Source organism: Chenopodium album, chromosome 8 (assembly GCF_948465745.1).
Source record: "Chenopodium album chromosome 8, dcCheAlbu1.1, whole genome shotgun sequence".
Lineage (NCBI taxonomy): Eukaryota > Viridiplantae > Streptophyta > Magnoliopsida > Caryophyllales > Amaranthaceae > Chenopodium > Chenopodium album.
The window spans coordinates 42,395,736-42,467,824 of record NC_137841.1 but is presented as its reverse complement, the minus strand read 5'-3'; the positions used below and the strand labels follow the sequence as shown (position 1 = coordinate 42,467,824).

Here is a 72,089-nt window from a genome sequence, read left to right as displayed (position 1 = left end):
GGAAGAGAAAAAAGCCATTAACGGATGCTACAATGAGATAATGAGATAGGGTTTGAGAATATGAGAAAGGCCTTAGGAATTTTAATCCACCAGGAAATAGGGTTTTGCAACTTTTGTTTTTTTTAATAGGTTAAAATTAAATAGAACGGTTAACTAAGATAAGCGTTCTCTATATTAAATCACAACTTATTAAAAATAATAAATTAATTAAATAGAACGGTTAACTTAGATAGGCATTCTGTATAATAAAATAACAATTTTAAAAAAATAATAAATAAATCAAATAGAACGGTTATCTTAGATAGGTGTTCTGTATAATCCTAGAGATCGCCTATCTAAGTTAACTGTTCTATATCTTGCGTTTCTTATTCTAGTTTTTGTAGTAGTGTGATCTTGTCCATTGCAGCGGCAGTGACACTGTTCTGATTGTCTTGCTCTACCGTGTTGACTCTAGTGGTGAGTGTTTGCATCATGTTAGACAACATTTCAATTGTCCTGTTGATGTTCTCGATATCTTCCTTAGTAGCCATTGGTTGAAAGTAGACTGGAGATGGATCTTGTGGAGATGATTGTGGTGGTTTCCTTGTACGCCTCTTTGGTATAAGAGGTTGTTGAGGTATTGACTCGAACCGTAACAATCTACCCCTGCTTCTTGACCAAGTGCTATGACACCGAAACAAACACACCTTTAATGACCAAACTTAACCTTAACCCATCCGGAAAAATAAAAAAATTTGAATTTTAAAAAAAAATCTATAACTTTGAAATTCTATTTATTTATTTATTTTTGTTTTTTTTTTTTTAAAAAATGGGAGGATACTATCCGACTTACTCCGAAAGAAACGACACAAAAAAAAGACTACCCTAAAATACGGTCAAAAGTGGTGCACGACTAAAGAAAAAAAAGTGTGAACACTATATGTGAGTAATTAAGTGAGGTTATGGACGCGTGTTTTGACCGTACAACTAGACATGACACCAAACTGGACATATAAACCACATACGTACGCACAAAAACCGAAAAATGACTGACGGGACACTTTTCCTGGGCACCGTGTCACGGTGCTGACTGTCGTGACACGGTGCAGTCTACCGTCAGACGGTAGAAAGCGCCGTGTCACGGCACTGTTCACCGTGGCGTGGCGGAATTTTTCATGACACGGTGCGCAGTTCCAAGTCTGTTTTGTGATTTTTTTTTTTTTCAGATTTTAGTCGATTTTAGGTCTGTACTAATTACTATGGGGAAATAAAAACCCTCAGTCATGGGTTAAACAAAAAAGAGTAAACACATGAAGATTAGCACCAAACACACCATGTAGCATTTAGTCACGATGATGTAAAAAAAGTTCGCAACCTAGAGTCAAGATCTATGTTCAACTATTGGTCAAGCTTTGTGTGTCAAAAGGGTACCATGGTTAAGAGTTTGGACGCGTTAGCAAGGCAGCCTCCCTTAAGGGTGTATGCCAACGGGCGGCTCCGCGAGTTCGTGATGAAATCGAACTCGACTCCATGGTTTGGGTGGATTTAATAACTCAAATGAACCCTTATTGCCATGAGCGTTTTTGGGTTAATAGAGCTTAAATCCCCTGGGGCTAAGACGCATGTAGAACACCCACGTTTTTTCAGAAAAATCGAAGGAAGTTGATTGCGAGAAGAGAAAATAAGCCACCAGACTGATTTTAGGACTACCGTGACACGACAGAGATTCCCGTGCCACGATACGGTACAGCATCATACGGTATACTGTACCGTGACACGACAAATTTTGCCGTGGCACGATAGTCTGAAAATCTGACTGGTGCCCTGTTTTCCTTTCTACGTAATCAAGTTATTCAATTTTTCCTACGGGACAGACCTAAATGCGACGTTAAAACGTCTATGCTTATGCAAAAAAGCCAAATTAATCACAGGAATATTTTTTAAGAATCTTTCAAGTCTCATCCACTCATCTTAATTAAATACCGATCACTCAAATCGATAAATAACCAAGAATCCTCCCCAGTGGATTCGCCAAATTGTAGGTGTCGCTCGAAGTGCGCTTACGTTAAAACCATGTGTGAATATGCTTGGAACTCATAGGAAGTGGGAATTGACATTACAATTAGGGACAACGATTAGGGACAAAGCAAAGTAGGGAGCTGCCAACAAGTTTTTAAGGAACTTGTAAACCGTTCACGGATCATAAAAAGGCAACCACGATAAGGGACAACAATAGTCAACAACGATTGACCCGTGAAGGTTACACCCCATTCATAATCCATGAGATTACTAACTCCATATGGTTCGGAACCACGAAAGGAGGATCGGGGATGATGGTACAAAGTGAGTCATGGAGTCACATTCGCCCGTATTAGCCTCTACTCTATTCTTATAGTGAAAAGTGATTCCTGAGATCTCAAAGACATACAAACAAAAATTCAATTTGCTCCAATCTATTATTAAGCTAAATTGGTTTAATATTAATGCAACACAGAATTCTAAAATATTGTGATCACTTGATTTAATAACAAGATTAAAAAGGAACCTAAACCGGTTGTCCAAATTATCTTATTAGGCGTGATTTTCAATTATATATTCCCTTTAAACATGCAATATAGTGATCAATGAATAATAATAAAATAAGCATTAATATTGGAAGCAATTTAACAATAATTCTAACAATACAAAATCGTTAGAAAAAAAAAATAGAAATAAAAGGAACATAATTCTTACTTTGATTCTGTTTGTTTGCAACTACAAAATAATAAACGAGTTAGTAACTTCAAAGAAATAATAATAAAACAATAATTAAATTAAATTAAATTAAATAGAATTGATTTGGAGCCAAACCCTCAAACAGTTCTACCTTTCACGCCTTGGCTTAAGGACAGAACCACGAGTAAAGTACGGACTCCTTGGAGTGCTTGAAGAAGGAATTTTGAAAGAAAAATGGTAGGCTAGTTTTTAGGCTAGAGCATAGAAGAGAGAAAAAACTAGAGAATTAATTTATGCCCCGTACATCAGAAATGAGGGGGTATATATAGAAAAAATGTGCTGGAACACACGGAACCCTAAAAGAATAAAAACCCTAAAAAAGTATCCCGCGACACCGAAAGTGTACCGTGACACGGAAATCCCACTGTCAGGCGGGAAACTTTCCCGTGACACGGTACATAATTGCGTGATGCGGGAAATACTTAGTGAACGGGAGGAGAAAACACGTTAAGGGTTTACGCGGAAAGGACACGGAAATCTCCGTGCACAGCAAATGTCCCGTGTCACGGGAAACCCCACTGTCAGACGTGAAAGTTTCCCGTGACACGGTGGACTGTTGCCGTGACGCGGGAGATTTCAATCCGTTTTTCCGTCTAACTTCATTTTAAACCCTAATTTCGTTCAGCATTTTAAGTGTCGATTGATAATTTCGGGCCATTTTCTGATTTTATTATTATTTAGGCTAAAATAAATAAAAAAAAACAAAAATTTTGGGCCAAAACAAATAATAAAATAGTAAAAAATAAATAAAAAAAAAGGTTTTGGGCTAAAAATAAGTTTGGGCTGAAATTAAAACTATGCTTTGACCAAACATCAAGACTAATCCATGGACTATTCAAAAATACGAATTTAATTAAATACGATTTTTTAAGCACTCTCGGGATTAAATACTGAACCTGACCAATAGTGGCGGTGAAAGGTTGTTCATCATCGGGTTTGGTTTTGGAGATACATTTTTAGGTGTCTACAGTAGGTGTCGTTCAAAGTGCGCCTACGTTAAAAGCATGTGTGAATATGCTTGGCACTCTTAGGAAGTGGGAATTGACATAATACGATTAGGGACAAATAAATTAGGGAGCCGGCAACAAGTTTTTAAGGAACTTGTAAACCGTTCACGGATTATAAAAAGGCAACCACAATAAAGAGACAATGAAAGGCAACAATGATTGGCCCGTGAAGGTTACACCCCATTCATAATCCATGATATTACTAACTCCATATGGTTCGGAACCACGAAAGGAGGATCGGGGATGATGGTACGAAGTGAGTCATGGAGTCACTGACAGGGTAAAGTCGTATCCCCTTATAAAAAAAATTACCTAAATCACTAACTAAGGTAGATAGGGAAGTAGGGTCGAACTCCACAGGGAAACATGTCTTTTTAATTCTAATTAATTACTATACTCTAAATTATCTAAGTAACCAATATTTTTAAGTATGAATTCTATACTACGAAGAATAAGTTTAGGGAGAAAAGAATCAATAATAAGGAAACCTAGGGTCACAGGTTCACCAATAATTAATATTCCGGGATAGAACGAAGTAATTAATAATTAACAATGCATAGATAACATGATTAACAGGCTCTCGCAATTTATTAATCAACATAGATCTAACAGGCTCTCGCAATTTACTAGACCTAAGTTCCTATTTAAAATAGCCTTTAATATTAAATCAACATCTGCTTGATTCATCAATTCAATATTGCTAAACATTCACAATCAAATTACATCTGCTCGATTCATAATCTAATTGCAAAGAATTAAAACAATTCAATAGGAAATTATCATGCAATATCAATAATCAATAATAACAAATTATCCCTTCACATTAATTATGGATCCCCAAAAACCCTAGAATTAAACTACTCACTAATCATCATAACTAAACCAATCAAATAAATAATTAAAATCATAAACAAGAAAACAATTAAAATAGCTGAAATTAAAAAGGGAAGAAATTGTACCAAAGTAAATCTGGAATTAAAGGAAGTATTAAGAACAAGAGTTAAGAGAGAATTTAAGAGAGAGAAAAATACTAAGTAGAGAGAGAAAGTCTAAGAAAAGAGGTAAATAATAATTCCGTACAAAAAACGTATTTAAACTTCCCCTAAAACAAGAATTAAAAGTAAACTTAATCAGGTCCTAAGAAAACACGCGCCCGATCGGGCCCGCCTTTTTACAACGCCCTATACTGATGTGCCGCGCCTGATCGAGCTAAGCTCACCCGATCGGGCGCGCCTTTTCCTTGAGGGCACTCATGCGCGCAGCCGCTCGATCGGGCGTATGCTTGCCCGATCGGGCCCGGTCTTCATCTTCGAGGCTTGAACTTCGATTGGGCTAGATTTCTCGGCCCAATCCGGATTTCCTCTCGGGTCTCGAATACTTGGTCCAAATGCCTCGTGATCCAAATTACCGAGCCCTTAATCACCGGCTCTCACCGATCTTGGGCTCCAAAAGTGGTCGTGTCCTTCTAGCCTCCGTAGTCGATCCAATAAAGCCCGGGAAAATGCTCCAAGAGTGCAATTTCCTGTAAAGTACAACTAAAACTACGAAAACACTAGAACACACAAATTAGTAATAAAAGTGGCCCGAAAGAGCCAAAAACACTAATAATAACGACCACGGGACGGGGATAAAACACTATATAAACTAGACATATCAAACTCCCCCAAGCCAAACCTTTGCTTGTCCCTAAGCAAAGAGCTCATCAATGAACATATAAAACATACTTCACCCCAATAATCAAATCAAAAACCAACGATTCAAGGCAAAGCTAGTGAACACGCTTCAACATCAATCAATCTTATTCATCTAATCACCCTTCCTCCCCAACAATTGTTAAGTAGAGCAAACCACAAGAGCATATAGAATTCAAGACTAGTGCTCACACACTCAACTCTCATTTATGTGGCGAGTAAAGAATGTACTCGATCGCTCTCCAACCAACCCCTTTAATGTGAACAATGCCCTCCCAACTCACACTCTCGTGTGTATAAAAACATTGAACGCTCATCCTACTAGTCGACTCGAAATATGCCAAGTCATAACTTGCATTGATAAACAACACTTTCACATTTACATAACTTCTATGCACAAGGTCGGAAGGTCTTTAAAGCTTGTAATGTAAGGCTATGGTAAAGGTAGGATAAATTTGGGATTATGTGAGAGAAAAGCTATGCATTAAGGGAGCCAAATCCTAATAAACCTATGATCAAAAATAATGATCATACACATCTCCAACATAACCAACTCCAAACAACAATCCACCAAATATACTCCAAACAAAATAAACAATCCCAACACTTACAATTTCACTCATAAAAATATGATAATGTAGAACTTTGAGTGAAAAACAAACTTTGAACTCATTCTTTTTTTTCTTTTTTTTCTTCTTAGAACAACCTTCAAATAGAACATTTGAACATCAAACATTTTTTCTTTCTTAGAAGTTCACCTTTTTTTTCAAGTTTCTCACTTTTTTTTTTAACTTCTTTTTTTCCATCACACTTTTATTTTCTCAAAAATATAATTCTTTTAAACTCAACAAAACAAAAATATGATCAAGATTGAATTACTTCTCAAAACCCACCCAAATTGTGCAAATAATGTGCACACTACAAACTCCCTCACCTCACTCACTAATAGCTCCCCCAAGCCAAGCTTGGGACTAGTAACCAATGAGGCTCATGTAGGCTTATAATGTGGCTAAATAAACAATAAAAGGGCACAAGCAACAACATGGGTAACAAGAAGGGAACAAATGTATCTAATACTCTGAAGGCTACCTAAAAGAATGAACGCCTTCGTCCTCCTCATGTGCATAATAATAAGTCATGAAACACTACTCATAGTTGCAAATTAATAACACTTGGCTTATATTGTTGGTAGTATTTTCGTGCTTAGAAGACAAAGAAGAAGGATGGTCGTTCTTATTGTTTTTCCAAGTGTTATTATTGTTACTACCAGCAGTTTTTATTAGCTCATCCTCGATATTGATGCCGATGTAGTATACAGCTTCGTAAGTGTTCAGTGGAAGAAATTTGAGATGTTCCCTATATTTATGAGTCATATTTTGAATAAAGAGGCGAACCATCTCTCTTTCTTTGGGAGGATCTACCAAGAGTGAAGCTGTTTCCCTCCACCTGTTCAGGTAAGCGGTGAAGCCTTCATTCTCTTTCTTTTTGAGAATGGATAGTTCACGTTCAGAAGTTTTAGTTTGAATGTTACACTTATAACGATTCATGAAACTGTTGGTGACATCTTGCCAAGTCGCAGTATGTTTGGCGTCTAGGGAATAAAACCATTGTTGGCAAGCATGTTCTAAGGAGAGAGGGAACACCGTAGGGAAGAGTGTTACGTCCAATCCCTTAAGAGTCATGGTTGCAGAGAACGCCTTCAAATGGAATATTAGATTGTCGGTAGGCTTGAACTTTGGAATATCAGTAGTGGAGAACTTTTCAGGGAGTCTGTCCTTCACATCCAAAGGAGTGGGAGGCCGTTCCACATAAGTGAAATCCTCAGAAATCTTACTCATTTGTTCCTTCAATTTGTCAAGGGTGGAAACAGTGACCTTGTTTTGTTCCATGGTAGTGACCCTAGTGGTAAGGGTTTGCATCATGGCAGAAAGTGCCTTGATGGATTTGTTGATGTTCTCAATATCTTCTTTTGTGGCAATTGAAAGGTGATAAGTAATGTGGAGATGGCAAAGTTCTCTTTGAACGCCTATTAGATCTGAGAGATTGTTCCGGTAATGACTCGAACCGTATTAATCTATCCCTGTTCCTTGACCAAGTACTGTGAAATAAAATAATTCACTTAATTGTTTGACTCATTGCTCAAGATAGGAAAGGAAGGAAAAAATAGACATTTGAAAACAGGTGAGAAAACTCCACTTTTTTTTTATTATGACGAAAAAAGGGTGCATGAACCTAATATACGATCATAAACAACCTGGTGCACGACTCGAGTCGGAACATAAAGAAAGTGTGTGGACTATACTTGACTCGTGAGTGACTAAGTGATGTTATAAGACTCGTGGTATGATCGTATGGCTAGACATGTGAACAATAACAAAAATGACTTACACGAGGACCAAATTAACACGAAAGACTTAAAAAAAGCTGATTGGACTTATTTCAAGGGCACCATGACACGGAAAACTGTATCGTGTCACGGTACAAGCTGCCGTGACGCGGTGGGTTTTTTTTTCTTTTTTTTTTGGAAATCCACCGTACCACGGTGGAAATTGTCGTGACACGGTGAACTTTCCCGTGCCATGGTTGATGTAGACGTGGCACGAGAAATTTTTTTTTTTGGTGCTGGAAATCCACCGTGGCACGGTGGAAATTTGCCGTGACACGGTAGATTTTCCCGTGGCGCGACAAATTCCCTTTTTTTTTTTGTTGGCAGGTCCACCGTGCCACGGTGGAAATTTGCCGTGACACGGTAGACCTTCTCGTGGCGCAGCAAAATTTTTTTTTTTTTTTGCACTAATTACCACATGAGTACGGTCCATTGGCAATCGTCAGTCATAAAATAATCCACCATAGACAAAGAAAGATCGTTAAGGTTAGGATCAAAACGACCAAGCATAAAACACGTAGGCACAATGATGCAAAGAATAGTTCGCAACCTAAGGTCAAGTTCTATGTTCGACTATGGTCAGGTTTATTTGGTGTCAATAGGGTACCATGGTTAAGATTTTGGACGCGTTAGCAAGGCAGCCTCCCTTGAGGGTGTATGCCAACGGGCGGCTCCGCGAGTTCGTGATGAAATCGAACTCGACTCCATGGTTTGGGTGGATTTAATAACTCGGATGAACCCTTATTGCCATGAGCGTTTTTGGGTTGATAGAGCTTAAATCCCCCGGGGCTAAGACGCATGTAGAACACACACATTTTTTCAGAAAAATCGAAGGAAGTTGACTGTGAGAAGATAAAACAAGCCACGGAACTGATTTTAGGACAGCCGTGACACGGCAGAGATTCCCGTGCCACGGTACTGCACACCATCAGACGGTGCACTGTACCGTGACGTGGCAGATTCTGTCGTGGCACGGCAGTCAGAAAATCTTACTGGTACCCTGTTTTCCTTCGTACGCAATCAAGTTATTCAATTTCTCCTACGAGACAGACCTAAATGCGACGTTAAAACGTCTATGCATATGCAAAAATGCCAAATTAATAACAGGAATATTTTTTCAAGAATCTTTCAAGTCTCATCCACTCATCTTAATTAAATACCAATTACTCAAATCGATAAATAACCAAGAATCCTCCCAAGTGGAGTCGCCAAATTATAGGCGTCGTTCGAAGTGCGCCTACGTTAAAAGCATGTGTGAATATGCTTGTGTAATACCCGAGATTTTAAAACCCGATTTATTATACTCTAATATTTATTCAATTAGCTTAATTAAGGTTTTGTCTCTACTTTAACAAGAACGAATGTTTTAGTTTTGAATTTTATTATTTCAGAAGCTAATTTTACGAAGGAAAACAATTTATTATTTAAAGTTTATTTCTAATACGTAAAATGTTTAAAGATTTACACCAAAATCTGTATTTTTATCCGAGAAAGCAAAATTGACCAAAATACCCTTATTCATACAAAAGGACAAAACCCACCTCTTCCCGTCACCCCTCTTTCTTTACGATTAAGTATTGAAGGCCTTATACTTGTTGCTTAATTTTATATGCCCAAATCAATCAAAGTTGATTTATTAATTTTAGTCCAATTAAGAGCTTATCCCCATGGAACAAAAGACAAAAGGCACCTCTTAACTACCTTCTTTCTTTACGCCTAAGTATTGAAGAGGTGAAGTCAAAATTTTGCTTCTCAATGATTTGTTGCTCAATCTTTGTGATAATCACATACTACGTAAATCCTATCCTATTATTTCACTTCTTCTCTTTTAAGTTTTTAAACAACAAACAAGCTATATATATACTCCATAACCTCCCTTTTTTCCCAAGGCAATGTCATCACCACTACCACAATCACCTTCACCGTATCCTGCCCCAGGTGACCAAGTTATTGGCTGCCGTCAACCTTCTCCTTCCTCCTTTTATAGCTTCGTGCTTGATTGCCATCTTGCCAAGCTCCTTGTTTTTGTTTAAGCCCATGTAAGTCTACTGTTTTGTAGGATTAATAATCCTTAACTTTCCTTATTGATTATAAAATATAGTAGTATTTGTTTTTCTAAATGATCATAGTATCATATATGTACTTACGTACTAATATATATACCCATTTCTAATAAAAATGAGTATTTGACTATTTATGTTGTTTTCATACTAAAATAATTAAAGAGTTTTATAGTATTTGACTATTTAAATTCTCGTTTCATAAAAGAGGAATCGGACCTCGGAGCTCAGTGAGAACAATAAGATAAAAGCTAACAGGAAGGTTATCGGACTGTAAATCGAGGTAACGGCTATTGCTAGTACCCGCAATTCCCTTCGAAATGCGTTTATGAAAGGATGATGTTACGATTGAATTAAAAGTGATTTATGTTTTTAATACATTTTATGATTTGCGGGGTTATACTGTGATTTGTCTGAAATCTTTCCCTGAAATATATGATTTTCTGAGAAATCACAAGGATATTGTAATGATGAGTTATATGATACACTATAAATATTTTATAAAGATGTTATACTATTTTATAAAAGTATTCTGAATGACTGGAATTTCTTGACTTCTATTAATTTATAAGAAAATATAAGTATAATATGATATGATTGAGCAATAGCTCCCCTGAGGGCACTGGCCCATTCCTGTTATGGAGCACTGGCTCCCCCTGATATGTATGGAGCACTGGCTCCCCCTGATATTTATGGAGCACTGGCTCCCCCTGTTAGTAGGAGACGTCCTACCCCTGTTATATGTATATTGATTATAATGATTTTAATTAAAAATGTTATGAACGAACGTTTATTGAAATGATGTTTTATTACCTGTTTTAATATGCTCTACTCTCCCTGTTTTATTAACTAAAATGAATTAAAATGATGTTACGCTGCTAGAATAGTACGTTACTGAGTCTTCGGCTCACCGTTTTGATATTTTTCTGTTTTAGGTACTGCTGGAACAAAGGGAACACGTAGTGGCGAGGATTTTAATTATCTTAAGAAAATCACTAGATATTTATAGTTTTAAGAGAATGATTTATTAATTTAATTAGCAAGGAAGACATTAGTAAGTTTTTATTAAAATAAGATCTTCTATTATTGAAGTAGGATTAATGCCTGTACTGAATAGATTTCTATACTTTATGAATTAAGATATGAATGTTGCCTTGTAACTCTCATGTGGGAGTTACGGCAGTGACGTCTCGACCAAATTAGGTTAATTCCGCTGCTTAGATTACCTTAATACCCGAGTTAGAGGTCGGGGCGTTACAGCTTGGCACTCATAGGAAGTGTGAATTGACATAATACGATTAGAAACAAATAAAGTAGGGAGCCGCCAACAAGTTTTTAAGGAACTTGTAAACCGTTCACGGATCATAAAAAGGCAACCACAATAAAGGGACAACGAAATACAACAATGATTGACCCGTGAAGGTTACACCCCATTCATAATCCATGAGATTACTAACTCCATATGGTTCGGAACCACGAAAGGAGGATCGGGGATGATGGTATGAAGTGAGTCATGGAGTTACATTCACCCGTATTGGCCTCTACTCGATTCTTATAGTGAAAAGCATTCCTGCGATCTCAAAGGCATACAAACAAAATATTCAATTTGCTCCAAACTATTATTTAGCTAAATTGATTGAATATTAATGCAACACATAATTCTAAAATATTTGTGATCACTTAAATTAAACAACAAGATTAAAAAGGAACCTAAACCGGTTGTCAAAATTATCTTATTAGGCGTGAATTCAATTACATATTCCCTTTAAACATGCAAAATGGTGATAAAAAAAATAATAGAATAACATCAATATTGGAAGCAATTTAACAATAATTCTAACAATACAAAATCGTTAGAAAAATAATAGAAATAAAAGGAACATAATTCTTACTTTGATTTTGTTTGTTTGCAACTACAAAATAATAAACGAATTATTAACTTCAAGGAAATAATAATAAAACAATAATTAAATTAAATTAAATAGAATTGATTTGGGGCCAAACCCTCAAACAGTTTTACCTTTAACGCCTTGGCTTAAGGACAGAACCACGAGTAAAGTATGGACTCCTAGGAGTTCTTGAAGAAGGAATTTTGAACGAATAAGGGTAGGCTAGTGTTTAGGCTAGAGCATAGAAGAGAGAAAAAACTAGAGAATAAATTGATGCCCTGTACATCAGAAATGAGGGGGTATTTATTAAAAAAATTTGCTGAGGGAACACACGGAACCCTAAAATGATAAAAACCCTAAAAAAGTATACCGTGACACGGCAAAGTGTACCGTGACACGGGAAATCCCACTGTCAGACGGGAAAAATTCTTGTGACACGGTGTACTTTTGTGTGACGCGGGAAATATATGCTGAATGGGAAAGAAAACGCGTTAAGGGTTTATGCGGAAAGGACACGAAAACCCCCGTGTAACCCCGCCGTCAGACGGGAAAGTTTCCCGTGACACGGTGGACTGTTTCCGTGACGCGGGAGTTTTCAGTCCGCTTTTCCGTCTAAATTCATTCTTAAACCTAATTTCGTTCAGCATCTTAAATGCGGATTGATAATTTCGGGTCTTTTTCTAATTTATTGCTATTTGGGCCAAAATAAGAATTAAGTAAATAAAAATAAATAAAAAGATTGGGCCAAAATAAATAATAATAATAAATAAGTAAAATAAGTTTGGGCTGAAATTAAAAAAATGCTTTGACCAAACATCAAGACTGACCCATGGACTATTCAAAAATTGAATTAAATATGATTTTTTTTAAGCACTCTCGGGATTAAATACTGAACCTGACCAATAATGGTGGTGAAAGGTTGTTCATCATCGGGTTTGGTTTTGGGGAGACATTTTTAGGTGTTTACAAGAACGCTTTTACAAGTAAAGGTGTTCTGGGTGATGTCAAGTCATGAGAAGAGATCGGTTTTAAAAAAGAATAAAAGGGGATGATTTCCTCTCAATCGTGTCATCGTTGGTCTAAGGTCCCTCGATATGTCATTGAAACTTTAGCTTTACTTTAACAGAGTAAAAAGATGAAAAAGGTGTTTTCGGCATTCAAGCCAAAATGGTCCGGTATTCGAGCCGGATGTCCACAAGATAAAAATACATGTCTCAGGATTGGAGGCACATATCCAAATCCAGTGAGAGGGAAGAAAGTCAACAACTCTCTAAGCAGTTTTGTCCGCAAGATGAGTACACGTGTCTCAAGACTGGGGGCACGTGACTACATAGGCGCAACATCGTCTCGTTGTTTCTTTATACAGGGGGTGGACAGACACCTTAACTGTCCAGTAAGCTAGTAAGCTCACTAACTACCGTATTTGCTTCCAATCAAGAAGTGTCTGTTCCTGATGGTTCGACGCGCCTGTCGACTCGTGAGCTAACGCCTAAAGTAATCCTCTACCTTTTAGTTCCAAGAGGTAGATCTCGCAAAGCTTGGGTTGAAGTGAAATTTTACGTAACACCTATGCCGTACAATTTTGCGCCGTACGATACGCCTTTTGCATTTTTTACGCTGCATGACAACGCCTTTTCTTAATAGTCGGACATTTGTAACGTCAGTACAGTAAAATGACAAACCTGTTTATGGGTACTTTTACGTAAAGCACCACCATGGAACGTCTAAAAACACTCTTACGAAAAACGTTCAAAACGTATGCTTAGGGAAGGCACAAAGCACGGTGTGCATGCAAGAATGATGCAAAAAACTAACAAATAAGAAAAAAAAAAACTACAAAATGCAAATCAATTTAAAGATTTTGATAATTTGCGCGCCATTACGTCTTTTAACGAGCAAAAACATTTGGAAAATGATCAAACGGATCAAAATCAGGATACCGGTCATTTAAGTGACCAGTATCCGCGCGCAACTCACTAGGTCAAGCTGGCCAGGCGCACGCATCATTCTGAATTGTGATGGTCTATCATGCACAAGTGATTCAGTTGCGCGCGACATGTAGTTCATTAAAAAGAAAATCGCAGAGCGCGATTCTTCATTTCGCTCTCTCTCTCCTTCTTTCACGATTTTCGCCTCTTTCTCTTTCTATAGAACTCGGATTTTCTTATTTTTCAAATCTATAGGAATTAAATCTCGTCCCTTATTCATATTTTTCATAATCCAATGTAAGTCTTTTGTTAAATTTCGTTTGATTTTGGCTTAATTGGGACGATTTTTGAATCGTTCAACCCCAAATTTTGAATTTGGGGATTTTCAATTTGGTCCATTATTCTTGAAATTGTTTGTTCTATGTTGGTATGCTATGTTTAAGGAGTTTTTTGCAACAAATTTCATGAAAAATGGTGAAGTATTGAACCTTATATGAGCATTTCTTTGTTCAAGTTTGTTCTTGCTCTTTTTCTTCGAATTTTGCTCAAATCTATTGCCTTTTCTTGCTCATTTTGGTTACATTTTCTGATTATGAAGTAGATTATAGTAATGGAACTAGTATTACTTTCATAATTCACATTTTGCAAATTTTGAATTTTTGAAAAATGGCGCAAAGCATACTCTTAGCTTGTTTTTTGCCATGTTTAAACCTCAAAATTGTTTGGTAGACGATAATAATGTTTTTATTCGTCTAGGAGTAGTTGATTCTTTGAGATTTTGAAATACAATCCCATGAATTCTTAGTTGAAACTGGTATAGGATGGCTTTTGTGGGTGTTAGAAGCCCCCATTTACTGAGTTTAACTACTGGCATCGTAGCCCCCAAGTATGGGTGGCATTCGATTTTCGTGGTTTGCCCTATAGGTAGCTGTTATGCTGCCAAAATAGGTTTAGAGTAAGTATATTAGCTTAGATTATGAAGAAAAATAAACTAATAAAGAAACTTCATCCATCATAGCATGGACTCGCCTCCATTCGTTGATGCTGAGGAGATTCTAGAGGGTCTTGACGAGGTGGTCCGCCCATGAAAGAGGGTGACCAGTCCTCGAGAGGAGGTTAAGGAGCGACGCGTCGTAGCCGATCGACGTCGCAAGGAGGATGTGGTTTGGGAGGCTCCTCCCAACTGGGACCCTAGGTTCCTTAAGTGGGACCCAGACCATCATGTCTAGATCAAAGGGTGGCACGGCACTGTGAGTTCTTTACGCCTTCGTTTTTTCTCTCTTTTTTTGTTTTTTCTCCTTTTTGTTAACCGTTTCTTTTTATTTCATTCATTTTTTTATTTGTTCCTTAGAGTGAACCTAGCATGCGTCTACACGGCTCTGGTGACCTGCGAGCCCGTTTTGCGAGTTTGCCCGAGGTGGCAAAGGAGATTGTGGAGCTTTCGAGGATTAGCCCCCAGCTGGCAATTCTTCGGGATTTATCGACTCAGCCTGCGTCGTCAGCTTTCCTCCATGGATTGCTGGAGTTTTGGTGGGATTCCACCAACACTTTCCACTTTCCATGGGGATAGATAACGGTTACCCCTTTTGATTTCTCTATAATTACGGGTTTTCCTTTTAGAGGCGAGCTCGTATCCATAGATACCATTAAGGGGTCAGACGAAAGACTGCGTGACCTTGTGGGGGACCGTCTCGTGGTGGCCCTTCACGTGTACGCGTAGTCTTGTCCGTACTCGGTTCTTGCCGACGAGTTGTCGGCTGACGAGCTTGATCGGCAATGTACACCTGAGCAGCTGGCTCGGATATACATTGGTCACGTTGTTTCTGTCACTATCTTGAGTGATCGAGGAGAACGTTTCGCTATTAGGTTACTTATTCGCCTCAATAATTTGGGGCAAGTAGGTAATTCGAGTTAGGCGGAAGTGTTGTATGCCCGTATGCTTACAGCTATAGGCAAGGCGACCCGGGTGATGGATTTCGCGAAAGCTATTGAGGTGCCTCGAATCTCCCTTACGTGGCACGGTCGTATCCTTGAGGTACGTACTTTAAGCTTCTTTCAATTATTATTTTTTCTTTTCCCCTTTAAGCTTATCATTTTTCGGTTTTCTTTTAGGCTTAAGGATACTCGAACCTGCCTTTCTTAGCCCCCATGATGGTTGGGGCTGCTCATTTCCTATCGGCCATTGATTGGTCATGATTAAGAAGAGACGAGCCACTTCAGCCGACAACTTTCGCCAGAGGATCCTTTCGGCGACTCGTACGTCGGTGAGTATTTCAACTACATGTGCCTCTTTTGATTTTTTTTTTATTTACTTTCTAATGCTTTTTCATGTGGTTGTGTTTATAGATCGATCCCCGTCCTTGGAGTTTGATCGTCGAAGTCTCTAAGACTGTCCGGTCTTGCATGATTCGTTGTCGTTTCCGGGCCCTTTATCAGGGACTTCCAGTCTTCAAGAGGATAGACGCTTGGTTTTTGGGTGAGCGTGTTCTCTGGCAGTCTGCATTTGAGGAGCCTAGGGTTCCTGTGGATACTCCGATCCGGATGTTACATCCGAATTTTCTGTCTACCGAGGATTGAACTCAGGCGATCTTAGGTTATCCAGCGGAGCAGCTGGTGCTGCCGGATGCAACGTATCCGACTTTCATTGCATCCAAGCTGAATCCTTTCCCAGCTTTTGTTCCGGTTAGTACTTTAACTCTCCTTTGTTATTTATATTTATTTTTTCGGAACCTTGACCCTTTTATTGTTTTTTTTAAAGCGGGTTGAGCTAGGTGGTTGGGTGCCTCCTACAGCGGAGATCACGTATATCGATGTTGTTGGGTCGGTAATTCGTGAGATACTTCCAGTAGCGGAGGATGACTAGGGGATACCGTTTGTTCCTGAGACGGTTGAGTCGGTATGTTCCTTATGCATATGTATTTATATATATATTTTTTCATATATTTTTTTTGCTAACTGTCCTTGTATTTTGGAACAGGTTCCGCAAGAGACCGTGAACGGCATGGTGAGGACTTTACGCACTTTCCGAGCTGCTTATCGGAGAGCTCTCATCACTTTGTCATGCCGTGATTATCGGATGGTCGCGGTAAGTTTATTATATATTTATTTTTCTTTTAACGAAGTTATCACACATTTTATGTATTAATATTCGTTCGGATTTTACAGGATGTGCAGCAGCCGTCTAGGAGTCGCCAAGCATCCTGACCTCCTTTGTTCACACATTTTTTTTTATTAGGAAATAGATGTATATTTTTTTTTTGTTGTACATATGACACGTTTTTTAATATATATATCATTTTCTTTTGTTTCCAAGTGTACATTTTAATTTTATATATATTTTTTCATTTATTCACTATTTTTTTATATAAAAAATTTTAAAAATTTTCCGAGGGAGGGAAGGGTTCCCGACTTACCCCCTTCAAAAAAATAACAAAAAAGAAACAAAGGGAGGAGAATAGGAAAAAGAAAGGAAAAAAGGAAAGAAGAAAAGAAAAAAGTAAAGGAAAATAAAAATAAGAAAATAAGAAAATATCAAGGAAAAGGACACAAGGGTTAGTAAAAGGTAAGCGTATGATTTGTCTTAATATCTCGTGAGATTCCGTCATTATGTAGTAAAAAATACGGATATAATCTTAACTCACATGTCGCGACAGAACAGACGCGCGCAACAAGAGAAGTTGCGCGTGGTTGTCACGCGCATGTAAATTGGTTGCGAGCGCCACCTGCTAGTGAACTTTCCTTCGAGCGAAAATTGCCGAAATTTTTCCCCTCTTGGTTCTATTTAAGCGTGGTTTCGAGTAGGCTTTTGAGTATCTCGCATTCATTCGTTTAGTAATATCATAAGAAACTAAAGAGAATTAATCTCTCTAAATTCTCCCTCTTTTTTTTTTTTTTTTTGAACAATGGTGAAAACCTTTGAACAACGTTTGAAGCAATGGGTCACTTCCCTCTCAACCGAGGACAAACTAGCTTTCAAAATTTACCACCTAGATCCTCTATTGAACTACATGCAACTAGTGATTAATTTTGATTTTCTTCATGCCGCCATCAACCATTTGGACTCTAATTACCATCTTTTCTTGTTTAAAGGGGACGAGAATGTCCCACTTCCTGTTGAGTTTGAGGCCTTGCTAAGCTTCCCTACAACTACTCTCTTTGTGACCTATGCGCCTACCTTGTCGGATCCCAAACCTATATTCCAAAGATTTTTTGGTTTGTCTGACAATGATATGACTAATATTGGAACTGAAGAAGGCGTGAATTTGATCCAATTATTGAACACTTCGTCGCCCCTCGTGACAACTTGACTAAACAACGCTTTAAAATTCGTGCTTTATGTTATTTTCTTGTTGTTAATTGTTTGCTTAGGAAAGGAAAAGGGTATGGAGATTATTCCATGGTGTCCATAGTAGAGAAAATAGAGGGATATCTTTCACCCGCTCCTTTGGCTTTGGCAAAAACCGTTCTATGCTTGAATCACCTTAGAGGAGACCCTAATGAAAACGGTTTCACGGGAAGTCCACTCCTATTACATGTACGGTTTTTTTTTCATCGTATTTCAGCGCAAGTCATGAAGTTACGCTGACATGGCCAGCGCAATCTTCTGCGTTGTGCGCGGTTAGCGCGTGCAACTGATTTGATGCGCGCGCCACCTGCTTGTGTAAAATCGCAAACTAATTTTTCTTCTCTTTTTTTTTAGATTTGGCTTATGGAGCGTTTGCGAATTGTTGATCAGCCACAAAACCTTGAGGCTAATGGAGTAAGGACATTCCCTGAACGTCGAATTCTCTAAAAACATAAGAATGAAGAAGAATGGACGTCGTTTTTCTGTCACGGGGTTCCTAACATATGCTTTGTGATTCCTTGGTGGAACATAAGTAGTATGGTTGGAAATAGTTTTAATTTCCCTTTTATTAGGCTTTTAGGCCTATCTAGTACTACTTATATCTTTCCTTGCAGGGTAATGAGACAATATGGGATGAAAAAATTATTCCCCCACAAGATTGTGATGCCCCTAAAGATGTGATCTTTAAACCTGAACGAATTCCTCGTTGGATGGAATATTGGTCAAGTCTTCCTAGATGGGTAGTACAAAATCCTACCGTGAGTATTGTATTGTCTTCCTTTTACAAAGCTTGGATGAATGCGGCAGATAAGGGAGAATTAAACAAATCTCGATCTCAACATCAAGCTGCCACGGCTCACAATCCACCTAAGCCTTTGATGCATTCGGCCACCACTACTCCTCCTAGTGGCCAAAACAAAGGAGTGAGAAGAAAATTAGACTTCTCATCTCCTATGGCTCGTTCGAAGGAAACAAAAAGGAAAGCTCCCTCCAAACCCGCGCAACAAGGTGTGAAAATTAAAGAACCTTCACCAAATACTCGTAAGAAATCTCCAATTGTCAAAGGAAAAGGAAAACAGGTTGCGAAGGCCCCAATCCCTAAATTGAAGAACAATATTTTGGGTGAAAAAGAAGAGTGTAGGGGAAAGCTTAAAGGCTTCTGAAAATACTGCGATGGAAACTATTCCTCCATCATCCTGACAATCGAGGACATAGTAAAACCTTAGAGTATTACACAATTTTATCATTAGTTTAATTTGAATAAAGTGTAATCACTACTGTTTTTTTTTTTTTTTTTTTTTTTTTTTTTTTTTTTTTTTTTTTTTTTTTTTTTGCTTTTGTCATTTACTATCTAATTCAATAATGTTTCTCTTTTTTGGATTTTGATTGAAATAAAATGAGCTTTATATTTTTAAATGACCGAATCATAAAGATTGCCTACGTATTCGTAATACGAAATCAGGTCTTTGCGTAGTTCTTTTACAAATTATTTTATTTTATTTCTTTAATCCCTTTAATAGAAATTAAATGAAAAATTAATCAATCTTTGTTTAAAAAAAATTCAAATCAAAGTTTAATTTTTATTTTCCGAGTGTATGTTATATTCAAGAAACACCCTCTTTTTGTCGCAAGTAAAAGTCGCAACTTTTTACTAGCGTAAAAAATTCGGGTTCGTAATTCGTCATCAGGTGGCGCACGCAACAGCCGAGGTTGCGCGCGACATCTGTACTACGAGTGTTTTTAAAAAAACTTTACTTATTTTTGCATTATTACCCCCCAAGTGTGAAGTGTTTTTCGTGATGTTTGAAAAAATCTGAACACTTAGAATGGTCTATTATTTTTAAATTACCCCCCCCCCCTTAAGTGTTATGTTTCGTTGTCGTGTTATTCGGTAAAGTGCATAACACTTAGAATCTTTCGATTGAATGCTAAAAAATGATTTATTTAATAAATGAACGAATTTATCCGGGTTTCATATGTAATATTTTTTAAGTCGTTCAATGTTTATTAATTAGCGAATTTCATCTCCTCCAATATCCATTAATCTGACGGCTCCTCCTGATAGGATTTTAATTATGCAGTAGGGACCTATCCAATTAGGCTTTAATTTCCTTCTTGGATCGGTTAGTGGACCCCTAACCTCCTTTAGTACAAAGTCACCTTCTTTGATATTTTTGGGTTTTACCCTTTTACTAAAATGACGCGCAATGCACCGTTGGTAGACTTGTACATGATGCAAATTTCTCAATCGTCGTTCATCGAGGAATAAAAGCTCTTCATACCTCGCTCTTACCCATTTAGATTCCGGTAGCTTACTTTCGAGTACGATGCGTATGGATGGTATTTCCAGTTTGACTGGTTGAACTGCGTCCATTCCAAAAACTGAGTATGGAATTACCCCTATTGATGTTCATATGGACGTTCTATAGCCCCATAATGCAAAGTGTAGTTTATTCGGCCAGTCTTTATAATTTTCTGTCATTTTCTTAATGATGACTGTTATGGTTTTATTTGCCGATTCTACAGCTCCATTCATTTGAGGTCTGTATGGAGAGGAGTGATGATGTTTTACTTTATAACGAGTTAAGAGGGTCTCGACTTCAGCTTTGAATTGAGATCCCTGATCACTGATTAGTTCATGTGGAACTCCATATCTACAAAATATGTTTCGTTCAAGAAACTTTGCGACATGTTTAGAAGTGATATTCACGTAAGTAGCAGCCTCAATCCACTTGGTAAAGTAATCGATGGCTACTAATACGTACTCGTGCCCTCCTGCTCCTGTTGGAGAAATTTTACCAATTATGTCAATTCCCCAAGTCGAAAAAGGTCAAGGGGAAGTGAGGTTGTATAGTTCGGATGGTGGAAGGTGTTGTAAATTAGCAAACATTTGGCACTCTGGACATTTTTTAACATATTGTATGTAATCATGTTCCATAGTGGACCAATAGTACCCTTGTCGTGAAATTATTTTTGCAAGCATTTTACCATTCATGTGAGGTCCACAAACACCTTTGTGAGTATCATCCATAAGGTGTATGGATTCGGGTTGGTCTATACACGATACGCTTTGACCATTAGGTCCTTTTTTGCATAATTGACCGTTTACTAGACCGTATTGTGCCGCAAGTGTTCTTAAGGCTCGTTGGTCTTTTGATGAGGTATTTTCAGGATATGTGCCATGGGTAATATATTGGAGGATATGATCACACCAAAGGATTATCTCCTTCGATGTCATTTATTTCCTCTATTGCGTTGCAATATGCTGGTTCTTCTATTCTATCAACGCATAATGGCATCATATTTAAGTGATCTAGAATGTTGATCATTGACGCTAATTTTGGTAGCGCATCGGCAAATTGATTATCATCCCTTGGGAGATATTTAAAATCAATATGTTCAAAATGCTCGATGAGTTGCTCTAGGTGTGCTTGGTATAATATCATTGTGGAGTTCTTTATTTTCCATTTTTTCAGTATATGATTTATAATCAAACTAGAATCTCCATATACCTCTAATTTTTGCACAGCTATGCTAGCTGCTGCTTCTAATCCAATAATGCACGCTTCACATTTCGCGGCATTATTAGTAACCTCAAAGTCTAATTTGACAGTGATTGGGGTATGCGCTCCCTCTGGACTTATGAGTAACACTCCTACGCCACATCCTTTTTGATTGGACGCACCGTCGAAGTACATTACCCATTTGTCATCTTGTGTCATGAGAATCTCTTCATCCGGAAGATGAGTAGTTTCTGCATGACTTGTTTGAATTGGATGTTGGGCTAGAAAATCGGAAATTACCTTTCCTTTCATTTATTTTTTAGGAATATATTTTAGCTCAAATTCGGCCAACATCACCAACCACTTGGATATCCTTCCTTATATAGGTGGTTGTTCAAACAAATACTTTATCGAATTTTGTTGAGAAATTACATGAGTGGTGTGTGGTAGCATATAATGTCGTAATTTTTTAGTTGCCCACACTAATGCTAGAATTGTTTTTTCCAAGGTGCTATATTTTGTTTCATATTGAATGAACTTTTTACTTATGTACTATATTGCACGTTTGACCTTTTCTACCTCTGGTGCTAACATGGCGCCTGTGGCCGTGTCTGTAATTGTGATGTATAGCCTAAGAGGTAGTTTGGGTACTGGTGGTGCTAAAATTGGTGGACATTTGAGATAATCTTTGATTTTCTCAAAGGCCTTTTGGCATTGATCGTCCCATTCATGTTTTTCCTCTCTTTTTTTAATTTTTATAATATTAGCTCACAAGTCATAGTCAATTTGTTGATAAATCGACTAATGTATTGTAGTTTGCCAAGGAACCCCCTAATTTCTTTTTCTGTTTGAGGGGGAGGCATGTTAACAATTGCCTTTATTTTAGAGGGATCGATCTCAATACCACGTGTTCTTACTACGTATCTGAGTAACTTTCCAGAAGTTACCCCGAAGACGCATTTTTGTGGATTCAATCGCATTTTGTATTCTTTTATGCGAGCGAAAAATTTGTGTAAAGCTTTTATATGTCCCATTCTATCTTTGGACTTTACGATCATATCATCCACATACACTTTTATTTCTTTATGCATCATATCATGCAAGAGAGTCGTAGCCGTTCTTTGGTACGTAGCTCCTGCATTTTTAAACTAGATGGCATGAATGTGTAGTAATATGTACCCCAAGGGGTAATAAAGCATGTCTTTTCTTCGTCTTTTTTTGCCATTAAAATTTGGTTGTAACCTGCGTATCCATCCATAAAGGATAACATCGCATGTTCAACCGTGTTATCTACTAATATATCAATATGTGATAGAGGAAAATCTTCTTTAGGGCTAGCCTTATTAAGGTCCCTAAAATCAACACACATGTGAACTCGTCCATCCTTTTTGGGGACTGGGACGATGTTCGCCACTCATTCTGAGTACATGGCTTATGAAATAGACCGGGAGCTGGATGTCGTCTCTCTCAGCAAGGAGAACAGCACTGAGGGCATGGTCTAAGACGGCTAGGTACATGTACAACATGTCTTTGGGAAAAGGGCTAACAAGCCTTGGCATAGAGTGCAAGTGTTCTTTCAATTTCTGAAAGGTCGCCTCAGCATCATCCCCCCATTCAAACCTAGTCTTCTTCCTGATTGCTTGGAAGAAGTAAAGGCATTTGTCACCTAACCGGCTGAGGAACCTCCCCAATGCCGCCAGGCAACCGATTAGTCTCTGCACTTCTATGACAGTGCGGGGTGACTTCATGTCAATCACCGCCAGTACCTTCTTGGGGTTAGCCTTTATCCCCCTTTGATCAATCAGGAATCCGAGAAACTTCCCACACTCAACACCAAAGATGCATTTCTTAGGATTTAACATGACCTTATGCCGCCTAAGTGTGGTGAAGGTTTCTCGGAGATCAGCAAGGTGATCCGTCTGTTGCTTGGATTTGACTATCATGTCATCAATGTACGCCTCTACATTCCTCCCAATTTGATTAATGAAGACTGTATTAATCATCCGTTGGAAAGTAGCAGGCGCATTCTTCAAGCCAAATGACATCACATTATAGCAGAATAACCCCTGATCAGTGACGAAGGCCGTCTTTTCTTGATCTTTTATCCACAGGGGTATCTGATGCATGGAAGCCGAAATAGGTATCCATAAAGCTCATCAAGGCATGACCGGCTGTAGAATAGACTAGGTTGTTGATCTTTGGGAGCGGATAACTGTCCTTTGGATATTCCTTATTGAGGTCTGTGTAATCAACACACATACGCCAGGTACCATTCGGCTTCTTTACAAGCATAACATTCGCAACCCAGTCAAAGAACTTACATGGCCGAATGAACCCAGTATCCAGCAACTATTTTACTTCGGCAGCTGCCGCCTGACTTCTTTCCTCGCCATGATTTCTTTTCTTTTGCCGGATGGGCTTCTTTTTTGGGTCCACAAAGAGTTTGTGGACATCGAGATCCGGGCTTATGCCTGGCATCTCTTCCACTTCAAAGGCAAAAATATCTTTGAACTCTTTCAGCAGGAGGTGCAAATCTGCACCCAACTTAGCATAAGCAACCTTCCCCACCTTAATAGTATGCTCTGGACGGATGTTATCTAGAGTTATATAAATATGCTCACCAGCCAGCTTGGGACGGAGCTCATCTGACCGTTCACCGGCCAGTGATTGCTATTTTTTTCTCTTTTTTCATCTTCACCAGATGATTAGCCTTTCTTTTCTTTTTGGCTGCTGGTGGGGGATGGTTGATGTCCTTGACATTGCCAAGGTCAATTGGCTCTTGTCCTTGGTCGTCTGAGGCCACAGTGGACTTGACGGCTAAGAGATAACACTCTCGGGCCGTCTTCTGATCCCCATTCAGGGAACCAACAAAACTGTCATCCTTCTCATACTTTATCAGCATGAGGGAAGGAATGATTACCGCCTTGGCCTCGTTAAGAGTTGGACGGCCTAAAATGATGTTATAGCCGGTCAGCTCCTTAACTACAAAGAACTTGACGACCAGGTGTCGCCCTTCTCCTTTTTCTCCCAGCCGGATGGGTAGATCAATCTTACCGACTGGGTACACCATCCCCCTCCAAAGCAAACCAGGGGATGTTTTACTTGGTGCATGCTGTTGGGCTTGTACTTCAGCTTCTGCAAGCACCTCTGATTGATGATATCCGACGAGCTGTAGGTGTCAATAAGGATTCGCCCAACCAGCTTATTGGCGACCTTACATTCAATGACAACTGGGTCGTTATGCAGGCGGCGGACGCTGCCCTTGTCCTTCTCAGTGATCAGAACGTCTAGGGAGGTGGAGCTAGCTGACGCCTGCTCATCATCATCTTTGTCCATCTTTCGAAGATGGTTCTTGGTGCCGCGGATGGTTGGGCCACCGCATGAGAACCTGCCTGCTATGGTGTAGACTGGCTCCTTATCAGTGTCCGAGCAACTAGCAGGTTGGGGAGTCTTAGACGACTGCCCCGTGTTCTTCTTATTAGTCCCTTTGGACTTAGAAATGTAGGACTTTAGCATCCCCTAGTCAGCCAGACGTTCCAACACCCGTTGAAGGCTGAAGCAGTCGTTGGTGTCATGGCCAACTTCCTCATGGTATTGTCAGAATTTATTTTTGTTCCTTGATTGAATGAACTCTTCATTGGATTCGGCTTCTCAAGAGACAGCCAGTCCTTGATCTCCATGAGGATTGAGTTGTAGTCCTTGTTAAACTCGTACTTGGGGACGTACGGTTAAAATCTTTCTTTTTCTTCTGGGACAGCTTGTCGGAATCGCCCGCCGCCCAGATTTCTTTTTTCTTCTTGCTCTCTTCTTTTTTCTTTGCCGGCTGATTAGACCAGTTGTCTTTCTGTTTGTTAGAATTCTTGGAGTCTGACTGGCTGCCAGGCGAGCAGATGTCGATTGCTTGAATATAGCTTTCCGTCTTCCTCAAGGCCGCCTGCAGGGTGAATGCCCCTTTTCTAACAAGGTCGAACTTAAAAGTCTACCCATCTCTCAGACCCTTAAAGAAGTCTGTGAAAGCTACCTCGTCAGACAGTCCCTGAATCTAAATTCTTCTCAGATTGAACTGCCTGACGTTGAAGCGTAACCCTTCTTTCTCTCCCTGCTTAATGGTGCTCAGGTCAAGACTTGTTTGCTTCGCAGGGATGTTCATTGAGAAGTTGGAAGCAAACAAGAAGGCAAGCTTCTTAAAGTTGTCAATGGAACCGGCTGGCAAGTTGTCAAACCATTATTGGGCGATGCCCTTCAATGTAGGCGGGAAGCATCGACACTATGTGGCATCATTCAACCCCTGTAGATACATGAGGTTGATGTGTGCCATGAGGTGGTCTTCCGGGTCGGAGCAGATGGAGCTGCTTGTCCAGGGGCTGGACATTGCTGAATGCCGCCTGACCCCTAAAGAGGGTCGACTGCATGAAGTGAGGAAAATACGAGTCGTAGACCATAGGCAGTACGTACGGTTCATCCCCAATCATTTGAAGGACGGAGTGGACGGTGTTACCGCCTGTATGGCTCTCATGCAAGGATTGGGGGTTCTCCGCATATGTATTCTTGAAGCTGTCTGGAAAGCTCGGGGTAGAGGCTGACTTAGACAACTGCTGACTTCTCCTGCGGGTGATGATTTCTCGAGTGTCAGAAGTTGATTTTTTGTTACCCACCGGCTGTTCACTAAGGAGGGGGTTTCTTGTATTCTTCTGGGGTAGAAGAATTTTGGACCAGTAAAGGGTCACGGCTGCCTTGTCCTTTGGATGTGGAGTCGGTTGCTTGTCCTTGACTGGCTTTCTCTTCTCTAGAGGATTCTTCCTTGCCGACTGACCCTTACTTGGGCCAGCCCTGCCTTTGTTGATCATATCCTTGATCTCACCCTTGAAGTTGTTCATGAATTTCATGAGCTCATCTCGGGTGACTGGAGCTGATCCTCTAGTCGACTAGGTTACCCCTTATGGCCGCCCAGGGGGCCTGCTTAGACCCGCCTGGCTCGCATGTCGTTCCTGCTGTTCTCTAGAGCGATGATATTTGGAAATGAATGAGCCATCCTCGGCCACATATGTTTTCATTTGGTCATCATCATCCTCATGGTTAGTGAAGACCTTCGGCTAATGTTCCGGCTGAGGAATATTGAGGTTACCCGGCTGAGGAATATTGAGGTTACCCGGCTGATTAGCCGGTTGCTGGTTGGTAGAATCAAGAAGTGGTACAGACTCTTGAACCATCTTTGAGGTACTCTCCCCACAAAAGGCGCCAAATGTTTTGGGTGTTTTTGTCCCTCGGGAGAGTTACGGCTCGAAGACTGGTCCGGCTCGAGTTGTACCTGCAAAAACAACGGAGACTCCTGGTGGTAGGAGCTCCGCCTCCGAAGATCAAGTTAGAACTTGAATAAGAGGAAATTGTGCGGAAATTTAGGTGGGATCTTCTCGGATTCCGAGATCAGGTGTTCTCTGATGAGAGAAAAAATAGATGTAATAAATGATTGAATGTGTCCCCAAAATGAGGAAATATCTGCTTCTTTATAGGTCATTCTGGAAAAGTGCTCCTCCCTAGGTCACTCTGACCTAGGTTTTGTGGGCTGCGCCGCAACTGCGGCTTTCTCGGGAATTGGGCCTTGAAGGCCGCAATTCTTCTGATGTATCTGAGGCTACCACGTGTCGACTGGTGAGGGTGGCCTATGGCGACCTGTCCAGAACTGACACATGGACCTCTCTGATTGGTCCACATGTCTAGGGTCTTTTTACCCTAAACAGTATTCATCACTAGGTTTGGTTTTTGGGGAGACATAATTAGGTGTCTACATTATGTAACCAAAACATTCTATTCTTAAAGTTGGTGATTAAGTTCTTTAAGCTTTGTTTAAGTCGTAGTTCAATTAAGGGGTGGCATGACCTTTAACTTACTTAATCTACTTGTCTTCTTGTTCAATTTTTGGTAGACAAAATCTTATAGAGAATTAGGCTTGAATTATCCTTGTGTGTGTTTAAATCTCTTAAGCATACGCATCTGGGACCTTTTTTATGAGCTTGATGTTTGTCTTATAAATTGATGGTGTCTGGATGGATGTGGACAACTGGTGTTGGTTGGGGTCTTCGGGAGGCCTCTTCGGACAGGATGGTAGGTGGGTGTGCGAGAGCTTGTCAAACTTCCTCTGCTCATCGGTCGGAGTTGTAAGCCTACCTGGGGGAAGTGGCGGTTCCCAGTACTGAACCCATACTGGACTTCTAAAAATTTTGCATAGTCTGGAAAATAGAAAGAATGTAATATTAATTTATGCGTTAATAATATCCATTAAGGCGTTGATGGATGGTGGTCTAATTCCTTTGTGCAAGACTTACTTTTACACTGACACAAATTTGATACCTATGTTGAAGTATTTGTGTTAAATTAAAGTTTGTTGTACTGCTGGTGAGTTGGGCAATAAACCAAATTCAATGCAAGGGGATTCAGTTCGAACCCTCTTTCCCTTGAATTTCACTATATAACTCTATTAAATCATTTATAAAAAAAATATTTTATTGGAAGACCTTGTTTAATGATATTGCTATTCACTTGTTTTACTTATTGAATTTATGTAATAAATTTTTGTAATTTTGCATGAATGACATGTTGTCACCCCCAAATTATGGTTGTAGCTTGTAATTGGTAACTAATTCTTACGTTCTTTGTTATTTGACCTGATTCATTCATCATGTTTGCAAATGCATAAATCTATTTTCAATATATTAATTCCCGGATTTTCACCATATACCCCTGAGTTTTTTGTTTATTCACCATATACCCATAAACTTTTTAAAATTCATCATATACCTCCGAGTTTTTACAAAAATTCACCATATACCCTTTTATGACTATTGATTATTAACTTTATTAATTATTAGGATTAATTATGATCCGAAACCACCCTAAACACAATTCATTACCTTCGAAATCACCCACATTTATTTCTCACCCCCAAAATCAATCATACTGCTATAAAGTTACAGAGATTTAGAGTGGTTTCAGGAATTAGACAAAGAATAGTGGTTTCAGGTTTAGATGGAGGGATCTAAAGTATTTTCGATGCATAATTAATCAAATTCCACTTATCTTATTGTCATTAGGGATATATAGTGAATTTTTGTAACAAATCAAGGGTATATAGTGTATTTGAAAATTTCCACAGGTATATGTTGAATAAACAAAAAAACTCAGGGGTAGATGGTGGAAAAATTGATTAATTCCTAATAAGGTAAATTTATAATTAGTAGATATTGTGATAAGATATATTAAGACCATTTAAATAAAAACGTACGTGGCTATATTTTAACTTACGTATAAATCACAAAAGGCGATCAAAGGTGAGTGTGAATAGTGCATAAGTTAAATAAGGTCAAATAAAAAGCAATGAAGGAAGTCTGTATATTATTTTACGTTCGAAAACTTTGAACACATATCAAAAAATTCCTGGAACCGCTAGTAAAGGTGTTCGTCACCTCCTTTATCTACACTAATTGTGTTGTTCTTGTCTCCCTTATTTGTCATTTGGGCTCAGTAGACGTTACCTATGTTTGATTACTTCAGGATGAGCTTCTCCTCTAGTGAAGTTCCTAGTCAGTGGATAACTCCTACTCATTGGTTGGTTGTGAAGGCTCAACAACGAGTACTTCTTTGTTCTAGTTTGTGTTTGGCTTTGTTTCTCGATCTGGTGGTTTTTTTTAAAAGAGATCCTAAATAACACTAAATTTCATTTATTAAAGTCATACGACATCTACAATTAAAAAATAACAAAAATGAAAACGAATTGAACAAAATCAAACAAAAATTAATCGGGGAAGGGCTAAGAATCCAAATACATAAATATAACAATTTGGCACATTCTCGATTCGTTGTGTCATACAACTTTTTGATTGGATCCGTCGTCGCTTCGCAATTTTGTGAGAAAGTAAATTTTTGTGCTGATTCCGTAACCCAAATCCGAGCCATAAGCATCGTAGACCCGCATAACCAGAGACCAAATTAAGCACAAATAAAACTTTTTCTTTCGAAGGACTCTAAAAAACCTTGTCTAACGAAGGATATCAAAAAAACCTTGTCTTTAAAGGAGATAAACCCTTCATTTCGAGGGAGACATTATTGTAACCTAAGAAACAAAAAGCAAAAAAGAAAATAAGGATTGGACTTTCCACCGGTAAAATCCGATGGAAGCCCTATCAAAATTGACAATGTAGGCTAGAGTATAGGAGAGAGGAGGCTAGGGTTTTTTTCGTGTGCGTGGTTTCTTCGGTGTGATTTTTAATGTTTTGTAAGAACTTGTCAAAATAAAAAGATAGATACTAAAAGAAGTGTTTTTACTTACTATTGAAAAAACAGCAAAACGAGTCGGTAAATCTTTACTAGCTGTTGGTAATTGTTCTCTGACATGCATATTACCCTAAAACTAGGATTATTGCTTTTGTCTCTTTTTTTTTTTTTTTTTTAGGAAACGTTAGGGCGGGCTTATATTAAATCATTCTCCACCAAAGTTAACACACTTTGGGGAAAGGAACCCATATAAACTACTTCATTGTTTTCACGAGTGTCCCATCTAGCTATCAAATGAGCCACTGTATTCCCTACACGTTTCACATGTGAAACAACAAAACTATCAAAAGACAAGGAAAGCTTATAAATATCATCAATCAACAAGCAAAGAGGAGAACAGCCTGTTGTACTGCTACTGACTCTTTTAGTAATATTAAGAGAATCACTTTCAACCTACACATTGTTATACCCTAATCTTCTAGCCACTTTCAAACCATATCGAATTGCTGCCACTTCAGCAAGGTCAACTTCCCAAACCCCTGAGTATTTGCGAATTACAGCAACCAAAAGCTCACCTTGACTATTTCTGATAGCTGCTCCAATAGAATTGTATTCCTGAGCAAGGTGGGCATCAATATTTATCTTCACCGTACCAGCAGGAGACAACACCATCTTGAAATCAGACCTGTTTCCACCACATTTTTCTTAATGAATACTTTTTTGCATAGCCACTATACTCCAACACATTCTTCACACATGTTGCAACAATGTAATTTGCATTCGGTGAGCAATTCTCAAATAGTAGCTTGTTCCTACAAAATTGCCCATGCCATAGCCAAGAGACAAGCTAAGGAAGTTGGTTTGAGTTTCCTAGACAACCACAAGAGCCTTGATCTAAAAGAGTCAGCAGGGGCATCATCAATTAAGGGTGAGAAATCACTACTATCCCACACCAATCTTGCTGCATTACAGTTGAAAAGCACATGGTTCGCTGTCTCAATTTCAGATCCACAACCTACATAGAGATTATTAGGGGCAATATGTCGATGAAAAAACGTTTCTTTTACAGCAAGGTTGCCACGTGCTACACGCCAAAGAAAATGGTTCAGCTTGGGGGGTCTGTTGGAGCGCCAAAACACTCTGTCTTCATCAGTAAGTTGACTAGCAGCTTCATCCAGGTGGCCTAATCGACCCAGCTAGTAACCTCCAAAATAGTTCATCAAGTTGATTATGGATTGTAGTAGGAATTTGCAGAATTCTTTTCCTATCAGAAGCTGAGAAAATGGAATTAATCATAGGTACATCATGAATACGATTCTCAATTGCAGCTTTCAATAGTAAGGTGGAGAAAGCATCAGCAACAATTAAGAAAAGATAAGGAGATATTGAATCCCCTTGCCGAAGGCCCCGAGTTGGAGTGACCGACCCTGAAATGCAACCATTAAACTTGAAGGAGAATGACACACTAGAAAAGCAATCCATGATCCTCTGGATCCAACTGTCATTGAATCCCATCTTATACATAACCCTTTTAAAAAAAACACCCATTCCACCCTATCATAAGCCTTGCTCATATCTAACTTCATTGCAACTGGTCCACCCTTACCTTCCCCTTTCCTCTTCATAACGTGGAAAATTTCAAAAGCAACTAAGGCATTATCCGTAATTAACCTCTTCGGGATAAAAGCACTCTGTTGAATGGAGATAATTTTATCCAAGACAGGTTTGATTTTATTGGCCATTACTTTTGAAATTATTTTATAGAGCACATTACAACTTTTTATTGGTCTAAATTCGGTCATAAATTTCGGTTTTTCACATTTCTGAATTAAGACCACACAAGTTCTGTTAACCTCATCCAAATCCACCTTCCTCTCCCACCAATTTTTCACAAAGCATACAATATCATTTCCAACAATATGCCAAAATTTTTGAAAAAATAAAGCGTGCATACCATCGGGTCCCGGCACCTTATTCGGATGCATTTGAAAGACGACATTCTTGATTTCAAGATCCGTGGGTTCGGCATTAAGACTCTCATTCATATTGTCGGTCACAACTTGCTCAATTCCAGTCATTGCTTGCTCAAAGTTACTTGGATTTGCTGTCGAAAAGAGCTCTAAAAAGTAGCTTGCAACAATCTTCTCAAGGTCCTTCTGCCCCACACGCCAATTACCCTCCTTGTCATGCAAACCCTATATACTATTGTAGTGCTTTCGAATGCTAGCTTTCTAGTGGAAATAGGTCGTGTTCTTATCTCCGTCTCGCATTTCATTCACTCAAGCACAAGCATGCCAATAAGATTCTTTGAGACGATGTAACTCATCAAGTTCTTGCGATATTGAGCTACATGATTGCAACATAGCTGCATCAGGAAATCTGTTTTGGGCTTCGTTTAAAACGTTCTTCAATTGCTTTAATTTTTTTCTTTAAATTTCCAAAAGTTTTGGAGGCCCACGAAGTAAGATCATTTGCACACAATTTCAGTTTGCAAGGAGTACGTTCATCAGCATTGTTCTTCCACGATTTTTCCACCACCTTCCCGCACTCATCACTAGACAACCACAAAGCTTCAAACTTGAATTTCTTAGACCTTCTGCCATCTTCAGGGTGATCACTAGCAGTGAGTAAAATAGGAGCATGATCCGAATGATATATAGGAAAGTGACGAACTTCATAGTATGGGAATAAAGAGCACCAATTATTATCCCCTAAAAACTGGTCAAGTCTTTCCCTCACAAAAGTAGTAGGATCTGTTCCTCTCTTCCAAGTGAATATGCTACCCCAATATCCCAAATCACAAAGCTCACAATCGTCAATTTCACCCTTAAAGGCACCCATAAGACTCTCCCTTCTTGTCATACCACCTTCTTTCTCATTGTTGCTCACAATTTCATTGAAATCACCGAACATCACATACAGTAGATTGCTACTAGCCTTGAGTTGTGACATGAGATCCCACGTGAGGATCTTATTTTCTTACTCCGGCCAGCCATAAATGCCGACCACTCTCCACTTGGAAACATCATTGTGATCACAAATATCAACCATGAAGTGATGGATGGAATAAGATACCGTTTTTGCATTGATATCCCTCCACCAAAACATAATACCACGCGAATTCCCATTACTACTCAAACAAACCCCATTCACATAACCAAACATCTTTTTTATTCTTTCAAGATTATTTGCATCAAGCATCGTTTCCATAAGAAAAACGACATTTGTCCTCTCCCTCCAACACCAATCCCGGAGGGCTTTACACGTCCATGAATTGGCCAATCGATGGACCTTCCAACTTAATATTTTCATTGTTGTTCGAGGGAGTGGCTTGCACCACTTCCCTCTACTTGAGTTGTGACTTCACTAGCCCTTTTCATTTTCTTCTCACTACCTTGCACATCCGAACAAAAAACCAAGTCATTGTCCTCCTCTCTACTCTATCGCTTCTGACCTGTAGGCATGCTTTTGGCAGTGCTCACATCACCCCCTTTCATCTCCATCATCACACTCTTTTCTCCTCTAGACCATACTCTACGTCCTTTCTTTTTTGCAGGAGCACAAGTAACAGCTGAGAAGGCAAATTGTTGGCACTGGACAATAGCAATAACGTCACCAATACCTTGTGGTTCGTGCACCAAGTAAGCCACTGGATTCTTGTTTGTATCACCCTCTCTACTCGGGTCTGCTTGTATAGAGTTAACTGCCTCTGTCATATTGTAGACAATAGCAGAGTTCAGATCATCCTGCATTGCATCCTCCCCTTCATTCACTGTCTTCTTTTCAATGTTCACAAATTCAAGTTTTTTTGCCACTTGATTCATGTGTTGATTGTCATTCCTCCACCAGATTTTCTTGTAATATATTTTCTTGTAGCCCCCCTCAAGGGACTGTTACTGAGCCCTATAGACTACCTCTTAATTGTTTGCCATGGTGAAGCCACCCTTGCACTTTCATTAAACAGTCGTTTCGGAGAATTGTCCGCATTGTGGTTGTCGCAATCTTTTTCCCCATGGCCCAACATGCCACACACGTAGCAGAACAGAGGAAGCTTCTCATATGCAACCCGAAATCGTTCTTTCACACCCCCTCTCATCTTCAACTCCACCCATCTCTGAATAGGTTAGCACAGATCAATTAAAGTACGAATTCGGAGAGACTTATTTATCCCATCACCATGTGATCGATCTATTTTGATGAAAGTTCCAAGCTTAATGCCTAGGGTTTTTGCATTTTCTTCATTACCTCTGCCCTTAAAAGGAAGGTCATAGATTCTTACCCAGAAAGGCACCGAGTGTAGGGGGGTTTCTGATGGTTTAACGTCTCCATGGATGTCATTCAACACAATCGTATGTCTATCAAAATCCCATGTTTGCTCTTCCCATACTTTCTCCTTGTCTTTCCAATGGTGAAATTGGAAATAAAAGACATTCTTTTCTATACAACTTGCTTCGAAACCGTGTTTAGGGTTCCAAAGTTGTTTCATCATGTTAATCAAAGCATTGGCATTAACATTTCTTTCTATCCATACTTTCACCACCAATGCAAGAGAAGTTTTGGCCTCTTCGTCTTCCTCATCATCTATTACCCATTCAACCTCCTTATTTGTAGGGTTTTCATCATCTTTGTCACGCAACAACTCCTCTTCACGAGACATTATTTGATGAATTAGCCATGAATTAAAGCAAAGAAAACTCGAAGATTCGAGATCAACCTTGAACAAAGAAGGAAAAACTAGCCAGGTAACCGCAAGAAAGAGACCCTCCCAAGGATAACCTAGAGGGATGAATAGCTAAAAACTTTGTATCAAATCAAAAGATGGATTATGATAATTGCTTTTGTCTAGAATGGCTAAATTGCAGGGATCATAAACAAGACATAACATTAAATTTAATTATACTTGCATAAACAAAAAAATCAAAAATAAAATACATAAATTGGATACGTAACCAAAGATTACATCAGTTTTACACGCATAATTATCACATAAACTGAATTGCATCTAAGGTGAGGACTCAAAATTGGGAATCTGTACGCCATCAATTGTGACATACTACACATCCAAATCATGCATCAAGTCAAAACATCCTGTACCAACTTTAGCAGGCAAGCCCACACAAATCCTAGCCGAAGGAGTCTCCAAGGTATCAACTTCACCATGGGCTGCTGCATCAGTTAGGAACTTGGAAGCAGTTTCATACGACATTTTGCTAAACGGAGATATCGAATCAATTATACCCCCACTTCTGCTCAATGGCCTATACGCGCCCGTATGTGTCATGTAATCAGCAATTAAGGTTAAGTGTCTCATGTCTACTGTGACTCCATAGTGACCAAAAACTGTGAAGATCTCTGTTATAATGGTCGCTCTGGCAGCTTCAACCCCATAAGTACTAAGCATTGCATAAATGTCATTGGAACTAATGAGCTTGACATCCAGCTCATCTTGCATATCCCAAAAAGCGGCAAAATCCACACCAGCAGTCTGAAGAGCAGGACGAGATTCTTTACCTTTTCTAAGCATTGGGATTCCTCCCATCCCAGAGTCGTCCAAATGAAGCTCCACTACTTTACATTGCTCAATCTTGCCAGCAGTCTTAACATAAACTTTCTTAGCTACCTTCTCCGCAATCTGCATCAACAACCATAAATGAGAAAATGAAACAATGAAACATAGTTATATTCAGGGGATATCTTGTGGAAGATAGTGATCCAACTATAATATGCGTACTCCTCAGAGGGATATACTCAAGTTTGGAGGAAATTCCTACAGCGCACACACCAATTCTAATATCTTCTTCAACTTAAAGTTTTAGTGCTCACCTGAAGACATATACTGGAAATGCAAGTATTTGCTTTTCACCTACAGTTATAATATATGCATCCCTAAATATTTATACCCTTAGATATTAGTAGTAAAGAAAAATTATGACAAATTCACATGTTGGTTTGTGTAATTAACATGCTATTTTTAGCCTCTTATACTTGGCACGAGGGTTGTATATTACTAAAAACTTCTTAACTATGGCCATTCCTGCACAACTAATGTTGATCACATACAAATGACAAAATAAATGAAGTTTCTCCAATGCCAGCTTCGTTAAGTTTCAAATCAAAGAGCAGCTATGCTAAAAAGGCAGTCATAAACAATCATAAATAAACCAATTACTAAGACAGGATAATGAAAATTAAGGAAAGAAATCAATTTCAGCATACCTGCGCCAGCAATATGTGTGGTTCATTTGACAGCTTAAAATGGACTTCAAAAAATAGTCCATCACAGTCAACATATATTGCTTTGTCATTATCTGATTTTTTTCTTTGATAAGCTTCTGGTTTGTCCTTTTGTTCTTCAGAATCAGGACCAGAAGAGGTTTTCAGTACATCATTGTCCTCAGATACTTCTCCATCTTCATCTCCATTCTCACGATCAGCTACAGGATTTCCCTCCTCAACTTCTTCTGAGTCATCCTCATACTCAATCTCATCTTGCTGTTTCCTTTTTCGTACTTTTGACGAATGATCTCCCCCTGCTTCATTGCAATCATTGTCATCATCATCTTCATCATCATCATCATCTTCTTCTTCTACTGTCTGTGACTGGCTCCCAAAACCATCTTCATCCATGTCTGCTGAACCTTTTGGCTGGGATTCAGATTTGATACCACATATTCTAGAAAGCAAAAGCAAATGACTTTTTATAGCAGCTTCCATCTCACTCATATACTCGTCTAGCAGGGTACTGTGACAGTCTTTTAATGTTATATCAGTGTGAGGAGGATAAAGTACAGGATCATAGAGCTTTATTTTAAGCTTATATATACTGCAGATTTCATGTTTCTCAATTGCAAATGGCACAACACTAACTTCCATGTTTTCTATCAAGTCAGCAACTGTGATCCTCTTCAACATCGCAGCAAGTTGCTCTGCATCATCCCTGGAAGTGTCAAATATACTAATCAGCAAAACTTCCAGAAAGAAGGAAATCAATAGATATACAGTTGCAACATTATATGCAATAAGTTGTTCAGAAGAAATTAGAGCTAGGTAGGAATGTGACAGAACAAACAGGAATTAAATCTCTATTTCTGCATGGAAAAATGTGAATGTGAAGAGGTCTAAAAATGTTAATGCAAGGAAAAGAATTAATTTTAATGCATTTATTTATTACTGAAGCATATATGTTGTATTTTGAAACACATCCAACTCTGTCTAAAAGTTTCCACAGGCACAAAAGTTTTCAATCTACTTAGGTTAGTACTTCTGTACTTTGTTCACCTTTTATAACCTTAAGTCTAGCTTTGCTATGGTTATGATTTTACACATCAATACATACCTGTCTCCAACTTTCCACGAATGGATAGTGAACTGTGATTAAAACTGAAGAAACAAGAAAATAGAACTCACTTAGCTTTGCACTTTAGCAAAGGACATGTCATAGTTGGAGTCCTAATAGATTTTGATGCAGTCATTAATATCTCCTGCAGACGTGGAATTCCTAGTGTCACATTCATTTCACCTCGACCGGCATGATGGAATGTATTCAATCTGAAGTTTCATAATCACAGATACAAAAAGTGCATCAATTAGAAGATTCCTATGAAAATGAAGATAGTATGAATGTTTACTTATAACTAGGCAATAAAACATCTAAATAATTACGCATGTTTTGTCCATTTCAAATTAAATCTCTAGTACATAGTTTTGAGGCAATGTCAATAGGTCAGAAGCCAGAACAGGTTCAGATAAGAGGCTAGAATAATACAACTAGGAAAATACATTCATACAAAAGTTTACAAAGATCAAAAACTGAACACAATTTCTAAAGATAATTAAAGACAAATTTTTTGGCAGTCAGCTTATTAAGAACAAAGATGTAATCAAAGAACATTGATCCTACTTGGCCATGAGTAGATACCCTTTCAAACCTCTTTTTTTTTATTTATTAAAATCCTACTTGGCCATGAGTAGATACCCTTTCAAACCTCTTTTTTTTTTATTTATTAAAGTGATATACTATTCTCTCAAGACTCAGACATCCATTCAAAAACTTCTTGTGATTAAGAAGGTGATAATAATAAGCTAACTTTGAGTTTCAGAATCGTGGTTGTCATTAACATTATTTCCAAACATCGAGTTTTACCCCGACTAGAAATCTCAGCTCCAAAACATTAATCCAAGTACTAAAAAAAATCTAGCACTTTAGCAGAATATTCTTTAAAATAAAAACAGATTTATTTGTGAAAATTTAGTCCAACCAAACTCCTTTGAAGGACATTGGCATATGGCTTGGAGCAGGTTAAAGCAGAGCATCATCAATAATGTACATTCACCCCTCTTCTGCAAATGAACTGCAGGTCCATTGAGGATTCAGCATTTCTTTGTACAAATAAAGTAATGTATTATAGAGCAATTTCATTATATCTACTGTTGCATTGATTGCATGTTCGGAAAACCAAATGCTCATAAAGAGCTAATTTAACCCATATATCTGCTTCATCAACTATCTTGAACTTAAATGCAATGTAGCAACTTTTGAATCACATATTAAAAGCTTTTTAACAGCAGATTACAAAAAAAAATTTCAAACATGTAGCTACTATGAGGAGGAATAAAGAACTCACGTCATCTGTGTAGATGGTTCTCCAACTGACTGAGCTGCAATTATTCCAACAGGCTCCCCAGGTTGTGCAAGACTCATGTAATATTTGTTCTTAACCAATTTTAGAAAGTTCAAACAGTCCTTTGGGTGACCTTTATAGAATTCTTTGGCTTCCTTGGCAAGTTGATTTGGTACTTCATTATCTTCATCAATGTACTTGGATAAGGATCCATCATCGATTTGACTTAAAGGATTTGTGCTAACAATCAGTGATTGATTCTGGAAGTATAAAAAAATAACAGTTAAATAAGTAAAAAAAATAACAGTTAAATAAGTATAAAAAAAATAACAGTTAAATAAATTAAAATAACATTGTAGGATAAAAACAAAGCCCAACCAACGCTAATGCCTCATATTCATGCATATAGTTCTTCTTGTGAACATCGATTCCATCTTCTCCATAGCGGAACTGAATTACAGAACCATCTGCATCACGAACTGTGTAGTCGTATTGAACGCTGAGGCACTCAAGATTTTTAATCAAGCACCTTTGAAGGTATCCACTGCGAGACGTTTTGACGGCAGTATCCACTAACCTACATAAACATAATGTACATGAATCAAAAAACAAACCATTAAAAAAAAATAAAAAAAATTAATGAGTGGCATGCTCTTTAAAAATAACTGTTCATCTTGTCATTAATGTCGCCGCTAACACCCTCATTAGAGCCCTAAGTTGCAGTCAAGAGAAAATGTGCTACGCAGTCCATTCTGAAAAACAAGGTCACAAAACATATACAATGGACTATCCATATTCTAAACAAATAAAGGAACTTTAGCTCACTTTATTTGATAGCAATTTACTGGGAACTGCATGGTCCAACCCAACAAAAAACTAGATTCCTACTTACATTATGATCTCTTTCGGAAACAAAAAGGACAACCATCCAGTTAATGTTCATTTTTTTCCAGGAAACATAGGCCTGGAATATTTCGGTCCCACAGGGAAAGATTCAAAGCCTGTAGGTGACTTTTTCTTCATAGCAATATGATGAATTTGAGATACAAATCTACAAAACATACAAAATTAGCTTAGCCTGTTTACTTCCTGATAAGTGGATTTTCCTTGCTACTTAAGATACTTTAAGAGTTTAAGAGTTCTAAACTTCCATACGATTGTTTTTTTTTTTTTTAAAGGGAGGCGGGAGAGGAAATATTTTAAACTAGTGTTGTACGCCTGAGAAGAAAGGACTGAACAAATTTACCCTTCACGACCAGCCATGCAGTGGAAATAAAATTCTTGGGGGCGAAGGCCAGTAAGATAACGATCACTGATAAATCCTCCAGCTCGAGCTGAACAGTCCCAAGGGACAAAGCAAGGTAGCGTCTTTCCAGAAACCATTCGAGGCACACGTTTCCCTTCCAACTCTTGTTGACCCAACAAAAGAGAGATTTGTTGGAAGTTGAACTGCCAAAAGTTAAAGAAAATTGAATCAATCAGCATTAATATGACAGCAGCACAAACGCAACAAGTGTAGAAACCAGCAGTCTTGGAGAATCTAGGAGAAACTCGCAATTTTAGAAGGATGTAAGGATCATGTAAATAGATAAAAAAATAAATAAATAAATAAATAAATAAATAAATAAATAAATAAAAAGCAGTAATCAATCATAATGAACCACGCCTATTGCATAGCTCCGCCCATTATCTTATATCTTTCATCGTATGAGATAGCCAAGCCAAGCACTACAATATTCCAAACATACACACTGAGATAGTGAGATGCCTTCAAGTCCTCAAGTTACCAAGTAACACAAAAACTCTAAAGGGATCCATAAGTGTATTTTGGTTGGAAACTTAATCAGTTATTCTATGAGGTCTACTCTACTTCATATATATACCACAATACCGCTACGGGAAATGGGAATGCAAACCTTGCAACTCCAAATACAATATAAAATCATATATAGTACTTATAGTCACAATTGCTATGTTAAGCAAACTAAATTACATCATTTTCTTGTCCAACAAGTATTCTTCCTTCCATCGTTTCACGATACATTATACTTCAGCAATTGTTGTCACCTCTAATTGTACAAGGTTGCAACAACCTTATGAACCTTTATTATGTAATTAATTATATACAGACCATGAACATTAGCTATATGCTGAACCAGTGAACCCATTTGTAGCAGGCAGCTACCTATCTTGACTCATTAGACAAATTAAATAGTTGTTATTTATCCAAGGATAAGGACATTCAATACAGTTTAGATATCTAAAATTTATCGGAAGGATCTGAGAGTTGCAAGGCAGTGGTAAAACCAAACGCCTTACTTAGTGTGTGACTATGGCACAGTGCAACAGTGTCATTAGCACTAAAAATATAACTTCTCCAGGCACAAAATCATCACAGGCACCTAGGGTTCAACTTCAAAGCTTCAGCATGCCTCGATTGAAGAGTGAGGCGTTATACAACACACATCTCTAGTCCACCATAAAACATAGGATGTACTGGGTGGGGGGAGTTGAGGTAAAGACTCGTTAAAACAACAATTATTCTGATTCTAATTTCTTTACTTTTTATTATTGGGATACGTATATAAGAGTATAAGCATCTCATGTTAATATATTATTACAATGCTGGATAAAAAGCATTCATTGTATTAAATTTCAAAATCATTTATAAGCATAGGCTCAGCATGTACGATGCTGCACTTTTCACTTGATCCCTTTACCATAGCCTTTGAGATGCTTTGTGCCTCAAATTACATCGGACTTTTACATTCATATTAAACTAGAGAAAGTAGAAGAATATCCAAGCACTAAAAAAATCAAACTGAAGCAAGTCAATAGAGTCAACAACTTACAGTGCCACCTTTAGCTCCAGAGAGTGTCATGAGAGAAAGACAGTTCTTCCGAAAAGGCTTAATTAGTCCTTCAGGGAATAGCTTAGTGACCGCAGAGCTCAGTGTATTAAGCTTACTTCTCATCAACCCATCAAGAAGCGCTATTGCAGATTCTCCATTACGCCGAACTGCTTTTTCAATTTCGATTTGCATCTCTGAAAATTCTGGACAGATAGAGGTACACAAAAATGAAATCAGAAAGAATTAAAAACAAAACCACTAACATAATTAGAGTGTCATATTACATAATCAAAACATACTGCATAACAAGCCCCTTACAGCTATTACATCAACTAAAGGGAGTTAGGGGCGACTTTAAGTCCGGATAAAGGATTAGTCATATATTAAATGTCTCAACTAGAAATCTAGGATAAACGGTCAATAAGATTTAGCCCACAGAAGCTCATGGATTATAGTAAAGTACTACTGTGGACTAAAAGTGATGCCAAAGAGGGAACAAAAAAAGAAAAGAAAACCCTTCATGTGAATCTATGTTCAATAACCTGTTCCTCTATACCCATTTTAACGTGTCCTAATGAGAGAAGAGACAGAGGATCAAAGCCAGGAAGATATTTAAAAGAAACTACAATAAATGAAAGCTCTTATAACACTTGAGTGGCACATAAACCCAGCAACAGACAGAACGCAATAAAGTATTTGAGAATTCCATTATATATATATATACATTGTGAAAAGGGAATGTTATGTGAGAAGGGTGAGAAGAGCTGTCAACCATTGGATTAGTTTAATCTGATGGCTCGTATCATCCATTCATTAATGGCATGATGGTAAATATGTGAAATATTTAGCTCAAAGTGTACCTTGCTCTATATGGGATACACGTGCCTTTCTTAGGAGTACCTTTCTTCCCCAAATTCTATTTTTCCTCCAATTTTTTGGCCTCCCAAGCTATTGAGCTAATCTCTTTCATACTCTCCTCCATTTTCAAAGCTTTATTTCAACAATATATCCATCAAATTTATTTTATAGTTTTACAATCAGATATGAAAAACTTTTTGTAAACTCTAAACAAAAATGCTATAGATGTATCTCTATAACATTTTGATGTATCTATTGAGCATTGATGGTGATATTTGTGTAAGATAATTATATTGTGTGATTGTATCTATACGATTCTTCTATATTTAGCATCTTATTTGTTGAGCTCATCTCTGCTTCCTCCCCTCATAAATTACCTTTAAATTTTATGTCTTCAACCAAGGTCATTATTTATGGCTAGCTGCAGCAATATCATGATGTATTTGTTGGCAGAGAAAGACAGAAAGAGGGGGTTTTGTTTTTCAAATTTAATTATTAAGTTTATGACACTAATTGAATTCTAACAAGGCTTGAGAAAGAGGTGAGTTTCTGTAATGGGCACGTGTAGGCATTGTATTGCCGATTTGCCCATATTTAAAAGGAAAAAGGAGGAAAAGGCTTGATGTATATATGATGTTATTTCAATGTATCTATAATACACATTGGATGTATCAGTTTTATATACTTAATGTACCTTTATTTCTCACGCTTCCCACCATAAGCATACTTCTCACCGGATCCTATCTACATATACTTCCTCGGTTTAGTTGCATCACTTTTGTTTTCATAGACTCCTAGACATTTTTTGGGTAGAGAGAGGTAGAGAGAAAAAAAAAAAAGGGGGCCAATGTGGTAGGAAAGAGATAGAGCAAACTTATAAGTTAAAAAGGATAGTGATCAATTAATTTAACACTTCTTTTTTAGGAAAGTGATGCAATTAAAAAAAACAAAACAAAAAACAGAGGAAGTAACCTATGATAACCAAGTCTAAAAACCCTCCTCTATGGAATTAACCTATGGTAACCACAATAAAGTACTCCCAGTGTTTTTTTTTAAAGGCTTGAGTTGTGAATGCACAGAGTTTTAGGAGGTTTTATTGATTTAAATAAAATAATATGCTAGTGGGATAGGTAGGATAATTAGAAAAAAGGGAAAAAAAAATGGAGCCCAGGTTTATAACAGAGATAAACCTGGTTGTTTCTCTCACACAATTCAGTATACTACAAATGCATTGGTTTCCACGCTGGCCCATTAAAAATATATTTTGTACTTTATTTGTTATATGGCAGTGAAAGATGGAGATGACAGATGTTAGCGGACGATAGCGAACATTTGCTAATGGTTGCAAAATTCATCATCTTCCTCCTCCTATCTTCTTATTCTTCCTTCATGTACATCTACTTCTTCCCACCTTCGACTCTGCCAGCAAAACCATTTCGGCGGCTGAAAAAAAAAACCTTAATAACAAAGGAAGAAATAAAGGGCACGGTTAACCCTATGCTTTCCTTCCTCCATTGATTTCATTTGTTTGATTGTGAAGACTGAAAAGTCATTATTTCTGCCATTGAACAAGGTTGAAGCAGGAAAGAGAATGTCAAGGGGAGAGAGAATGGGAAATGGCAGTGAAGTCAAAGTCAAATGTTAAATACATAAGTACCCCTGTGATAAACAAGAATTGATTATCTCTGTTATAAACTTGTATTTACCTTAAAAAAAATGTAAGAGAAAATAGTGGGGTTCTTATTTTATTGAAAAGTTAAAGGATGTGAGAGGGAATGGGAACCATTCAAGGAGTGAGAAATGATAAAATAAGTGAGAGTGGGGACCATTGGTGGGTAAAGTTAATAAATAAGGGATATCCAAAAGAGGAAGTGTGTCATTTAAAAAAAAAACGGCTGAATTAAGGCAAGTGTAGCATTAAAAAAATGTAAGGAGTAGTTGAGAATACTATTATAAAATATATGGAAGTCTAAAAACCATCTTCAATGGAATAAGCAGATGATAACCAATGGGAATGTGACTGAAACCTCAACATATTGTACTGCTCTAACAAACATCAGAGTGATATGTGATTTGACAACGAAATCAGCTTTATCAAGCTTGCCTTTTCTTTATATAAAAAGGCTCAACAACATGCCTTGCACAGTTTTCAAATAAGTAATGGGAGTATAAAATGGGGATAAGATACAGGGCACAATCTCAAAGAAAACTAATCTCACATTCTAAACTTAAATCACTTCATGCTATCTTCATCCTAAGATAATAGTCACAAAAATAATTTTGGATGTTTGGACTTTGAGTAAAGTTGTCAAATTTCCAGATATAGAACAGATATGATTGGATAGCCTAATATAGTCCCACCCACTTTTAATTGTAAGGAGTTGACTGAGATTGTAAGAAAATTTTGTTGAAATTATGTTAGATCTAGGACAGCAATAATATAATTTTTCTTCTTTTGAGCAGGGAGTGTATAAATTAACACAAAGCTACATCCTATAGTCAAGAACTTTGCATTGAAGAATTGTCATGTACCTAAACCTTCTTCCTCGCGGCCAATAAATTGCTGGTGAACCTCCTCGCCACAATTATGGCAAATATCAAGCAATTTTTTCCTCAGGATGTCATAAGGTTGTAGTAGGAGAATATCATCAACTCCACAGGTAAAACCATGCAACTACAAGACACAAGAATTTTATAAAGATAAGTCAAAATGCAACACGTACATATGTACACAAATCATTTCGCATTAGGTGAAAATCAGGCTAATAAGAAGGTTGGGTAGCCACCTGCAGGAAAGCTGTCAAAACACGACTCAATACAGAAAGCAAGGTTCCTGCAGCATTAGACCCGTACATCTCCTGCACAGTATGAACTAAACCAAACTTCCCAAACTGTTCCTTGTCAATTACCCCTTGAACCAGCTCATTTTTGTAAACAAACACAACATCTTCATCGATGCTGTGGCTGGGGTCCCTTTGAATGCTTATTGCCGAATCTCCAGCAATCATCTTCTTAGAACTCCGACTTTTCTTCTTTTTCTTTTGAGAACCCTCTTCAGCTGTCTTAAGATTTTCATCATTCTTCCTTTTGGATTCATCCCTCCCAAAATATTCTCGAGCAATTTTAGCACGCTTTTTTGCAGTAAATGGTAAAGAACCTCTCGTTACGTGATTCAAGATGGCAGTTATAACCTACACAGGAGCGATTATAGACTGTCAAATTTTATTCAGAAAATCAGAGAGCGAACAACAAGAAATACAGAAGACTGATACGTTACTACAGAGAAATCTCATAAGGGTAATTCAAACCTGCTTCCCTGTCCAAAGCATCTGTGGTTTAATTATAGCGGGTGGATGAACCTGTATGACGTTTTCTGCATCTACTACAGATATTTTCTTTTCAGATTTGGCATTCAGGGATGATGCGCCAGAAGAACACACACCGGACATATATAGAAGCTCATTAAATTCTTGTAAGGTAAGAAAAGTATCTCTCTTTGTGAGAAGTACAGCACCTACAATGTGATCCTATTCACAAGTATGAAAATATGAGAAAAATAAGATATTGAGGACAGATTAAGGTAAATTATAATCAATCATATGACCCTCAATTTATATAAGAACCTGAATTAAGGCTCTTTTAGGATCACCACGAGTAGGAACTATATATTGGTTATCAGCATTGACAATGTTGTAAGCTTCAGCCCGAGATATCTCATCTTGTGGAAAGTGAACGTTTATTTCATCACCGTCAAAATCAGCATTGAAAGAGCTGCATAAAGTCAGCAGGTAGTGACAAGTATCAGCAGCAAGAACCTTGCAGAATCATAAAACAAAGCCATATTGTAAAGGGTAGGAAACATACTCGCAGTTTGCATAATGAAAACGAATAGTCTTCTCTCCAGGCAGGACTCGGACCTTAAGTGCAATTATACTTGGTTTATGAAGCGTCGGCTGAGAAGCATATAAAATATTAGAGTGACTAAAAACCAAGGTGGCAAAAGTAATCCCATAAAATATCATTGTTATTGTTATTCTGAATAGGCAAGCTCAGTTGACTAATGCCCAACCAACCCCTAAACAGTCAGACAAATCCATTGATTATTTCCTTCTTTTTTTACAATAACAATAACAAGAACAATAACAGTAACAAGAACAACAACAATAATAATATATAAATAAGTAAAAGACATACAAAATTATAAATGGCATATAGAAGAGTAAACACAGGACCCCAAATATTACAAGATCAAAAAGACAACTCTGGCATAAGTAATGGCACAGATATCTCAAAAATCCAAACTACTTAAAGCATAGGCACAAAAACAGGGGCAATAAAAATAAAATAAATAAATAAATAAAAGCACCTATTTACAACGCAATTCATCGAGGTAATTTCACCACAGAAGATCTAGGCTTTATGAATAAATCAACAAGAATCTCTGACTCATCCCGAATTCAGATGATGACCTGGTAGGCAGAACAGAAAATTTCCACAAGCAATGCTTTCCCTTCTTGGTGGTTCCAGAAATTGGAAAGTTAAATAATTTTGTTGATTAAACAACAGATTATAGAATGATCATTATGTTGATAAATCAGGGTTTCTTTTAGTTTAAGCAAATAAGTTCATCTTCAATAAATCAAGGCAAAAGAGAAATGTAAGAATTGATTTTTGGAAACTGAATGTTCTAGAGAGGTATGGCCTGCCTTATCCAATGAATTTTCACACATGCACCAACACTTCCAGAAAAGAATGAGGATAACTGGATAAATGGTATGAGGAGACTTGCTGATAGTAATTATATGCACTAGGCTAAGAGTAACCTTTGAAGTATTATTATTGGTAGTAAATCATTGCTAAACTTGTTAGTGTGGAAGTGAAATCAATGGCTTGAACTTGTCAGCCTCTCATTGTGTTCAAATTATGTTTCCGTATTGACGCCATCCATAGAATAATCCATTTCCATTATCAGACATGATAATCTTTTTTGGTCTTGTGACAATTTTTTTATCTCCTTACCTTATAGCTGAGGGTGGGGAGGTCTGTGACAGTTCAATTCTAAGGTATATTACTTATCCCTCATTAATCATATGGGGAGTGGACTCCCTTGGAGCTAGCTTACAGAATAAGGCACACCCAATGACGCATCGATTGATATCCAACCAATCAACCTCCCCCTTTGTGTCCTCATACCAATGGTGGAGGATCTTATGTTGCACTGGTCACCCAAGCCTAGATATCTTACAAAGCAAGACCATGTTTTGTGTTATACTACGTTATAAACCAATTGCACAATATGGGACTTGAGCCTGACAAGCTAAGCGATAAACCTAAATGCCAGAAGCACTCTCATATCGGTAACATAAAGGGAAAGACGTTAGTCTTATATAGTGTTAAGGGCTCTATTTAATCCTTCCTCCTGAACTAGCATTGGCATTGAGAAACCACACATACTTCCATAATGGATTTGCTATTTCACTGTCAACACTGACATGATTAATAAAGAGAAGAAAATGCCCCAAAAAATTAATCCCATGTAAGAATATACCAATTATATTTTCTTAAAAGAAAGCAGAAGAAAAGAAGACTAAGAGCAAAACCCGCATAGCTTCTCTTTTATGCAAATGGAAAGCAACTTTAATTCTTCTTAAGTTCTGGGAAGTCAAAGTAAGCAAAATACATAACAAAACAGAAAATCTATAGCCTAATATTCACCCCTTGCTGCAACACATTAATTTTCTTCTCAGGTTCCTCATTTTGCAGTCACTTCCCAGAACCACACTACAGCTGAAACAACCAAAAGCAATAATCCAATCTTAACAGCAAAATAATTAAGTTGATTCATGAATTTTTTATTTTATACAAGTACCAACAACTCAAAGGGAACTAGAAGCATTTAACTATAAGGACTCACATATGCTCACATAGGCACATACACAAGAGTATTAACAAGTTTTAACATAAGTTAAATACAAGTACACATAAATGTACACATCATCACATTTTTCCCACAAACAGATCAACAGTAGATCCACTGCCACATTCCGTTTTTCAAACAACTGATGTTTCCTCATACCTGTCGATTCACCAGAACTACGTCCCCATTGCGCAAGTGACGGTGTACAACCTTCCCTTCGTAATCATTACTGAAAGACTTCCCAGGTTGGGTTGTGACTCCTCTTGAAGAAGGTAATTTTCTTGCAAAAGCAATACGAGATTTCCTGATAGGTGGTAGTTTTGATGTTATTTTATCAACATAGTGTGTGGCCCCAGGATGAATATCAGGTCCATTAACAATTGCTTCTCTTAAGCTTGTCACATTCCATGGAGTCACTCTCTGTGTAGACAACATTAATCGAAAAACTTTATTATCCAATATTAGCATTTAGCATGATCAACAGAAAGTAAGAAGAGGAGGGGGAAGGGGAGGCATTCTTCAGGTCACCAAATTACATCCAATTGTAATCACTTAATGACTTATTAGACCAAGTTTAATTCATTGTTCATGTAGCCTAATCAGTAAGAAAGAAAAAAGATAAGAAAACATTAGATTGCTAAATAAAAATAAATAAATAAATAATTCCAGAGTTCTAGCATACATAAATAAACCAGGTTCAAAGTAAATGCAGCTGGATAGAGGCTTATACAAGTATACAACCATTGAAAATATAGCCACATATGATATAAGAACATAGATAGAATGAAAAGTTCAATCTACAGAGACCTATCTTAGTACACCAAAACATGGCATCTCAACAAAGAGAATATTTCTCTTTCAGTCTTTCCAAACGAAATATAATTTAAAAAAATGTACAATAAATGTTTAGTTTGCCAATAATATTTTTAGAAACAAACTTTTGTCAAAATTAAGACAGCTTGATGCTCACCGTCAAAGGATACTATCTTCAACAACGTCATAAAGAGAAAACAACACAATTTATGCAATCTTAATTATAGATTTATAGTAGATTGTATGCAATGCCTAAGTACATCCATGGAAATCTAGAATCTATTTGAGATCAGTGACGAACTGACGAACTAACAAAAAGTTTGAACTAGTCCTAGAGTCAACAATGCAACAAGGGAGCTTGCTCTTGGCCATAAGATGCTACGCAAAAGTTGCATTAGATCTTCCCATCAAAAAATTAAATTAATGAAGATTTGGCAACTTAAGATAAGAAATGGAATACATCACAAGATGAACAGTAATGGCAAAACGAATGGGAAAAGGTGATGTGAACATATTATATTCTCCTTATATTCAAGTAAAGACCATAGTTGGCTCTCAAATGTTCACATTGTAATAGTATACATTGAGAAATATCTAACAAGGCCCCACTAAACTTCTTTTAACTTGCGTAAACATCACAACAGATTGTCACATGATGGTGTGTCAATAGTGTAAATAACTAAATACCCGATTGTTACAATTATAAAAGAACAGAGGGAGTATATAAGTATTTTAGTACGCATAAAGCGTAAGTGAGGATTATTTCCCAATAAATGTTTTGGGAGCCATTTCAGAAAAATCTACATTAAATAACAGTCCAATTGATGGTTTTTCCTCATTTAAAATACTTGTTCTCTTAAGTGAAAAGTTATTTCCATTTATTCCTGAACTTCTTACTAGGAATAATCAGAATGAGTGTAATACATGGTCAGGAAGGATACCTAGCTGCAAGTGGCTATCCATAAAATCTTCTTTCAATACTACAAAGGATGCATAAAATAAATAAAAAAACATACTTCATTTCTTATTACAAGCAACAAGCAGACTTTATAATACACTTATTAAAAGACTTTATAATACACTTATTAAAAGACTTTATAATACACTTATTAAAAGTCACGCACGCACGCACGCACGCACACACACACACACACACATATATACTTTAAAAAGGGAGAGAGAAATGGGACCACCCCGCTTAATTATTCAAATCTGATTTTTTAAGGGAATATAGGTCTTTTTAAGCTTTTTGGTTTACTAAAATAGGAAAGAAAATGAGAAGTTGCACATAACCTTGATCATCCATTTTTGGCAAAAGTTGCACATAACATTTAACGGAGGTAATATATATAGAAAGAGAGGGAGAGAATATGACAAGTCTGGAAACCATTTGCCCCCAGCCAATAAAAAATATCACTAGACCAGTTATAAGTTTGAAGGAAAAGACCAAGATGTTCAAGATAACATGAAACAGCATGATGATAATTGATAAGATCAAATCTCACCTCAGGGTAGGTCAACTTCAATGCAAAAACCGGGGGAATGCCAATCTCATTTACTGCTAGATATGGATCAGGTGATATAACAGAACGACAAGCAAAATTAACTCGTTTCCCCATCATCTTCTGCCGGAACAAACCCTCCTTTTTTTCCAGAGATTGACATATCCCAGAAGCCAATTCTCTTTGTCCAGGACCTGTTATTTAGACCAAAATGGGCATACATTCAGCTCCTATCAGAACAGCCTGGTTGGGATGAAATATTTTGCTGCGTTCCTATTTCTAACATGAACAAGATGCATTCACACATGCTCTAGCAAAACACTACACAACTAATATTACAAGGGACAAAAACATGAACAGCTAGGAGAGCTGAGAAAATTTTGTGTCTATTAAGTTATGCATCACAAAAATTCCAAGATAACACCACAGACCCATACAATGCCATCGAACGAAAATAACAATGATGCTCAATCAAACTATTGATATCCAGTGAAAATTCTTCCCATATGCCTCCTAAACCTATCATAAATTCATAACCAACAGGCAGATCCAACTATATAAGTAGAAATTTATCTTAATGCTCAATCTCAACAATATGCTTGAAAGATAAATAAACCAATTAAAAAAGGAAAACATAATTCATTATATTATCACACAAAGAAAGTTATAGAAGCCATTTTATTCTTTTTGGAGGGCTATTAGAGTTAGGGCCCCTAATCGCACCATAAAATTGTCCATTTTGCTCCCTTCAGACTAGCACAGCCTCCATATTCTGCGATAGCTGCTTGTAATTTACACCTTTCGTCCTTAAATTTAGAATAAACTCTGCCTTTCTAGATTAAAAGACCAAAATGCTTGTACTGACACACATGTTCAAACAAGTATATCATGAGTTCACACTACTTTTAAGGTCAAAGGAATGCTTTATAATTAAAAAGAAACATCAGGTCCCTGTAATCATGTGACTTGTTAATTTTCAGAAAATAGATTTTAAAGTATGTCTCTTGGCAAAGGCAATTGAGAGGTGGACTGAGGGAGGGAGACTAATCAGAGTATATGTGCATGTTTGTGTGAGTGACATTTCAAATTAAGCACAAAGTTCTTATGGATTTACTACTAGGCCAAAATGGCTTAAATTGAAGTATTGGACCCAAAAGGACAGTTAATAAGTTGACCAAAACTTTGTATTAGATCAGATTATATTTGGTCTATCAATATTCAATCAATCAATCAATCAAAGCCTTAATCCCAAAAGTGGGGTCGGCTAACATGAACCAAATTTGATTATTCCGTGTAGTCATCAACATAAATCTTTCTCCTCCATCCCTTACGATCCAAAACTTCATCCTCACGTAAATCCATGCACTTCATATCCTTCCTCACTCCTTCCAACCAAGTCATCTTTGGTCTCCCTCTTCCTCGTTTAATCCCTCCATGGTCCCACTCTTCCACTCTTCGCACCGGTGCACCCTCGGGTCTCCGTCTTACATGTCCAAACCAACGCAGACGATTTTCCCTTAATTTATCTACAATGTCCGCCACACCTACTTTCTTGCGAATAACCTCATTTCTGATTCTATCTCTTAAAGTGTTTCCACACATCCACCTTAACATGCGCATTTCCGTAACCTCCATCTTTTTAATATGCTCTTTCTTAGAAGCCCAACATTCTGTACCATAGAGCAACACTGGTCTTATGGCAGTCCTGTAGAATTTTCCCTTCAACTTTAAGGGAATGCTGCGGTCGCATAACACTCCCGTGGCCGCTCTCCATTTAAGCCACCCTGACTTAATCCTGTGGGTCACGTCTTGATCAATGTCACCATTCTTCTGGATGATCGACCCTAGGTACTTAAAACATTCACTCATGGTCAAATCCTTTCCATCCAAACTCACCACTTCATTGCTTGTCCCCCTCTGAGTGCCAAAACGACATACCAAATATTCAGTCTTACTCCGACTTAGCTTAAACCCTCTAGATTCCAACCTTTGCCTCCATTGCTCCAACTTGACATTAACCCCATCCTTAGTCTCATCCACCAAAACGATATCATCTGCGAACAGCATACACCATGGAACCTCATCTTGAATTGGTCTAGTTAATTCATCTAGAACCGTTGCAAAAAGAAAAGGGCTTAATGCAGACCCTTGATGCAATCCGATTGTAATAGGGAAATCTTTTGTCAACCCTCCGCATGTCCTCACATTTGTTGACACATCCCGATACATATCCTTAACTAGGTCTACATACCTTCGTGGGATACCTTTCTTCAACATTGCCCACCAAAGTATCTCTCTTGGCACCTTGTCATATGCCTTCTCTAAATCAATAAAGACCATATGAAGATCTTTCTTCTTTACCCTATAAAACTCCATCATTTGTCTTATCAAATGGATTGCCTCCATAGTAGATCTCCCAGGCATAAAACCAAATTGGTTATCTGAAATGCTTGTGCATGCCCTCAACCTTTGTTCAATCACCCTTTCCCACAACTTCATAGTATGGCTCATAAGCTTAATTCCTCGATAGTTAGAACAATCTTGAGCGTCTCCTTTGTTTTTATAAACCGGGACCAAGGTGCTCTTCCTCCAATCTTGTGGGATCCTTGTAGCCGTCCATATCTTGTTGAAAAGGTTTGTTAACCAATCAATACCAATCTTACCCAAACACCTCCACACCTCTATCGGTACCCCATCAGGGCCAACCGCCTTCTTAGGTTTCATCTTCCTCAGTGCAATCTCCACCTCTACTCTCCTAATCCTTCGCACATACTCCATGTTGATTTCTTCATCACTCATAGAGGTATCTCCTATCACAACTCCATTACTTCCATTAAATAATTCATCGAAGTACCCCTTCCACCTGTCCTTGATGCCCTCCTCTTGCACTAGGACCATTTGGTTCTTATCTTTGACACACTTCACCATGCCAATATCCTTCCTTGCCTCTTGTCTTCTCTTTGCCATCTTATAAATGATCCTTTCTCCCTCCTTGGAATCAAGCTTTTCATAAACCTCCTGATATGCCTTTTCTTTTGCTTGGCGAACAGCTGCCTTTGCCTTGCTCTTAGCCTCCTTATACGCTGCAAAGGTTTCATCACTCCTACATTTTCCTAAGGCTTGATAGCATTCCCTTTTTTGCTTAATTACTGCTTTCACCTCTTCATTCCACCACGAAGTATCTCTCTGTACCGAAGTTCTTCCCCTTACTTCCCCTAAGACCTCTTTGGCCACTCTTAGGAAACAGTTCTTCATTCGTAACCAAGTCATGTCCGGATCCACCTCTCCATCCCAATCCGCTTCTTCAATTACCTTTTCTGTAAAAACCTTAGCTTTTGCATCCCTTAGGGTCCACCATCTTATCCTTGGTTCTTCTTGTCTAACTTTTTTCTTCGCCTTCTCTTTCAGACGAATAGTCATTACCAATAGCCGGTGTTGGGTGACCACACTCTCCCCTGGGATAACCTTACAGTTTATGCAACTTTGTCTATCTATGCTCCTTGTGAGCAGGAAGTCTATTTGAGTTGCATTTGCTCCATTCCGAAAAGTTATCAAGTGTGAATCCCTCTTCTTAAACCAAGTATTAGCCAAAATTAAATCATATGATTGGGCAAAATCCATAATAGCTTCACCACCGGCGTCCCTCTGCCCATACCCAAAGCCTCCATGGACACTCTCATAGCCATCTCGGCTCGCCCCAACGTGCCCATTTAGATCCCCTCCAATATATAACTTCTCTGAGTGGTGGACACCCTGCACCACCTCGTCTAGGTCCTCCCAAAATTGTCGTTTCTCTTCTGCATCTAAACCCACTTGGGGAGCATAAGCACTGATAACATTCACAATCTCCTTGCCACATAGCAACTTCAGCCTTATCAACCTATCGTTCTTCCGATAGACCTCGATCACCTCTTTTGCCAACCTCTCATCGAGAACCACACCAACTCCGTTCCTAGCTCCACCATTCCTTGTTCTGTGGCTCGTTTCTTGCCCAACATACCATACCTTATACCCCAAAACCAAGCCTCGAGCTCCTTCTCCTGTCCATCTTGTCTCTTGGAGGCACATGATGTTCACGCGTCGTCTTTTCATTACTTCTACCAATTCTGCTGATTTTCCCGTAAGAGACCCCACATTCCAAGAACCAATCCGCAAACTAAATTCTTTTCTCCCACGCTCCCTCCTGATCCCAACTCCAAGCCCTTGATTATTTGACACCACAATTGGGCAATATGGCGCGTCGCTTCTGGGCGACGACCTAGCAACCCTTACATACTTATCACTGCACCCGGGTCTGGGAAGTGCAGCGCGTCGCTCAGTAGGGAACGCCCCAATGGCACGCCCTTGCTCATTTGACACCACACTCGGGCAATGTGGCGCGTCGCTTCTGGGCGACGACCTAGCAACCCTTGCATACTTATCACTACACCCGGGTCTAGGAAGTGCAGCGCGTCGCTGAGTAGGGAACGCCCCCACGAAAATATCTGTTTGGCTCATGTCATGGGATGTGACGAAGTTTTATACTGGCTGTCACTGGCCTACCGTAACCCTCCTCCTTTATCCAGGCTTGGGACTGGCAGCGGGAAACCCACTGGCGGGAAACCCACTGGCGGAGTTTTTGGTCTATCAATATTGATAAGGAAAAATTGTTAAAAACAACCTTTTAAAGCGACCACTTTGTTAGAATTAGAAACAACCGTTTTGGTGGATGGAACTAAAGATGGGGTAAATGCCAAGTTGGAACAATGGAGGCAAAGGTTGGAATCTAAAGGGTTTAAGTTAAGTCGGAATAAGACTGAATATTTAGTATGATGATTTGGTACTCGGAGGGGGACAAGCAATGATGTGGTGAGTTTGGATGGAAAAGACTTGACCATGAGTGAATGTTTTTAATATCTTGGGTCGATCATCCTGAAAAATGGGGGCATTATCAAGGTGTGGCCCACAGGATTAAGTCAAGGTGGCTTAAATGGAGAGCGGCCACGGGAGTGTTATGTGACCAAAGCATTCCCTTACAATTAAAGGGAAAGTTCTACAGGCTTATCATAAGACCAATGGAGAGCGGCCACAAGAGTGTTATGTGACCAAAGCATTCCCTTACAATTGAAGGGAACATTCTACAGGACTATCATAAGATCAATGTTGGGCTTCTAAGAAGGAGCACATTAAAAAGATGGCAATTACAGAGTTGCGCATGTTAAGGTGGATGTGTGGGAACAATCTAAGAGATAGAGTCAGAAATGAGGTTAGCCGCAAGAAAGTAGGTGTGGCAGGTAATCCAGGCATTGCAGAAAAACTAAGGGAAAATCGTCTGCGTTGTTTTAGGCATGTAAGACGGAGACCCGAGGGTGCACCAATGCGAAGAGTAGAAGGGTGGGACCATGGAGAGGTTAAACGAGGGAGAGGAAAAAATGACTTGGTTGGAAGGGGAAACGAAGGATATGAAGTTTATGGACTTGCATGAGGATGAGGTATTAGATCATAAGGGATAAAGGAGGAAGATTTTTGTGGACAACCACATAGAATAATCATATTTGGTTCATGTACCCGACCCCATTAATGAGATTAAGGCTTTGATTTATTAACTAACTTACTTCAGACCCGATTACAAAAATTTTTGTCAAAGACAACCTAAACCTACTTTTCGGCGTTGCCCTTTAATTTCCGACATTGAACACAGTGTGCTTGTCACAATGTCACATGACTTCTTATTATCCTAAATGTACCCATTTTCCCTCCCGCTCACTCGCATAAAACCCCTATTCTTTAACTCCCTCAATTTGGAGACAAAAATTAGCGTTTGTCATTCACTTTGCAACTCAAATCTACAGTTACAAGCTCCATTAATGAAGACTTTCCAAATACTATAAGAATTAATTGATGCAAGTCATACAAACTTTCCTCTTTTATAGGGTTTTTTTTTTATTTTGTATGTTTTCTACCATGGTTAAAAACAAAGGGAGGAAAAAACTTGCATCATCATCTAGGAGGTTCCGAAATCCACAAAGCACATTTGATATCCTTCTAATCAACCATGGCTACTACATAATTGATAAACCGCTCGTCAATAAATCGATTTGAAAAAATTTAGGGAAAAAAACCCTCGACACTTTGTTGAAGGCAAAGGATGAAATTAAGGAAATGTGAGAGCAGGAGGAGGAATTTTTTTTAAGTAGGAATGTGGAGGTGGAAGGGGTGCAGTTAGCAAAAGTAAGGGTCACGTGACAAGCACACTATGGTAGAAATAAGGTCAACGCCGGAACGTAGCTCTAGGTTGTCTTTGACAAATAAATTTTGTAATCTAAAGTAACAAAAAAAAATCATAAGATTGTTTTAAATAAAGTGGTCACTTTAAAAGGTTATTGACAATTTTTCCTATTAATAATAATGATAATACAATAAATTGCATTTGGACTACTTGAAAACGGCTTTTATGCTCAAAAACAAAATGTTCAAAGAAGAATTACTAGCGGGTTTGTGTCCAAAATATTATATTCAAATAATATTTAGACTTTGAAAAGGCTATAAGAATTTGGAATCCATCTAATATACACACCGATGATAGTGGAGCATGGAATCACAAAGATACACATTACTTTGGTGCACCACCCTGACACTACTGAGTGCTCATCCTTACTAGTTAGCTAATAACACTTGTTTGGCAGTAAAAATACCCTCTATATGTGGACCAATATCACTGCGATACGTGTCCGCAAGCTCAGCGCTCAATGAGCCAATTAGAGCATGACACGTGTCACTCAACGATAGAAGGGTGAAAATGGACTCTAAGCCCACAACCTTAGAGCCTTTTAGGTTAAATGACCTAAAAGGCACATATCCCAATGCTCTATAAATACTGATCTCAATTCAAAGGGATTAATTCATTCTCCAAGGGCAATTCCCCCCACAATTACTCTCCCTTCTCTCTACTTTCTCTCTCTAAAATACATTATTTCGATCACTTACTTGATCGTTGGAGGCGGACCTCCGGCCCCCCGGGGTCCGTTGTTTTGCAGGTGACCGGGCCTTTCGAGTGTTGCATTGTGAATCTGTCTCCCGAGGGACGTACACACCCTCCATTCGGGTACGTACAAAAAACCCCAAAACAACACTTCTTCATTCAGTCCCTCTAATTACACTACTTCATTTGTTGTTCCTTATGTTCCATATGATATACTTTTAGTTTTAATTTTCTTATTTATTCAATCTTATGATTCTTCTTTTTTTTTTCGTGACTATATGTGAGCTTAGGTTAGTAGCCATGTGAGGCATAAAGTGGCAATGACAAGACAAGTTTTTACATTTTTATTTCATGAACCATTTTTTTTCCCAATTTAAGGAATACCTACTATACTACTCCCTCATTTTTAAATACTTGTTCCACTTTTCATTTCTAGTCGTTTTTAAATACTTGCTCCATTTCCTTATTTGGAATTTTTTTACCAAAACCTCTACAAATCTTCTCACAAACTTTTTGAGTAGCGGACCCGCAATGATTCATATTATATTAATTTCATATTCTCTCTCCTCTAATTCTCTCCACTACTTTTCCCTTTTACAATTATTTATTCTTCCACCTACCCCACTACCTCCATATTTTTTTACTTTCTCCAATTTCTCCTAAAACTCCGCGCATGGAGAAATGGAGCAAGTATTTAAAAACGGAGGGAGTATCCATATTTATTGATTAAATTATACAATATAAATCATTTGCTAAATTCACTTTTAAGGAAAAATTCAAAAGCGTTTTTTAAACTACTTGTACTAGATGATACCAAAAAATGGTTATGTTTTAGGATTCATGATAGAGTATAAAACATATTCCAGGGCCTCAACCATCAAATTAAGCTTTTGGTTGAGTTGGTCTTTTAACATATATGATATCGGAACCAGCGTGACACAAAGGTCACGGGTTCGAATCTCATCCACCCCCCACTTTCAAGTGGAATATTAAGCGTCGAGTTGAGGAGGGCCCATGTCGTGTCCACACTTGTAGCCCAAACGGGCTCTCGTATGAGGAGGCGTGATAGAGTATAAAACATATTCTTAGGTCTCAACCATAAGCTTAAGCTTTTTGTTGAGTTGATCCTCTAACAATTCATACTCTTTAATAGTGTTAACAAAATTTTCACAAATAATGCCTCATGTACGTAATGGCACTCGCACAGGACATGCACTTGGGTATGCCTTGCATGTCTTGTAATGAAGTTTATAAATTAGATTTTTTTTTTTTTTTTATAATAATATCACAGTAGAAACTAGAATAGGTTGTAAGAATTCGGTTTTGAGGAATAGCAAAAAACAGCTCAAGTACTTCTCATAAAGGGTTCTAATTTTATAACAAACAACTGCAGTTACACATAAAATGAAGGTCCTCTCCATTAGCTAAAAAGACCTTATCGATATATATATATTATATATGAATTCCCAAAAACATTAGATTGTTAATTGGCCATTGACATAATAATAGCTTTTATTACAATTCCAAAAATAACACATGACTAACAAGTCCTTGGTTAGACAAACATTAATTAGCAGAGGATCATGGACTGCAGCTTGTATGGTAAGGTGGGACACAAGGTATATCACATTGTTTCACCATGCATGACAGCATGAGTCATATATTATGCATAGAAAGGTGAATAAACAAAAATACAGACTGACCTGCTGCACTCTTGCTATTGAAAAGAACATTTACAGATTGTTGAAGATTCATCCACCTACTAAGAATAAAGTTATGTTCAGCATGCTGCTCATAAGCATTTGCCAAGGATATATTAGACTCCAAAATCTTGCTCAATAAAACTGTCCGAGGATGCTCCATGACCTAAATAAACAATTATAACTCTTTATAGATGTGCATGCATAAAAGCCAGGGTAAAAAATTTACATTGATGAACAACCGGTGCAATCTTCCCAAGTCAGTTAACCATGGTTAAGAATCAATGGTTAAGAATCAATGAAACTGCCCCAAATTAGATGAATGCAAGGGATAATGCAGCTGAAACTTACTAATTCCCCTCCCTTAGAGGGCGGACGAAACTTCAATGGAGGTACTAGTAGAGTTTTTAAGAAAAACATCATAAAAGCAGCTTTCTTCTCAGACGTAAATCCTTGATGTTGCTGAATATCACAAACAAACGAGCAAAATCGAGCCTCATTTTCCCATAGACGCTCTAATATTCCTCTAACCTGCAATTATTGGAGGAAATTACAGTCTTTTTAAGTATACAAGTAACTATCGCATCAAAAGAATAAAAATGGAAAAGATTTGAGATAAATCATAAATGAGATCAATGGTAATGATTAATGATATGACCAAGGAAAATAACATACTTCTGTTGGTAAAAGAGATCGTGACTTTTTCCACTTCATAAATTCTAGCTGCAGGTCATCTTTTTTTTTCCTTTGTTTAAGCGATGCTAATTTTCCATCATCATGATCCTCAGCATTTTCTACCTCAGACAAAGCATTATCATCATCTCCTTCAGCCAAAGGTCCATCCAACCTATGCCCTTTGATGATATTTGCTTTTATGTTGCTATCATTTAAGCCACCCTTTTAAATAAGAAAGTGAAAATACATATCAAGAGAAATCAAAGAGATCAAATTAATAATCTCATTATATTATCAGATTTTTGTGAAACAAGTCAATGCATACATGATGAAGCTACAAGAATAAACTTTCCTCATTAAAAGTAGTAACATGGATTTTGTTCTGTTAACATTTCCATAGTGCTAACAGCAATATGACAATCCCGCAGTTTAAGCATTAAAGCTCAATAGGATAGCAGAAGTTCACAATCGCACAAAAGAGAGGAGGGGGGTATTGATTATTGAGCAGAAGACTTCCTTTGCTAACACAACAAACAACCCGTCCCACCCTGACTGTTCATCATTCTCTTCAATGTTTGCTTAACCAGACTTATAATTATGGTACAAACTAATACATTATAATTGGTTACTTTGCCATATGCCATTTTAATATAAATTGGTAAAACCTACCATGATCTATTATTAGTTATATAATATGTGTCAATATAATGCTGAAACGCATAGTTATTTTTTTAAAAGGTAAATTTTTGGTGATATGCTCTAATAATTAATGTTCAGTTTTTCAAATCCGATGAACTAAAAAGTAATTTAAAAGCAAAAGAACCACAAAAAAAAAATGTGGTTTACAATTAGGGGTGTAAATGAATTGATACTTCCATAAAATATTTGCAAACAAGCTCAGTTAGTGATCGATTGTTTAGTTAACAAATAAGCCTAAATAAAAAATTTAAGCTCGTCAATTTAATGAACAAAGCTCAAACAACATTATGTTCGAATCGATAATGTTTGTCAACAGCTCGATTAAGTTCATTCAAGCTTTATTACTCGTATATATATGTAAAAATAACAAATTATCAACATATATAGGCATAAAACACCACCATTATCTTTTCTATAGAAAGAATAAAAATATCTTATACTTACCTCCTTTTTTTTTGTCAACACATTCTTTTTTAGGATGCTTATTTAGTTGACACGTTTCCTTTTTGGGTAAATTTATACCTTGCATTTACTAGTGTACCCCACTCGCTTAATCATTCTCTCTCCTCTCCTTAATATGTGTGCCTAAATTGAACGTGCCAACAATCAGAATCGGAGGAAGTATTAAACTGAGTGGATGCACTAAAACTTAAAAAATAAAACATTTTTTAACGATAATTAGGGCTTGTTTATTTAATCCATCTCAATTTAAGATTGTTCATGCTAGAGCTACCAAGAACAACATTGGTGAACAAAGTTCGGCTAAGCTAAACTTTTAACAAGCCAAGCTTGAACAAGATTTTTAAAAGATTGCTCAAGCTCTAGATAGCTCAAAAACATAGCTCTAGATAGCCCAAAAACTTGTAATTTTTATCAAGCTTAGCTCCAAAAAAAACAGACTACTTGGCTCGCATTTACAACTGTTTTTACGATGTAAAATAGGCAAATGGTTACTAGAAAACAATTTCAATAAGAAACCAGAAGTCCACAAGGACTCTACTCAATCTGCATGCTCTCAGTAGAGAATACAAGATAGGACGCAATGCACCCAAATACGTCCAAACATTTAATTGTTTCTCGGAGTAATCAATTATTACTAACTAAAGGCTTGTTTGGCATCGTATTTTGTTTTCAGTTTTCTATTTTTTTGAAAACAAAAAACCAAAAACAGGAAACAAGAAAAAGGTGTTTCCACTTTTCTGTTGTCAGTTTTCAAAATTATCATAATTTTAATAAGTTTGACTAATTTTTAATTCATTATATAACATATATTATATGATTTTAAAAAAACATATAAACCAAAAAACTGAAAACCACAGTAATGCCAAACGGACCCTAAGATTATTCTTTATGTTTTCCGACATAAAAATGAAAATGGTGTTGAACACAACATGATCTTCTATTTCTCCATGGCGAATGTGTACATGGCATAGAAAAACATCCAGGAATTGGTGTCAAATTGTTATAGTAATAGTTTGCGGCTATGTTACATGGACTCGGGTACGTGTGTCGGACACGAATACGTGTCCGAGTGTCCGATTCGTCAATTTCCAAAATTTTAGGACACGGGGACTCTGTCCTATATTTGGACACGGGTGCGGGGACACGGCACTTTCATATTTTACAAAAAAAAATATACAGTACATTACAAATTATTTAAATATTTCATTAATTTTCTTTGTTTAATACCTTGGAAATTAAAATATTATATTATTTTAAAATAATTTCAAATGGAGTAATTTAAATAATACAGTAGCATGACAAATAATATAGATTAAAAAATACTTGTAGTAAAAGTAATTATGTAGTAATAAGTGTACTGGTATAAAAGAGAGAGAATGAGTGGTCAAAAGTCAAAGGACAAATAAAGTAACTAAATTCAAAATCTACCACACAGCTGTCCCACTTTTCCACCCTTATTAATTAAGGGCTGTCCCACTTTTCCATCTTTTCCTCACTCATATCAGAGTAAATACCAAAATTTTCATTTTCTCTTGCTAATATCGACCAACTCATGCCGGAAACAATGGAGTCTGCGAAAAATTTATACTAAGTCACGATTTCAAGTTGGCAAAAATGGAGTTTCAGCCTCTCTCTGAGGTGTCCGAGTGCTCACTGCCGAATCTGACACGAATTCCGTGTCCGTGTCCGCGTCGTGTCGTGTCGACACGGACAGTTCGGGATTTTGGCCGAGTCCGGTGAACATAGGTTTGCGGTTGTACCCATTAATAAATTCAAACACATGCATAATCTATATTATAGAAATTATTTGGCAAAATATAAAGAAAACAACTAGAAAGAGATGTAATTCACGAGTGACAATTATGTCACTTTTAGGGGTATTTTTAGGATAGTCTTTTGGTTTATTTTCCAATTATTTCTCTCGTTTTAACCTTGATTTCTCTTATTTCCATCATTTGTCTTTTAATTATAGTATATTTGCAGCTTTATCAGGTAACTTAATTTGATAATTTCAACGCTTTCTTTCATTTTTTTTTTTTTTTTTGATAAAACGCTTTCTTTCATCTTTAGTTTTCTTATTATTAAAATTTATTTTCTTTTCATTTTTTTTGTTTTATTTAAATATTTTGGTTATTCTAATTACCACAGTAATCAATAACTATATACTAAAAGACACACCAGCAATGAGGTGTGTCCTTAGTATTTTTTAAAAAAAAAAATAGGAAAAATTGAAAAGAAGAATCCCACCTTTGCTTGATACGCTCAAAACGAGCCAACCTTTGAGTATTCTGATAACAAGCTAACCTTTGCCCCCTATTTTCTCAAAACAAGCCCTTGACCGGTTTTATAATTTGGCAACTGGTTTTAGAAGGTGACTTGCCACGTGTCACCTTCTAATTGGTCATGCTTAAATAATTAAAAAAAACAAAACAAAACAAATTAATTAAAAGAAAAAAGAAAAACACCAACAACCTTATTGCCTTAGCCCTGCCCGCCTGAACGCCGTCATCCGCTAGCCTTGCCCCCCCCCCTTCCCCGACAACCCATCATGGCGGCAGTAGTTTCTTTGACATCGAAGGTAATTGAATTAATTGATTGATTGGTTTTTGTTTTTATGGTTTCTTTGTTTTATAATCGGGTTTTGTTTCAAGAAGATGAAATCATTAAGTACAAATTTCATGTTTTTGCGGCGAATCTACATGAAGGAGTAACAGAGGAAAGAGTCGTTTTGGGATGGCGGGATGGCGGATTCGAGGTGGTGGTTGGGGTTTATGGGGAGGGCTACTTTTTCGAGGTTGTTGGGGCGTTTTTGGGATGGCAGGATGGAAAATTGTGAATGTTGATGGGGTTATCGGGAGTGGAGATGGGGTTTTCGTGGTGGCTGGTAGGGTCACCGAGAGTGGAGGTGGGTGGTGTTTTGGATTGGAGGGGGCTTTTGGAGTGGTTGAGCGAGGTTATTCCGGCGGGAATGGAATTTGTGGGGTGGATTCCATGGTGGGAGTGTCAGGGAGGGCGGCTGCCAATGAAGCTGGTTGTGTTGTGGTGGCAAGGTGGGAGAAGAGAGATTAAAGGAAAAAATAAAATTAAAATTAAAAAATTAACCTGTTGAATAGGTAATAGGTAAAAAGGCTTGTTTTGAGAAAATAGGAGGCAAAGGTTGGCTTGTTCCCATATGTGAAGCAAAGGTGGGATTATTCTTTTCAATTTTTCCAAAAAAAATATTAATTTAATAAAAAAAATTATTTAAAGATATTATTAGTAAAATTTGTTTGCTACACAAATATAGCAATGATACTTACCTTCTTTTTATATATTGACATTCAATTAACTAATATGGACAATATAATCTTCTGTAAAATATTTTTCGAAAATAATACAATCTTCTACTATAAGATTATGTGTGGCAATTAACATAATAACTGCTTCAAGGATACAATTAAGATAGACAAATGTTAATGACTTAAAAAAAGACATCACTGATAACTGATAAGTATACAAGTATAGATTTTTTTTGTCAAAACTCATAGCCTCTCCTCTTTTAAAATCTTCTACCTAATGTTTTCTTTTTTTTGGAATTTATTTCATTTTATTTAAATTATTCCTATAATAAAATTTAATCTTTATATTTCTATATTCAGCTAATATAGATTTTCTTATATGGTTGAAACATTAGAATGTTAATTAATAAGCATGATATTCCATGTTTCATTATGTCAAATACTTCATTTTTGTCCATGATAAATTTAGACAATTTATATTATATTCTATCAATTAAATATAACATTAAATCGATAATAAATAATGATAATAAACGTGCATGGCACGGGATCTAACCTAGTAGTAATGAAAAAAGAGACATGGTAAATCTTAAAGGATCGAAATCAATCTGAAATTGTATCAACTCGATGCAATACTGTTACTTAATAACCCTTCTCATTTTATTTGAGCAAGTGGACTTATGGAGACCGAAAGACTTGTAGATTGACAATGGAGTCCATTCCATACCACAAGTGACAAGTCACCTCACTAGTCACTAGTACAGGAGTTCTAATAGAGAGGATTTTTATGTAAGTGCAAAGAGTTAATTGCTCAAAAGAGTTAATTGCAAAGAGTTAATACAAAACAATTAGTAAGACAACCATAGCGATAAACTGTGTTACTCCGACACCTCCCTTGGCCTTGGGTGTCGCGTGTCGACACGACACGACGCGCGACACGACCCCTGACACGGCTCCGGGAAAGAGTCCACTCGGGTATCGGAAAAGTGTCTGAATTAAGTGTCGGTACGGCCGTTAATCGGTAGAATTTTAGTGGTAAACTCCATTGTTTCCGGCGTGTAGCAGCTACATAATAGGGAAATAGAGAGAGAAAGAGGCAAATAAGCAAGAAAATGAAAGGTCGGGTGATAATAACAAGGTTGGTGGAAATATGAGAGTATGAGACAGCTATTATCTAATAAAGAAAGGTGGACCGGCTGTCATATTTATGTGGTGGAGTATTTTTTTAACTTTTGACTTTCATTCTCATCCTTTATTTTTCGTTTTTTTAACTTCTCCCTATTAAAGTACTATACCTTTTTTAAACTATTTTTTTAAAATCTAACTACTTTATAATTATTATTATTAAAACTATAATAATTATTATTATTATTAATTTATTATTATTATTATTTAAGTGTCGGATTAAATTTTTTAGACACTTTATATAGTAGCCGTATCCTAAATATTAGTCAAGACACTCCCTTGACCGTGTCGAAGTGTCGACTAAAATTTAGGACTGAGGTATCGGACACGACACTTAGAGACGAGTCCGAGTAACATTGGCGATAAAAAAAAAAAAAAAAAACAGTTTTTAATGGGCTGAAGGACATAAATTAATTTACCATGTGAAACCAACCAAACGTAGGCTTAGTAATGGGAGGATTCTTGGCACCACAACGATTACATTTGGGACTTCGTTTCTTCAATAAACTTTTCAAGACTGAAAGTGCTTCGGTAAGCTGAAAAGAGGTCAAGCTACGATGCTTAAGGCCCTCAAAAATCCCACCAAGGCTTTTATAGCTGTCATTAGGATACCCATTTGAATTATCTAGCTCTCTGGCCCCAACAATATCACCGTTTGTTATAAGGTTCAATTTACAGATGCACATCTCAACCTGTAGTTTAAAAAACGAAATTATAAAATTAGATGACCATGAAACTCTAAGGAAAGAAAAACATTTTAAGTTAATTTGTCAAGGCAAGATTTGCACAACTATAGAAAATACCTCCTCTGGAGGTGCCTTAAAATGGTAGCAAGCCAAACAGGTATTCTGCAGTATTCTGTAGAGCATATCGAACAATAAAGGGTGATAAACCAATGACACGAAATCTATATGACCACAATGTCCTGGGCAATAGAAGGCACGATGACCACAAGTTTTGCAGCTGCACAGAAATGCAAATTATTAATATGATAGCAATCTGAACAAAATAACGCAATATAATCAGCATGAAGATGATTAAGGAGTAAATAAACTCAAGTGTAAAGCATCTCCTTCCCTCCCCTCTCCTACACAATTAAAGACACCCCTTAATCATGTCTAATAAAAAATTACTTACGGGTAAAAAAAGGGTTCTATAAATCTAATACAGGTTGAGGGCATGCACAAGCATTTCAGATAACCAATTTGGTTTTATGCCTGGGAGATCTACTATGGAGGCAATCCATTTGATAAGACAAATGATGGAGTTTTATAGGGTAAAGAAGAAAGATCTTCATATGGTCTTTATTGATTTAGAGAAGGCATATGACAAGGTGCCAAGAGAGATACTTTGGTGGGCAATGTTGAAGAAAGGTATCCCACGAAGGTATGTAGACCTAGTTAAGGATATGTATCGGGATGTGTCAACAAATGTGAGGACATGCGGAGGGTTGACAAAAGATTTCCCTATTACAATCGGATTGCATCAAGGGTCTGCATTAAGCCCTTTTCTTTTTGCAACGGTTCTAGACGAATTAACTAGACCAATTCAAGATGAGGTTCCATGGTGTATGCTGTTCGCAGATGATATCGTTTTGGTGGATGAGACTAAGGATGGGGTTAATGTCAAGTTGGAGCAATGGAGGCAAAGGTTGGAATCTAGAGGGTTTAAGCTAAGTCGGAGTAAGACTGAATATTTGGTATGTCGTTTTGGCACTCAGAGGGGGACAAGCAATGAAGTGGTGAGTTTGGATGGAAAGGATTTGACCATGAGTGAATGTTTTAAGTACCTAGGGTCGATCATCCAGAAGAATGGTGACATTGATCAAGACGTGACCCACAGGATTAAGTCAGGGTGGCTTAAATGGAGAGCGGCCACGGGAGTGCTATGCGACCGCAGCATTCCCTTAAAGTTGAAGGGAAAATTCTACAGGACTGCCATAAGACCAGTGTTGCTCTATGGTACAGAATGTTGGGCTTCTAAGAAAGAGCATATTAAAAAGATGGAGGTTACGGAAATGCGCATGTTAAGGTGGATGTGTGGAAACACTTTAAGAGATAGAATCAGAAATGAGGTTATTCGCAAGAAAGTAGGTGTGGCGGGCATTGTAGATAAATTAAGGGAAAATCGTCTGCGTTGGTTTGGACATGTAAGACGGAGACCCGAGGGTGCACCGGTGCGAAGAGTGGAAGAGTGGGACCATGGAGGGGTTAAACGAGGAAGAGGGAGACCAAAGATGACTTGGTTGGAAGGAGTGAGGAAGGATATGAAGTGCATGGATTTACGTGAGGATGAAGTTTTGGATCGTAAGGGATGGAGGAGAAAGATTTATGTTGATGACTACACGGAATAATCAAATTTGGTTCATGTTAGCCGACCCCACTTTTGGGATTAAGGCTTTGATTGATTGATTGATTGATATAAATCTAATACAGGGGTTATAGGCGACGCGGCACGCACATGCACATGCACTTGCACACGCACGCCACATACACACACAGAAGACAGAAAACAAGGGTTATTACAAGCCAAATCTTTCTGTTGTGAAAGATTTTTTGGATCACAATTCTACAGTTCTTAGAGCTTTATGGCACCAACCATTATTGCTGATTAAAGTTAAATATTTTTGTCACACTATCTTATTGTCCATTTTAAAATTAAATGTCAATGGAGTTTCTATTTTCTTTTACAATATGAAAACACAAAAATGACAAATAGTTAGCATCCCATATCCAAAACGCCCCAAAACATAGAGAGTCAAGGATAACACATAGTGCAAAGTACGTAGTATAAGGTAAGCCATTCTTTCAACGCGTTTATTCAACAACGTAACACACTCCCCAATTCCCTCTACATTATTTTCATTACAACATTTTCTTCCCAAAAACCGTGTACAGATACTCTGTAAACTTAATACTACCTCCATTTCACATTTTTTGCAACTTTGAAGGGTGCACGGACTCCTAGACAAAATTTGTTTGTGAGTGTAAGATAGAGAGAGAAAAATAAGAATGCATATGATGAGGAGAGAGAAAGAGAGAAATGACAACCTAAAAAGGAAAGAAGACATTAGTTGCAAATAATGTGTAACATCCATTTTTGGCAAAAGTTGCAAAAAAATATGAAACAGAGATAGTATAACCTTTCAATATCAATTCCACAATCCGAATTCGTGACTCACCAACATACATTTGTCTATAGATACAACAAATATATACTTGTAGTTTTTAAAAAACCGAAAAAATAAATATGCCAAATTCAATAAAATTAACAACAATAAGGTTTGGAAAAATAAAGGAACATACAGACTATGATCATCCGATGGACCTAAAGCAGGATCACACAGACCACCCGGCTCGGGCCGACCAACCAAATTCAATATATTACGGTTCGTAATTTTGACTACGCTAAGCTTCCGTATCTCTTCATCTGTCATAACACCGAAACGCACTCCCGCCACCGTCTCCGACGCCGACTACAAACAAAACAAAACAAAAACCGCAATTCAAAAAAATTAGCTATATATACAAAAATTATCCGAATGTTTCAAACACACAAAATAAATTCAGCAAACAATAATTGAATTGAAGAAAGAAGTGGAATGAAATACCTCGGAAGTTTGATTCATATTGTGAAGTTTAGATTGAGGTTTTTGGTAGGGTTTGATTGAGGGGAAAAGAGGGAAGCAGGTGGTGGAAGTGGTGGTGGGAGAAGGGAGTTGGGAGAAAGGGAGGAAGAGAAATGAAGGCAGGGTTTTAGTGGAAGAATGGAAGTGAGCTGAGGTTTTAGCCTGTGAAAGAATTTTTAAGGGCTTGTTTTGTCTAATGGGTGGATTTGTAAAATAGGGTCAGTGAGTTTTTTTTTTTTTTTTTTTTTTTTTTTTTTTGCTTAGCTTTTGTTTGGTTCAATATATTAATAAAGAAAAAGAAGAGAAATGATGCGAAGGGAGTAGTGATAGACCACTACCAGGTATGGGCTCGTTGGGCCCATACCAGGGGCAAAAATGTAATATTGCGTAAAACTTACCCATGTTGTAAAAATGTAGTCTCTCTCCGCTCAATAACAGTATACAAATTAAGAATAATAGTATACAATCCAAGAATAACAGTACACAAACTAATAATAACAGTACAGAAATCAGTAATAACTGAGCATCGACAAACAGGTACCATCGTCAAATTCGACCGAACTTAACGATTTCCAGCATAGAGCTCACTGATTTTAATGGCTACCATCGTCAATTGCGACAGAACTCAACGATTTTCGGCATAAAACTCACCGATTTTAATGGCTAGAGCCATAAGTTTGTGTCTCTCGTTTTTTGTTTATGTTTTTTTGGGTGATTTCCGTTGATTTTTAACGGAGGTAGTTGCGAGGTAGTAGCTGTTGGAGTGGGTTTCTTGTTGTAGGAGGTGAAGGTGTGATGGGCGGAGGTTTGGCCGGCAATGGGAACTATCCATGGAGGTGGGTAAAGGATTTAAGGGAGGAAGAAGATGAAGAGGAAATGGAAAAAAAGAAAAAAAAAAATTATATTGTGGTATTGGGTAGTATTACCCATACCTGGTAGTGGGTAATACTTCCTCGATGCGAAGGGATATATTAATTTTCTTGTTCCTTGGGAGGGTTTGTTTAGGTTCTCCTAGGGTTTTCTTTTTGTGAAGGTTTTTGCTTGATTTTTGTAATCAAATCCATGCTAGTGATTGATCATGGAGTCGAATTCCTCTGATACAGAAATTTTGACACTTTCAAATAATAACAAAAATTTAGAAATAGAAAGACAATTCAAGAGAAAAGAATAATAACGATGGTTAGGGTAACGCTATTAATGATGGTTCTGATGATGCTGTGGAATGGATTGAGGATAAATAGGCGGATGAGGAAGCAACGGTGGAATTAAGGTTGGTAGGAAAGATATGGATTGAACGCACAATTAACTCCAATGCTTTCATAGCAACAATAAAGAGTGTCTGGCAACCCAGACGTGGTTTGGAGATTAGCAATATTGGGAAGAACACCTATGTGTTTCAATTCCATCATTGGAGGGACAAGAAGAGGGTTCTTGATGATCAGCCTTGGCATTTCGAAAAGCATGCTCTATTGCTTGGTGAAATAGAGGACAATGTGAAGTCGCTTAATGTGCATCTGTATGAAATCCCAATGTGGGTTTGGGTGTACAATCTTCCATTCAAGGGTCGTCTAAACGCTGCTAATGTGGAGGCGCTTGGAAACAAGATTGGACGCTTTCTTAGACTAGAAAGCTCGGGATGCATGGAATTTGATAAGTTTGTGAGAATCAGAGTAATGATTGACGTCACAAAACCCTTGTTACAGAAGGTGAAGGTGAAGATGCGTGGTGGCTATGAGGAATTTTTCGATGTCAAATATGAAAAGCCGCCTCTCTTTTGTTTCTTTTTGTGGGATGGTAGGCCATGGTGTGAAGGATTGTGAGGGTTGCAGAGTATAGAAGATCCGAACATGAAGTACAGTGGGTCGATGAAAGCTTCTCCATGGAAGAATATTAGAGGGGATAGTGCTAATGAGTTGCCAATTGATAAACCCTCTTGTGCTAAAAGTTTATTCATCACAAAACCGAAAGCGTCTGTGTAGGGAATATTTCAAGCGTTAACCCCCTAGCTTGAACCCCACTGTGATCATACACTAAAGTACGATGGCGTCCAAAAGGGAAGAAGATAGAGCAAAAGAGTCGCCAACAAGTTTTAGGAACTTGTAAACCGTTCACAGGGTGAAGGTTACACCCCTTAACGATCCAAGAGATCGTCAACTTTATAACAAATAAGGGTTCGGGGATGAAGGTACAAATCCAACCTAAAAGAGATTGAATTTGCCCTAATAATAGGCCTCTACTTTATTCTGATCGTATTCATGTGCGCTTTTTGACTAACATACAATCAATAGGATTAGCCCTAAATTTGTTTATCTATGTTGGTTGAATTTAATGCACAAATAAAAATATTATTGGCAATCTCTTGAATTATAATCGTATTAACCCTAAACAGGATTATTAATTATCTTATTAAGCGTGATTACAAGTACAAATTCCCTTTAAACATGCATAAAAGGCGTGATCAAGCAATAACAATAAATAATAAATATCAAGCAACATAATAATAAAAAATAATAAAATTATAATCATAAATCATCATCACAACAATTATAATAATATTTATGTTAAAGCATAATAATAGTAAGATCATAGGCATGATACTAACAAGATTAATAACAAACCCTAGCATGTCACTAAACAAATAAAAATCAAACCTTTAACCCTAACATGATACTAACAATCATAAACATTAGGAAGAATATAGGAAGCATCGTACTTTTAATCATACTTGATATTAAAGTTACCCTAGACATGATACTAGGAATCATAACAACAATCTAAGCACGATTTCTATATCGCAACATCAATAAAAACCATTAAAGTACTTACTTTGATGCCTCGTACCTCTTTCTAATAGCAAAATACACGCGTTAGTAACTTCAAGGAAAATAATAATCAACAATTAAATTAAATAATTGAAATAGAGATTAGGGACCAAACCCTCAGAAATTAAACCTTTCACGTCTAGGGCGAAGGCAACTTCGAATATGGCTAGGTGTTTCTAGATCTAATGAATGCTGAATTTTTATATTTGAGAGAAGCTAGTTTAGAAAAGAGAGAGAGAGAGAAACCAAGAGAATCTTGATGAGAGTTAGTGAATGATTATTGAA

At 37.6% G+C, this 72,089-nt stretch overlaps 2 protein-coding genes and 1 long non-coding RNA gene across 3 annotated transcripts in view; all 3 read right to left on the bottom strand.

The window, feature by feature from the left end:
- LOC145556060 (uncharacterized) overlaps nt 1-38 on the bottom strand; it is an 876-nt gene extending 838 nt beyond the window's left edge. The window contains exon 1 of the long non-coding RNA XR_014091702.1: nt 1-38. This exon is cut by the window's left edge and continues 208 nt beyond it. This is a non-coding gene — a long non-coding RNA (uncharacterized LOC145556060).
- Nucleotides 39-32,201: 32,163 nt separating this feature from the next.
- On the bottom strand, nt 32,202-32,783 carry LOC145642968 (uncharacterized). Its single transcript, XM_081694125.1, has one exon. It carries the CDS (start codon nt 32,781-32,783, stop codon nt 32,202-32,204), a length of 582 nt encoding a protein of 193 aa, XP_081550251.1.
- A 1,961-nt stretch (nt 32,784-34,744) lies between these two features.
- On the bottom strand, nt 34,745-69,219 carry LOC145641836 (DNA-directed RNA polymerase I subunit 1-like). Its single transcript, XM_081692817.1, has 21 exons — nt 68,965-69,219; nt 68,660-68,829; nt 66,158-66,317; nt 65,774-66,046; nt 59,731-59,952; nt 59,407-59,586; nt 59,059-59,221; nt 50,398-50,588; nt 48,239-48,499; nt 46,027-46,115; nt 45,786-45,933; nt 45,471-45,689; nt 44,949-45,353; nt 44,695-44,836; nt 41,305-41,507; nt 39,699-39,901; nt 38,831-39,029; nt 38,456-38,712; nt 37,239-37,379; nt 36,048-36,768; nt 34,745-35,463 (listed from the first exon to the last, which is right to left on the bottom strand). The coding sequence occupies exons 1-21, from the start codon at nt 68,980-68,982 to the stop codon at nt 34,885-34,887; spliced, it is 4,944 nt and encodes a 1,647-aa protein (XP_081548943.1). The 5' UTR covers nt 68,983-69,219; the 3' UTR covers nt 34,745-34,884.
- Between the last annotated feature and the right edge of the window lie 2,870 nt (nt 69,220-72,089).

Excerpts from the sequence above, each read along its gene's own strand:
- LOC145641836 (XM_081692817.1), bottom strand. Across the intron at positions 50,589-59,058 it reads CAATAGCAAGAGTGCAGCAG|GTCCTGGACAAAGAGAATTG; the intron begins GTCAGTCTGTAT and ends TCTAAATAACAG. Across the intron at positions 45,690-45,785 it reads CTAAAAGAGCCTTAATTCAG|GATCACATTGTAGGTGCTGT; the intron begins GTTCTTATATAA and ends ACTTGTGAATAG.
- LOC145642968 (XM_081694125.1), bottom strand. The coding sequence starts at position 32,783 with ATGTCACAACTCAAGGCTAGTAGCAATCTACTGTATGTGATGTTCGGT.